The sequence below is a fragment of the Panulirus ornatus genome, chromosome 7 (assembly GCF_036320965.1).
Source record: "Panulirus ornatus isolate Po-2019 chromosome 7, ASM3632096v1, whole genome shotgun sequence".
NCBI classification, from domain to species: domain Eukaryota; kingdom Metazoa; phylum Arthropoda; class Malacostraca; order Decapoda; family Palinuridae; genus Panulirus; species Panulirus ornatus.
The window spans coordinates 29,167,273-29,239,361 of NC_092230.1; the positions used below are offsets into that span (position 1 = coordinate 29,167,273).

Below are 72,089 nucleotides of genomic sequence, written 5' to 3' on the forward strand. Positions count from 1 at the left end.
GATATTAGTGATGGTCTATACAAATTAGATAACTTTATTGTTGGTAAAATTTTTAAAATAAGTTTATGAACGCTCGTTGTATGTTTTGGACAATCACATGTTTACCAAATGGCGTCCTAGCTTCGTCTCTTCGATGTATATCATCTGACTTATATTTCTCTGTTGTCTCCCCCTGATGATGTGATTATTACACGAAAGTGCACTTGGGAACTTATCGTGTTTCATTTTGCCCGTGGACTCATAGGAATATATATATATATATATATATATATATATATATATATATATATATATATATATATATATATATATATATATATAGACCTGTGTGAGGAAGTACCAGGAGAGACTGAGTACAGAATGGAAAAAGGTGAGAACAATGGAAGTAAGGGGAGTGGGGGAGGAATGGGATGTATTTAGGGAATCAGTGATGGATTGCGCAAAAGATGCTTGTGGCATGAGAAGAGTGGGAGGTGGGTTGGTTAGAAAGGGTAGGGAGTGGTGGGATGAAGAAGTAAGAGTATTAGTGAAAGAGAAGAGAGAGGCATTTGGACGATTTTTGCAGGGAAAAAATGCAATTGAGTGGGAGATGTATAAAAGAAAGAGACAGGAGGTCAAGAGAAAGGTGCAAGAGGTGAAAAAAAGGGCAAATGAGAGTTGGGGTGAGAGAGTATCATTAAATTTTAGGGAGAATAAAAAGATGTTCTGGAAGGAGGTAAATAAAGTGCGTAAGACAAGGGAGCAAATGGGAACTTCGGTGAAGGGCGCAAGTGGGGAGGTGAAAACAAGTAGTGGTGATGTGAGAAGGAGATGGAGTGAGTATTTTGAAGGTTTGTTGAATGTGTTTGATGATAGAGTGGCAGATATAGGGTGTTTTGGTCGAGGTGGTGTGCAAAGTGAGAGGGTTAGGGAAAATGATTTGGTAAACAGAGAAGAGGTAGTGAAAGCTTTGCGGAAGATGAAAGCCGGCAAGGCAGCAGGTTTGGATGGTATTGCAGTGGAATTTATTAAAAAAGGGGGTGACTGTATTGTTGACTGGTTGGTAAGGTTATTTAATGTATGTATGACTCATGGTGAGGTGCCTGAGGATTGGCGGAATGCGTGCATAGTGCCATTGTACAAAGGCAAAGGGGATAAGAGTGAGTGCTCAAATTACAGAGGTATAAGTTTGTTGAGTATTCCTGGTAAATTATATGGGAGGGTATTGATTGAGAGGGTGAAGGCATGTACAGAGCATCAGATTGGGGAAGAGCAGTGTGGTTTCAGAAGTGGTAGAGGATGTGTGGATCAGGTGTTTGCTTTGAAGAATGTATGTGAGAAATACTTAGAAAAGCAAATGGATTTGTATGTAGCATTTATGGATCTGGAGAAGGCATATGATAGAGTTGATAGAGATGCTCTGTGGAAGGTATTAAGAATATATGGTGTGGGAGGAAAGTTGTTAGAAGCAGTGAAAAGTTTTTATCGAGGATGTAAGGCATGTGTACGTGTAGGAAGAGAGGAAAGTGATTGGTTCTCAGTGAATGTAGGTTTGCGGCAGGGGTGTGTGATGTCTCCATGGTTGTTTAATTTGTTTATGGATGGGGTTGTTAGGGAGGTAAATGCAAGAGTTTTGGAAAGAGGGGCAAGTATGAAGTCTGTTGGGGATGAGAGAGCTTGGGAAGTGAGTCAGTTGTTGTTCGCTGATGATACAGCGCTGGTGGCTGATTCATGTGAGAAACTGCAGAAGCTGGTGACTGAGTTTGGAAAAGTGTGTGGAAGAAGAAAGTTAAGAGTAAATGTGAATAAGAGCAAGGTTATTAGGTACAGTAGGGTTGAGGGTCAAGTCAATTGGGAGGTGAGTTTGAATGGAGAAAAACTGGAGGAAGTGAAGTGTTTTAGATATCTGGGAGTGGATCTGGCAGCGGATGGAACCATGGAAGCGGAAGTGGATCATAGGGTGGGGGAGGGGGCGAAAATCCTGGGGGCCTTGAAGAATGTGTGGAAGTCGAGAACATTATCTCGGAAAGCAAAAATGGGTATGTTTGAAGGAATAGTGGTTCCAACAATGTTGTATGGTTGCGAGGCGTGGGCTATGGATAGAGTTGTGCGCAGGAGGATGGATGTGCTGGAAATGAGATGTTTGAGGACAATGTGTGGTGTGAGGTGGTTTGATCGAGTGAGTAACGTAAGGGTAAGAGAGATGTGTGGAAATAAAAAGAGCGTGGTTGAGAGAGCAGAAGAGGGTGTTTTGAAGTGGTTTGGGCACATGGAGAGGATGAGTGAGGAAAGATTGACCAAGAGGATATATGTGTCGGAGGTGGAGGGAACAAGGAGAAGAGGGAGACCAAATTGGAGGTGGAAAGATGGAGTGAAAAAGATTTTGTGTGATCGGGGCCTGAACATGCAGGAGGGTGAAAGGAGGGCAAGGAATAGAGTGAATTGGAGCGATGTGGTATACCGGGGTTGACGTGCTGTCAGTGGATTGAAGCAGGGCATGTGAAGCGTCTGGGGTAAACCATGGAAAGCTGTGTAGGTATGTATATTTGCGTGTGTGGACGTATGTATATACATGTGTATGGGGGGGGGGGGTTGGGCCATTTCTTTCGTCTGTTTCCTTGCGCTACCTCGCAAACGCGGGAGACAGCGACAAAGTATAATAATAAAAAAAAAAAAAAAATATATATATATATATATATATATATATATATATATATATATATATATATATATATATATATATATATATATATATATATATATATATTATATATACATATACTATTTCAGTAGTCGTTGGACACCAAAATTCTTAGTCAAAAGAAATTTTAAAGAAAGAAATAGAAACAACTTGGGTGTGAAAATCCTTGAATCGCCATTATGTAACCCACCAGGATATATTGTTCAGTTTAGGAATGGGGAAGGCATCGAGGTAAGGGTGACACAGAACGTGCAAGTGAGGAAGGCAGGTATTCATAGTCGTGGGAAAGTACACTGTTGAGCCTCAGCGGCGGTGGAGTGAGGACAATTACTGGTCGAAAAAGTAATATAGTAGAAAACGGAACCATTCTTGAAGAAACGCCACTATTGATGGCAACTGACGAGAAAGGAAAGTGGAAATTAAAGAGTAAATGCGAATAAGACCAACGTTCTCACATTTACAATTATTCTTATACATTCTGAACAACGCTTACAGAAATTCTAGATTTTGTGGCTCATAATGAGGTGTTGTATATTTTTCTCTGTCAACAGGATATAACGGAGGTTGGATGGGGGTACCTGGGCGGGGACGGGAACACCCCCCTGGCCGAGAGGATCAGGGAAGTGCAGCGCCTCAGAAAGACGGGCAACCTTCCGCCCGTCTACCCCAACGGTTGGTTCGCCGTCGTCGAGTCCAGACAGGTCGCTGTGGCTCAGGTATCTCTCATTCCCTTCGTTACTGTATGATTGAGAGGTGAGGTATGTTTGTTGTCTCACGAATTTATACTTAATTTTCAGGGTTTTTTTTCCTAATAACCTGCATAATTTCTATTCACACGTAACAATTAACTTCTTCCCCATAATGAGTAAGGTATGCTGTGAGTAACATGAGTGATGAGTCTTGTATGTATACGGTAGGTGGTGCCGGTGCAAGTGTTTGGGGAGACGCTGGCCGTGTTTCGCGGGGAAGACGGTGAAGCTCATGTCACGGATGCCTACTGCCCGCACATTGGGGCCAACCTGGCGGTGGGAGGGGTGGTCAAGGGTGACTGTCTCGAGTGCCCCTTCCACGGCTGGCTCTTCAGGGGTTCCGACGGAGCCTGCGTCCACATACCATACTCTTCCAAAGGTCAGCCTGTAACCCTTCCTTCCGTTACACAGAGAAGTGTCTCTATCTAATATCATGAGTAGTGCTAAGGATTTATTCTTCATCATAAAGGTTATGAATTTTATGATATAATTGTGCACGATGTCAGTTAATAGTCTGAGCTACTTCCACTGCAGCCAGAATAAGAGACTTATCCATCGGCAGTGCCCAAGACGGCGAAGGTGAAGAGGTGGGAAAGTCGTGAGGTAAATGGCTTCATCTTCGTATGGCACGACGCTGAGGACCGCCCGCCCATGTGGGAGGTGCCGGAGGTAGTGGAGGTCACTGATGGCACATGGTCCTACCGTGGTCGCACTGTGCACCAGGTCCTTGCTCACATCCAGGTCAGTCACTCGCCTCTCGCCACCCTAGTCCCTTACTTTCTGACAGTACCACTTATTCACTGCCGGTACCACAGACTTGGTAAATAACTTTAGTCTCATAGATGTCTGCCCTTTCTCACTCGCAGACACGAAGAATTGTTGTGTTTGTGTTTGTGATTATCTGTTCATTTATGCGTACAGGGAATTTTACTGTAGTCTCTGTTTCCTCTAATCAATTGCTCCTCCCCGTTAACAACTGTATATATTCTTCATATCACTTCTGATTTCTTTTGCTGACTTGTTTTTGTATTCTCTAAGTGTTCGGTTTCCCCTCACCAAAGAGCAGCCCAGTATCAAGTGTCAAATAAGTTTAGAAATTTAAAGATGTAATCATGACTGGCTCCTTCTGTCTCCCACCTTCATCAACTTCACATCGCTGCTAACACCTCCCTTTAGGTCCGTTGCCTTTCTTCGGCACGGTCACTGTTGCCTGTTGGAGGACCTTCTCAAGAAGCCAGTCTTCTCCAGCAGCTCGTTTTCTGCCAATGGGTTTAGACAGGCCTCCTCCTCAAGAGAGGCTGATCGATTATTTAAGATTATGCGCAACGTCAACAGAAACGGCCATTAGCTGAACCTCAGAAGTGGTATATACTGTAAACAGTTCGTCTGGCATCTTATTCGAGTACCTGAAGACAGTTTTGACAGTGACCACCAAGTTTATGAATTACTTCCTTTTTCTACTGTCTTAACAAGTTGGCCATTCCATCAACCCTTAAAATCCCTCTTACATGTAGACCCTTGTAATTTTGCTTCCTGGAAGATGCGAGTCATGACCTGGTCTGGTGTCTTCCTCTGTCCTGCATGTGACTGGGTCTAGCTTCATTAATCCATGAACCTGATCCAAGCTGGAACATGTCTTGGTCTCATTGTAAGTTATCATAATCCTATACACTCCTTATCTACTTGATAAGTTAAATGTAACTGACTCACATCAAGGTATGATTCAAGCTCTCCTTGCAAGTGATTTTGCATAGATCAGGAAACAGCAGTGATCTCAAAGTCCACGTGGGACACCGCGAATTTAATTATGTACTACTACTATGTCCATTACCACAGGGGTTAACTCCCTCGTATTTTACCACGATGGTTAACTCCATCAGGTTGCTGACCAACCTCTGCAGCTTGTTTTCGTCCAATTGTACGCTTCTGGTGTCGTGTATTTTCTTTCCTTCAATTTATTACATAAAGATGTTTTGAGTTTATCTTGTTCGTGCTATCAGTTTGTGTCCGCAGCTCTATAATAAGGTTTTCGTGGAGTTACAACTTTCCTGATGTTCTGGCGTTGCAATCCTCCTCATCCTTCAGGCGAAACATTTTAACTTGGTTATCTCGTTGATTTCTCTCTTAAATGGATCTAATTGAGCCTTCTCTTTGCACATGTTTGTGCTTGATAATACAAATGCTGTCATCATTTAGTTTCTCGTTTTTCCTCCTTTCAAGCAGCGCATATTTATCAAATTTGGTCTCTCAGATGTCTCTTCGAACACCGCTCAGTCTCAAAATATTTCGACTGGAGATCTGCTTGTAGTATTATTGCTTCATATGGGTATTATTTACTTGAAGATATGTTTTTCCAAACGGTGTGGTATGGATGCGGATGTTAGACTTCGAAAGCAATCTCTGTGGATGATTTGTGGCGTGAGGCGGGTTGATCTTCAGACAAAAGTGTGGTAGTAACCACAGTGTAATTGAGATGGCCAAACAGGGTGTGCTGAAATAATCTGGGTACATGGAGAGGATGAGTGAAGACTGATGAATAGAATCAATGTATCAGAAGCGGAAGGACCATCGGAGAAGGGAAGACAGAGGAGGAAGTGGAGTGAAGGCCTTGGGATACCGGGGCCTGAATATTTAGGAGTGTGAGAGATGTGACTTGGACGACAAATATTGAATCAGTGTGGTTCATTTCGTAAGGGAGCGGTCTGCTGTCACAGCGGGCTGAGCCAGGTCAGTATGAAGTCTGCAGAGTAAATCGTGGAGTACTCTGTGGGGTCTGGATGTGGATGGTAGTCTCTGGTTTCAAAGGAGCGTACATGACAGCTAGAGACTGGATGTGGATAATTGTGACCACTGGTCATTTGTTCCTGGCGCTGCCTCGCTAAAGCAGGAGAGGCAATTCAAATTACATTAATTTGAATGTAGAGAGAAAGAAAATTAAGACTGGTTTTATGAGACGCCATTCCTGTAAAACTTAGTTTTCATAAAACTTTGATAGAAAGTTAAGTTACTACTAAAGGTTTTTCCTTCATCTTTCAGGAAATCCCCGAGAACGGCGCCGACCTGGCTCATCTAGGCCATCTTCATGTACCCAGTATTTTCAAGGGTTCTGACCTCAGAGACATCTTTGCTCACAACCAGGTACCTAGGCGGCTGTCAGAGTACAAATGAGAATCTGAATAAAAGCTGATTATCCTGAAATTTTGAACCTATAGAAATTTGTGATCAGGAATATAGAAGTTAGAAAGAAAAATACTGTCACCTGAAAGTGGATATGTACAGTTAAAAAATGAAATAGATATTAAAGAGCTGGAAAGTGTTTCTTGAAGACACTCATATTAGCAAGGAAGGAAAACTTGGGTAGATGTAGGTGACTAATCTTTTGTGTTGTTGTATCTACCCAGGTGCTAGACCTGGCCAAACACTCGTGGCATGGAGAGTGGCAAGTGAGATCCGCTCCAGATTCACACACAGCCGACCTTACCGTCACACATGCCTTCACCGTCTTCGGTGGCAAGTTCAAACTCTTCACCATGACTGTCAGAGCTGAACAGGTAAAAGAAAACAGGCATGATTAGATAGTTCACTACAGTAAAGTACTAACGGCCGTAAACACCTATATTCACTCCACCATAGACAAACACAATCTACACTTCACCCTTGACACCATTGGCCTTTGACGTGGCCCTTAGAAGTCAGGTCAAAGGCCAATTTCACTGCACCCTCACCTTCTCTACATCCTTGCCACCATTAGCCTTTGACCTGACTCTATGAGTGCCTATTGTTGGTAAGAAAAATTGAGAAAGGAAAAGAAACAAAAACAAATTGTTACTATTTCTTTCCCTTGATATCTATTATTTACTCACCTGGCTACATCATTTCCTCCCGCCCTCCAGGTTGGTCCTGGTCTGGTCCATCTCCACTTCAACACAGCCTTGGGTTCGGGTGTGCTCGTCCAAACAGTCACGCCGCTAGAGCCACTGAGACAGAAGGTTGTCCACCATTTCTATTCGTCCAGGTCATTCATCGCTCCATACGCCAAGTTCGTCCTGTTCTCAGAGGCCCGCCATGTAAGTACCAGCTGACATGATCATGTGAAATTATGTAGAATAAGATGTCCTACGTTTTCTGTGTTGTGTACCATTACCTTAAATTTAAGGTAATAACCGCCTTCATTGTCTTGCTTAAAGTTTGATTTTGATATTAGTACTTTTTTTAAGGTAATAGTCCCCCTTATTGTCGCTCTTAATCCTTATTTCAAATTTGAGTACCTATTTAAGGTAATAGTCCTCCCCTGTAATATCAATCTTAAACTTTAATATCTATTTGTGTACCTGGTACCACTCCCCCTATATTATTCTTAACCCTATATATGTTGCCTGAGACGGCATGGACAACAGAGGCCCTATTCAAGGCCATCCCATGCCCCTGAACCAAGGCATGTGAAGCGTCTGGGATAAACCATGGAAAGTTTTGTGGGGCCTGGTTGTGGAAAGGGAGCTGTGGTTTCGGTGCATTGCACATGGCAGTTAGAGACTGAGTGTGAACGAATGTGGCTTTTTTTCTTTTTTTTTGTCTTTTCCTAGCGCTACCTCGCTGGAGGTGCGGTGGGGGCTGTTTCCTGTGTGGTGGTGTGGCGACGGGAATTGAATGAAAACATGAAGTATGAATATGTACATGTGTATATATGTATATGTGTGTATGAGTGGTTGGGCCATTCTTCGTCTGTTTCCTTGCGCTACTTCGCTGACGCGGGAAATGGCGATTAAGCATAATCAGTCAATCGTATTATATGTATATATATATATATATATATATATATATATATATATATATATATATATATATATATATATATATATATATATATATATATATCCTAACCTGAGCCAGGTAACCATTTTATCGACAAATTCCCGTGGGTCGATGAACAGCTGGTATGAGTGTGGACCGACTGCCGCAACCAGAATTCGAACCTATGCGCTTGACCCAAGGCGGCCCGTGGACGCAAACCGCTACACCAGGGAAGTAACCCCTTAAACCTAAGTGATTCTTATTTCTACGTTTTCTTTTTTCTTTTGCTTTTTCCAGTTTGAGCGAGACGTTATGGTGTGGAATAACAAGCAGTTCATGTCCCAGCCGCTCTTAGTCTCGGAAGATCGCCTCATCCTCAGATTCCGTCGATGGTATAACCAGTTTTACTCTGATAATAGCCCCAAATTCACCTTCAGGAAGGACAACTACGAGTGGTAATTTCCCTCAAGTGATCACTGTCGTCCATTGATCATCAGTTATGTGACACGGAATCAATGTTTGAGTGGGAGGGGAAGCCTCCCAGGATTTGTTTGAGCTGTGAGGTAAAAGCAGAGTTTCGAGTCAAATTTGTTATCTCCTCTGAGGGATTAGTGAATGCTTTTGTTGATGAAATAGTTCCAATGATTTACATCGTAAGAATGTAACTTTATTGTGAATATGTTGTAATGGTTTAGAATCTATAAAGTTATCGTAAAGATTCAGAAACTATGAACTTATAGTATAAGGGGGTTCAGACACAAAGGTTTAGGTCCCAGCTGTAACATATGCTTATCATTTGCCAAGTATTATTAATCCCAGACATTTGTAAACAAAAATGAAATTAAGACCATGATCTGTATAATGTGATCAAATCATTAGGCAAGACAAGTGATAAACATGGTACTGATGGTACACAATAAATGTAGTTTGTGAAAAAAAAAGAGTAATTTACAAAATGATACACGTACCTTTTGATTTAGTGGATAGCATTTGTTTCTATTAGATAAAAAGAAATGGTTGAGTTGTTTTGTGAATAAGGACTCTCCTTGTCATAAGTAAAATAGAGTATTTGTCATTGGTAGTTTGTATGGCATGTAAGGATCAATTGTTTCAATAAACAGTGCACGGATCCATGCTCAATGAAATCTAGGAGTAATATTTATGGATGTCAACGAGTAATTCTTAGCAGGGTAAAAGCTTTTATCATCCACCAACGTCTTCCAATCACAGAGGCACTTCATGGAAACCCATGTTCATTTGATGTCATATTTCGGTCTGTTCTCAGTGCTTATTGATCTTTTTTTTGTGCCAATTCTGATTCAAACAAAAGTTATTTATTACCAAGCAAAAGGCTTGATCAAAATTGCACGTTGGAGTAAACCAGAGACCACACGGTATGAGTGGCCCCAAAGTGACACGATTTCAATTTCGGGGTCAGGTGCTTGGTTAACCTGTAGTTTATGTCTTTCTTCAACTTTGCCATTGATTAGACTTATATTTATTGTTGTAAAAAAGTACAATACTACACAACATCATTATGATGTAGAAATTGAAAGATATATAGTATACTATTTTAGGGATATGGCCTTATAATTCAAAGTTCAAGCGATGATGGATGATTAAGCTTTCCTATATTAGTAGTAGTAGTTGTAGTTGTAAGTCTAATGCTGTCATTTGTTTAGTCATATCTTCGTAGTAGAATGGATGGGATTCATGCCATTTCATTTGGTGGCCTAAAGTTATGGAGGCTTATAAATGATGAGCCACACTGACGATGTACGAGTAATATAAACTACTCGAATGAGGCTGACATCAGTAGGAATACAACATCTGCTGCTCTCAATATAATGCTCATAATGATTGTATGAGTTATCCTATTTTATATATATATATATATATATATATATATATATATATATATATATATATATATATATATATATATACAACCTGGATAACTGTATACAGATATATATATATATGTATAAAGAGGCATGAATCTCATCAGTCTCCATGTTGGAGTTCTTTTTTTACGTATACTGTTAACTTGTTCTTCTCTTTCATCAATGACTTCCATCTCTCCTCTCTTATTGTCAGGTGCAGTAGAGGTACAAAATAGCTCTTGAAATACAGCGACTGTCAAACTTTTATATGCCCGGTATTGATGTGTCTTTAATGTTTTGTTTTACTAGACTGTATCCTATTACTTCATCCCATTTTGTTATTTTAGCCTTTGGACGTTTCAACTGTTGTTGCTGTATATTGTTCAAGTGTTTATGACTAACCAGCAATTATTTTAATGTAAGAAAAATATAGAAATAATTGAATAAAGAATTTTGTAAGTGAAATCATCATCTAAATTAAAAGTAATAAGAATGATAAAATCAAAAACAAATGTATAGCAATGATTTATCAATTACAAAGAGTAAATATAAAGACGAAAAAAAGCGTTTTCAATGCTTTTCACAGTATACCCGAATTCTCCTCTTTAAGGATACCTTCTACTGAATGCTGTAAGGACTGTGTACTATAGAATCTGGTTTCCTTTCCCCTAGCTTATTTGTGCTTGCTTACTGCCTGCTTATCTTTTTTGTATATAGCTATTCACTATCCCAAACATTTTTTCACCAGACCTTAACTCTTTTTATAGCCAGAACTTAGCTAAAATGGTTAAAGGATATCTGATGAAGGGAATGTAGAATAGACATTTGTAAATAGAATCACTTTTACTCCTGGGTAATTTGAAATCATAATGGGTTGAAGAGGAAAAAAGACTAACACTTATAGAAGTTTGGGTTTCAGCTTCATCATAACTCTTTTTCTGTCAACAATACAGACGTGCACTTTGATGTGCTTATCACGTCTCCCTGGGAAGGAAGGAAGGAAACATTGTTTTTGCCATTTTCTGTTGTTTTTCTCGCGAGCAGTGAGCGCTTACATTCTGGTATTAGAAGGGAGTTGCTTTCGAGCGTGTAGTGAGAGTGTGGTGAAGATTATGTAGTGAAGAAGAGGATGCACTGCAGATGGCTTTGACTTGACCCGTATGGGTCGAAGACAATGAGTGTTTAGAATGTAGCTGAAAATGCCGTCGACTTAGTCAAGATGACCTTTGATCTGAACAGGTTAAAGACCAATGCTTTTGAGGAAGAAATTCAGATTGCCTTTGACTTGACCCATAAGATGAGGGTGTAGTGAAGATGGCCATTGACCTGACCAGTGACATTTAAATCATTGGTCTTTAGTATCAAATGTGATCATGAAAACTGACCACTAAATTGACCCATAAGGGTCAGGTCACAGTCCATCAGTGTCACGGTTGTTGTGAAGGTGTGTTTACTGAGAGCTGGGAACGAGTGGTGACGAAGAAATGAAAATGCACGAAGGTGAAGGGGAAGTGGGAGTCTGGAAGGTTGTTCGGTTCTTGTCGGGTTATTTGAGTGTCTCTGAGTTTTGTCATCGTCCTATTTGTTGTGGGTTGTGGGATCCGTGAGTAGAGGTTACTTTTCTACTTGGTTGGTAGGTAGTTAAAGAGTGGTTAAGTTGGGAAGGGATCTCACGCTGTTCCATAGAAATGAGCGCCGAGCATTTTGAGATGGGGCTTTACCAAGAGGATCATGGCTTGATTGTGATGGTATTTAGTGTTAGAAGTTGTTAGGCAGCCGGTGTTTGTTCTGAATGCACTATGTCATGTGGTTTCCAGGTTTCTTGTATTTACTTTTGAGATGGTAGAAGACCAGGCTGGTGAGGCATAGTTTAAAGTGGAGCAGATGAATTGTGAGATGTTGAGAGCTTACTTGTCTTGTCCAAATCTGGTGCCAGTCAGTGTTCTGAGGGCATATAACTTGAGTGCTGCTTATGTGTTGATGTTATTAGTGTCGAGAGTGAATGTCGTGTGTGTGTTACTTGTGATACCTAGAATATTTGGAGTTTTGTTCATTATATATATATATATATATATATATATATATATATATATATATATATATTTGTGTGTGTGTGTGTGCATTGCACATGACCAGCTGGAGACCGAGTGTGAACGGATGTCACCTTTTTTTCGCCAGTGACGCAGGGGGTGGCGATGCCGTTTCTTGTGGGAAGGGGTGGCGCCGGGAATGGATAAAGGCGAACAACTATGAATATGTACAAGTGTATATATGTCGTGTATATGTTATGTATATGTATGTAGTATATGTACGAGTATGTGCGTGTTTGTTATGAATATGTGTGTATATGAGTAGATGGGTCTTTCTTTGTCTATTTCCTGGCGCTACCTCTCTGACACGGGAAACAGCAATTGAGTATCAGATAGATAAATAGATAAAATGAATAGATAAATAAATAACATATTGGGAACATCGGTGAAGGGGGCAAAAAGGAAAGTGGTAACATGTGGTAATCAAGTGAGGAGATGGAGTGTAAGACATATGTACGAGTAGGAAGAGAGGAGAGTTAAAGGTTCCAAGTGAAGGTCGGTCTACGGCAGGGTTGTGTGATGTCACCACGGTTGTTTATTTGGTTTATGAATGGGGTAGTGAGGTAGGTAAATGCGAGAGTCTTTGAGAGAGGGGCGAGTACGCAGTCTTTGAGAAAGGAGCGAGTATGCAGTCTCTGGGAAATGAATGGTTATGGGAAGTGAGTCAGTTGTTGTTTGCTCATGATACAGCACTGGTGCCAGATTCGATTCAGAAAATGCAGAAGCTGGTGACTTGAGTTTGCAAGAATGTGTGAAAGGAGGAAGTTGAGAGCAAATGTGAATAAAAGCAAGATTGTTAGATTTAGCAGGATTGAGGGACAAGTTAGTTGGGATGTGTGTACGAGTAGAGGAAAATTGTAGGAAGTGGAATATTTTAGATACTCTGGGGTGGACATGACAGCGAATGGAATCATGCAAGTGGAAGTTAGTCATAAGGTTAGTGAAGGGACAAAGGCTCTGAGAGCGCTGAGAAATGTGTGGATCGTTCTCTAGAAGAGCAAAAATGGGTATGTTTGAAGGAATAGTAGTCCCAACAATATTATATGGACGCGATGCATAGGCTATAGATAAAGCTGTGCAGAGGAATTTGGATGTTCTGGAAATTGAATGTCTGAGGACAGTATGTGAGGTAGTTCGAAAGAGTAATTGAATGATAAGGGCGAGATGTGGTAATAAAAAGTGTGGTTGAGAGAGCTGAACAATGTGCTAAAATGGTTTGGACATGTGGAGAGAATGAATGAGGAAGGTTGACAAAGACGATGTGTCAAAAGGAAGGGAACAATGAGAACGGGGAGACCAATTGTAGATGGAAAGATATGGTGAAAAAGATTTTGAGCGATCGGGGTCTAAACCTGCAGGAGGGTGAAAGGCGTGCATGGGATAGAGTGAATTGGAGCGATGTGATATACAGGGGTCGACGTGTTGTCACTGCTGTTAAGAACAGAGGACTGAGCGTTAGAGGAAATATCCTCACTTGGCCCCCTTCTCTGTTCCTTCTTTTGGATAATCAGACACGAAAGGGCAGGATTTTTAGCATTCCCGTTCCCTCCCCTTTTAGTTGCCATTTACGACACGTAGGGAATACGTGGGAAGTTCTCTTTTCCTATCCTCAGGCATTTTATATATATATATATATATATTTTTCTTTCAAACTATTCGCCATTTCCCGCATCAGCAAGGTAGCGTTAAGAACAGAGGACTGGGCCTCTGAGGGAATATCCTCACCTGGCCCCCTTCTCTGTTCCTTCTCTTGGAAAGTTAAAAAAACAAAAAAAAAACAAGAGGGGAGGATTTCCAGCCCCCCGCTCCCTCCCCTTTTAGTCGCCTTCTACGACACGCAGGGAATACGTGGGAAGTATTCTTTCTCCCCTATCCCCAGGGATATATATATATATATATATATATATATATATATATATATATATATATATATATATATATATGTGTGTGTGTGTGTGTGTGTGTGTGTGTGTGTGTGTGTGGGTTTCGCCTTCGCGAGGTGATATTGGTAGCAATAGGAGTGGCAGACGACCGACAGCCAGAATAATTTCTAAATCTAAACAACACCATGGCTAGCCTAGTCACTAGAAGCAAAGAGCATATTGGCTCTTCTTCCTTAACATTATGGACAACAAAACTAGCGGCAAACTGTTCTGGTGGACGGTGAAGAAAGTCCACACATTTCTCACACCACATGGTCCTCATCCCCCCACGCGTAAAGCACTTCTGAGCAACACCAACAAGATCCTTCCTCCCAGGTTCATACAGTCACAAGATCCATTCTCCCAAGTGCATACAGTCATACTCATGACATGTAATTAAGAATTAGCCACAAGCCAGCCTCACTCTAAACAGATGAGTCATAAAAATGTCACAAAATCCACCCAGAAACAATAGCGTACTTACCATGCACTCCCCTGACCTATAAAACAATTAAGACTTGAATGAACTTCTCTGTGTTTGACCCTAACAACATACCAAGCTTCTAAGTCAAACACTTCGGCCCAGTTGAAGTCCAAGTAGTCAAACATTCCTTCAAACCACTCCTGGCTGCACAACGAATCCTCAAACACTTAAAAACTTGCTACCATCATACTACCCATCCTGAAATCCTCCAAACCATCCAACTCCCTTTCCCTATTTAACAGTCAATATCCAAACTCATAGGAAATTTGATACACAGCAGAGGTGATCAAAATTTCCCACTCTCACCCACACAACACGGCTTTAAAGCCCAAACACTGCACAACAGTACTGCACAAAGACCTCACACAAGACATCCTGGATGGCTTCAGACAGCCCCAACCCTCTTCTTACAATGCATTAGTGGCAGTATGATATCAGTAAAACATTTGACACTGTCCTCTATCACTTCCTGATAAAAAATAAAAGACAATGATGCCTCTGTGAAGGCGAAAGCTTGATTGAAATAAATGGATAACTATGTTGATCTAACTAGTCTGTGATGATAGTTTTGAAGGTGAAATCACACTTCAGTAGGAGTTTATATAATGTGATTTAAACTGCCTGCATGTTGTGAATCCACAGGAGAATAGTCACATTTGGTGAGACTGAATCATTGTCACTTTCTCTCTAAAGAAATCCATCTTTTCCCGCGCTGTCTTGGAGTTGCAGGAGCCCCATGAAAGGAGTTGTAAGGTTACGTGAGTAATCGTATGATAAATGCTGCCGAATTTTGCGTCAGTGTTTCCCCAGCACCGAACCAGAATGTCAAGGATGTCTGGTGGGTTTCCAGAGGCCTCCGAATCTGTCATCGAGTGACTGTGACCTATCCCACTTAATCAGACACTGTTTCCAGACCTGGCTCTTTTTCTGTCCGTCTGTGCAGCAACCAAGGTCCCACATCCAACCTTTCCTTTTTAGAACACCATCTGCCTACCTCTTTAGGTTTGTTCTTGTTTCTGAAACTCTGCTGTGTATAACTACCTCTTCCCTACACTATCAAATCTCTAACCATATAAACTTTGCCACAGAAGGTGGTTTAAGTTTACTGTAGTACGAGAATGCCCATTGCTCATCTCGTAACTTGAATCTCCCAACTTTGAAGTCATATGACTCAAAATTTCTTCACCATCTTTAACTTTGCTTTTATGGATCGTGTATTTTCCTTCCCAGTATCTCCAATTATGTACAACTCTTCGTCTACTTGACCTGACACAAACCATTAATTTCTTTAGACTCACATGCTGAAATCCTCTGTGAATGGTTTCCAGTGTATACCACATCATGGTTATACTAGGAATGGTCCTAGTAGAGTCGAGGCCATTTCTTTTTCCCTCCTTGATGATCGGAGACAAATAATTGAACACCCAACAAGAGTTTCCGACCGTCACTCGTACATTCTTCATATTTGTTGTCATTCAGACCTCTTAACAACCCCACCAACTCTGTTTCTGTGCCCTTGAGGTCTTCGGACCCCATTCTACCAACTGGGCTCTTTCATCCATTCTATCCCCTTCGAAACGCCAACTCTGGAACTCTGGAAGAGGCTAGTGGTCATCCTTGCATTGCTCTTTCAGTGGCTTTCCTTGGGACCAATGTTGTTTTGCTGGTTGGGATGCCCTCAGCTGTGATGAACGTGTGGCAGAGGTTATATCGGCAGTAGTGGAGTCCCATGTCTCTACTAAATCTTTATCGTTCTTACTTCAATGGCTGCTGTATCATTAGCAGAGCATATCGGACGATACGTCGCATCATATCTTCAGAATTTCACTTTGCCTTCATTTCTGGTTGGAATTATTGTCAGGCTTTTATTCGTTACGTTAAGCACAACCTATTAGAAATAAAGTGTGCTAATTTAACCTCTTTTAGAGATAAATTTCTCTGGTTCTGAACCAAAACCATCTTCTGTAATTCTCTTCTGACCCTGTCAGTCCATAACCAACTCTTCTACAGATAAAGCTGCTCCTCTTCCGAGAGCTTAGTCTCCTCTACCTCTTCTTTGGTTGACTGTATCTATTTCTTCTCCCCAACTCCTACTAAGCCTATATCCTCTCCTATATTTCCCATGAGCAAGGTCTCCTGACCACTATCCTAGCTTCTCATGGGTAAGACGTAGGTTCCGAATGGCATGCTTTCTCGAGAGTCCTTGCGCTACCTCGCAAACGCGGGAGACAGCGACAAAGTATAAAAAAAAAAAAAAAAAAAAAAAAAATATATATATATATATATATATATATATATATATATATATATATATATATATATATATGCAGGGACATGGCGAGATAATCGATTTACCTTCCGCCGAGTATCTTCGACAAGATTTTGTCAAAAGGCAGAGGTAGAGCGTGGCATTATTTAGCGCAGGAAAATTTTGAGTTTACAGTGAAATGGCGTGTTCAGTGCTGTGTGTAAGATTGAGTCTGTGTGTGCTGGTGGACTGAATGCCAGTGGCCCAAACATGTCATGTGAGGCAGAAATAAAAGACATCAGCCTGAGCAAGAGAAGAAAACTTGACATCCACTGCAGTGCTAGCTCATTAAGGCTCCCGATATCCAGGTAGGGGTATCCCTTGGTCGGTGGTTGCTGGCCACCTACTACCAATAGAGAGTACCTATCTACCACGAGTATCTACAAGATTTTGCCGGAATGGCAGGGTTAGCGCGTAACGCTCACCGTACATTTAGCAAATGAAATATTAGTGTTTCCCTCGACCTCCAATCCTTTACTGTAATTATCGATCCTAGGTTCATCTGGCATTGATTTTAACCAAGAGTCTAATCTTATCTTCTCTTGAATGTTTGTGTAGACGCTCCATACTTCTCTTAGGTCTCCTTGGTATTTCATGTATAACCAGTTAGATATTCTCGGCATGTATTCATATATTCCCAGGTAATACTTCTGGTGTGATGTTATCATACTTGCCGTGTTGCCTTCTGGTTTGGAACGATGCTCTTTAGCTTTCCATTTGCTGCTAGGATGATGTTGTCATGTACCCCTCTCTTGTTCCTTCTAAATGTAGAGTTCCAGTTCTTTCAACTAATCGTGGTGGTTTACGTGTTCCAGGCCATTGACTTTGTTTGTACAGCATTTCTGTATCTGAGTTCCTTCAGCCTCTCATGGTAGCTCATGTGTTCCGTTCTCTTGACTTCTCTTGTGAGGTGCTTCTAAGTTCTTTAAGTAGTCTGTCTCTGGTTGGCTGGTTGGTGACCATATGTCACACACGTATATATGTTCGTTTCTCGTGTCTATATATTGAAGATTTTCATCAACAGTTTTCTGTCTCTTGTTATTCTCTTTATACAGCCATTCATTATTTGGCTCGATAATGAGATTCCTTAATATCGTCTCTGAATCTTAGTTTTTCGTTGATGATGATTCCTAGATCCTTGCTGACTGTTTCACTTTCTGTCACTTTTTTCACTTTCTGTCACTTTGAATTGCGTTATTGATCATTGTGCATGACTCTTAGTTGCTTAAATATATCTTTGCTAAATTGCATCAGGTTCACTTCTACTAATTTGAAGATTGCATGTAAGATTTTGTCTCTCTTTTTTGATTATCTTATGATCCTGTTATTTTACTTACTCTGATGTCATCAGCAGAGCACCTGACTATACTCTCCTCTACTTCCCTGTCAATATCGTATATCGTTATTATGATGAGACCTGAATTTGATACCGTTCCTTGTGGTGGTCGATCCTCAATAGCATAGCTTCATCAGACATTATTCCATTTGATACTACTTTGATTTTCTTGGAAACTCATGCATCTTCTTAACTTTCCCAATAATGTTTAGCTTTTATCTTTAGTAGAATTTTTTGTTATGTTTCGTTAAGACAGCAAAATCGAAAAAAAAGGAAGTCCGTTCTCTTTCTCTGCATAAAACCTTTTATAGATGTTATTGTAATGTGCTGATAATTGAGTTTGCCCTGGTTTTCCTGAGAGAGATCATATTGACTTTAATTCGTGTAGTTCTTCTTGATCAGACATTCTAGTTGTGAGTCCCTCAATCACTCTTTCAAAGACTTGTAATTGTGAAGTCCAGCTATCCGATCCATACTGCTTCGTTATTAGCGTAGAGACAGTCCTTTGTGTATCGCTGTTACGTCCTTGATTTTGTAAATGTCTGTTGATTTGCTTCCATCCACGTGGGTTTTGCCTCGTCATCAACATTTTTGATTTCGCTGTTAGTGTGTCCGTCTTTTTTTTTTTTTCCGGAAGGTGGCTGGAATTCCACCTGGGTTTGGTGTGCTGAGATGTCTCCCAAGTTAATATATCATTTTCCGATATTCCAATACGTGAGAGTGTGCTGTCATCTGTTCATCATTTAATTTCTCGTTGCATTCCGTTCACTTGACATCTGCCTATTACCTTGGGGTCTTTTTCATACTATTTTCCATCTTTGAAAGGTCCTATCTTCACTCATTCTCAGTTTTCATCCTTGGGTTTTCAATATTTCTTCACTAACATCCAATATTTTCTCATCCAAGTTCCTTTATTCTTTCTCCGCAGATTGTTAAACTTTTCATCGTTTCCCATGTTCTTCTGTCTCTTGGCGTCCTCCGATTTGCACTGCCTTTCCTTTATTTTTTCTTTATTTTCTCATGGAGTGTTTTCGTGTCTGTATTATGTTACTGTCTTCGAGTTTCTCCATCCAGGTTGCCATGAAAATGCGTTCGTTGACTGCTCTCTGCTCTGTGTCGTTCTGGTTGAAAATCTGTGTAGCTCAAACCTGCTGTCGTTTCTGGTCGATGTATCACGTTGACAGTCATTTACTTTCACACTGTATGTCATTGTTGTGTAAATACTTCCACGATCAGATAAACTTTTATCATTTACATCTCTGCCTGAGAATATTATCATGTTATTTGTTAAGCTTCTTATGTTGTTTCCTCTGGTTGGTTTATGGTTTATCTGTGCAAGGTTGAATGGTTCACAGAGATTGATTAGCCTTTGAAAACTGTTTCATTTCCTCTTCTGTGTCTTTACTTTTTTCTTTGTATTTTTGTATCTATTTTTCCATATTTTTTGTCACTACAACAAAATGTTTTATTCTTCATTAACTCTGGAATGTAAGTGTTGGCTTATTGCAATTCATCATGTAGAAATATTCTTAACTGCATAGTATATCTTTCCATTTTCTTTATGAATGTTGCAATTCTTAGGTTATGGTCTCTTCACTGCCAAACACTACTGTATATGGCTTTTCCATTATCACCAGTTACATAGATTTTGATCATACTTCAGTATGATAGATACCATTCTTTTCCGTATTCCATGGTATACAAGTGTTGGTCTTTCCATTACAGCGTAGTATATCAAACAGTACTTATTCCATCCATGTGTTGGGTATCTATATAGTACAAGGACTAGTGTATATATATCATGATCAATCATAGAAAAAGTATTGACGATGCAGCATAATCCTCAGGCACCGCACACCAACTTCTGCTTCCTTAGATAACTGGTGACAGAGCTGTCTCATTCTCGCCTTTTTCTTACCTTGGTGAGTTGATCAGTGTATCTCTTCCTCTTACTAGTATCATTGCTTATATTCTCACCAGATCTCCACAAGCAAATCAATCCTGTGTTTTGTCTTTCCTGATTATGATTTATTTATCAAGTAGGAAGAGACTGATTTATTATGAGTTTTCATCTCGCGATAGAAAAAAATGTTATTCTTTCTACCTTATCCTTTTATGCCATCTGTGTTCTTAGATATTTGTGTGGACATTATACAGTGCTTTCGGTCTGCTTTCCTAACTATTCTGTAATCTGAGTTCCATCTCTGTTTTCCTTCACTACTCTAAATGGACTTCCATAGTGATAACGATATATAACATTTGATACAGGCTTTATTTGTATGGTTTTTTCTTCATTTTTGACACTGTTACATGATTTAGATGAAGTATTTCTTTCTCTTCATATTGTCTTCCTCAGGTTCACATATCCCTCAACTGCAGTTGGCAGTTTGCTTGTCTTGTTACGTTCCTGCTGGACAATATATAAAAGTGTAACGATAACTACATTTAATTATCTAAGTTTTATAGGATAAGACGATATACTCTAAGCACTAGTTTCTAGAATCTCTTGTATATAGTAAATATTTTGAACATGTTTGTATGTAGTCTGCACTTACATCTCTTGGCTTGATCCATGTATCCACTTCTCTCTTGCTCTGTAGAAGTAGAAATGAAAAGAATTGAAAATGCACATAAGCATAGGGATGAAGTATCAAACGCACACACACAAGGTGAGGAAAGGTTGTGGTTCCCACGGAAATAGAATTGCATTCAAAGTCCAGTTGTACACTTTCTCTCTTACATCACATTAAGTACGTCTTAATAAGTCCCATAGCAATGATACTATGTATTCCGAAAGTATTAACCATTAGAAAGGATATATATATATATATATATATATATATATATATATATATATATATATATATATATATATATATATATATATGTATATGATTATAAAACGAAAATCATATGTGGCTCCGTAGGTGTTTAACCAATTGAACTTAGGATATGAGTATTGGTCGTATTCATCATTCAAATCTGTACCACACACACAGGTATATGGCTGTCTATGGCCAGGAAGCATTAACATGTGAATGCCACAACTCTTAAGACGAGATGAAGGACTGGGGCTTGAAAGGCAAGTTTACCTCCCTTGGCAACCTTTCCCATCCTTCAACTTGTCTGTATATACTGTTTGGTACATCATCCCAACATCTATCTACATATTAAATGTTGTTTTTCCTGTAGACTATACTTTAGTTCATACTTTAAGAGTTTTATGTAGTATTACGCTCATGCTGGTAGAAAGGCCATCTCATTATTTGTATAACAATATTGATCCATTACGCTACCGGTATTTCCACTACAGTATGGTATAGTCACACTTAGTCACCACATTTTCATATAGGGATTCATTATTCCAAGTTCTTGATATCTTCACTACAGGATATAACCATATTGATTCATTATTTCCCATTAAAGTTACCTTCACTACAGGATAATGTAGTTATATTACATAATCATTCCCAGTTACTGGTACCTCACTACAGAATAATGTTGTTATACTGCTACATCATTCCCAATTACTAGTATCTTTAATACAGAATAAGATAGTTATAATGATTCATTATTCCGTTACTGTCATCTTCACTATTGAATAAGATAACAAATGTTGATATTTATTCACAGTCATTGCCATATTCACTACTGCATGATAGACAGTAACTTTAGGTCGGTTAATCCATAATTCACAGCAACAAACATCTTCACCACAAATGATAAAACCATAATGATTCATCATTAGTCTCGGTTACTCTAATCCTCACAACAGAATAGTCTTGACTTCACGATTCACAGTCACTGACATCAGTATAACTAATGAATATTGTTGATTCTATTCCAAGTTACCAAAAGCTTTCTTCTGAAATGATATCAATCTTTGATCTACTGATTCATGATTCTTAGTTTATGAAGTCAAAATCATTCCTTATATCAGGGGATCTCTCTTTTTCAGCGTTATATTATCCAGGCTATCCTCCTAGAGGCTCCTGCAGCCAAAGGATGTGCCACTGGAACCTCTAGAAAGATATACGTGGATAATACCAGGACTATCATGGAAATTGGTCCTAGGGTAATTATTATCATAATTATGTCATAAAAAGAATTCTACCCCTGTATTCCCTGCGTGTCGTAGGAGGTGACTAAAGGGGGCGAGAGCGAGGGGGCTGTATTTCAATTTCTAAAGGATGGAATAGAAGAAGGAATTAAGTGGATGCTCATCCTCCTCGAAGGCTCAGGCTAGGGTGTCTAATGTGTGTAGATGTAACCGAGATGAGGAAAGAAACCTGGTAGTTCTGGCTCAGAGCGAAACAAAAAGCTCAAGGGTAAAGGGGAAGAATGGCTTTGAAATGTTTTAGGACAGTCATGGGTTGGTGAGAGGACAAGAACTAAGGAAGGGGTAGCACTACTGCTGAAGCTGGAGATGTGAAAGTGTGTGGATGTAAGGAAGTGAACTCTGGACAGATGTGGGTGAAAATGGAAGCGGATTGCGAGAGATGGGTGATTATGAGTACCTATGCACCTGGCCTTGAAAGAAAAGACCGTAAGAGGCAAGTGTTTTGGGAGCGGCTGAGTGAGTGTGTCAGCAGTTTTGATGCAAGAGATCGAGTATTAGTGATGGGGTTATATAAATGCGAAGGCGGGTAATGTGTCAGCTGAGGGTAAAATTGGGGAGGGGTTGGGGGACATGGGGTGTTATGCAAGGGGAGGGGATGAAAATGGTGAACAGCTTGTGGAGTTGTGTGCTGTAAAAAGACAGGTAATTGGGAACACCGGGTTGAAAAAGAGGGACATACACAAGTATAAGTATATGAGTTGGAAAGATGGTCAGCGGGCATTACTAGATTACATATAAATTGATAGATGTACAGAAAAGAGACTGTTGGGTGTAAATGTGCAGAGAGGAGCAGCTTGTGGAATATTTGGCCAGTACCTGGTGGAGGCAAGGGCGAAGATTCGTCGAGGTTTTTGAAAAAAAGGAAACATTTTGGGTGAAAGAAAGTGGTGAAAGTAGGTGAGCTTGAAAAAAAAGAATTGAGAAGGAATACCAGTAAAGACTGAATTATAGTGGTAAAGGTGAGAGGAAACGAAGTTCAAGTAGTGGGTGAGGAATGGGAGGTAATTAAGGAAAAAGTACAGGCATGTGCGAGAGATGCGAGTAATATGCGGAAGGTGAGAGGTGGGCAGATTAGAGAGGGTAGTGAGTGATGGGAGGAGAGAATGACAAAAAGTATATGTTATCAGAAGTGGAGGGAACAAGGGGAAGAAGGAGACCAAATTAGATATAGAAAGATGGAGTGAAAAGGATTTTCAGCGATCGAAATCTGAATATGCGGGAGGGTGAAAAGCGTGCACAGGATAGAGTAAACTGAAACGATGTGGTATACTGGGATCGACGTGCTGTCAATGGAATGAATAAGGGCATGTGAAGCTGCCGGGATAAACCATGGAAAGGTCTGTGGGGCCTGTTTGAGGACAGGGAGGTGTGGCTTCGGTGCATTACACATGACAGCTAGAATCGGCGATCATATATATATATATATATATATATATATATATATATATATATATATATATATATATATATATATATATATATATATTAATATAGATAGATAGATAGATAGATAGATAGAGAGAGAGAGAGAGAGAGAGAGAGAGAGAGAGAGAGAGAGAGAGAGAGAGAGAGAGAGAGAGAGCTAATCAGAGTGTGTCAGATGACCCAGTTTCGAATCCTAAGTGCTGTGGTGAATTTGTTTACATCGATTTCATGTGTACAGTACACACTGTCTATCTGACTATCTGTCTATCAATCAATCCATATATATATATATATATATATATATATATATATATATATATATATATATATATATATATATATATATATATATATATATATATATATATATATTGCGGTATCCCTATAGAAAGAGATTCTGGAACAGACTCAGCCAGGAATCCCTTTATCGACCAGCCCTGTGGGGAGGATGAACGCTTGGGTTGGCAATGAGCTGACTGCCCTGTCTAGGAGTCGAAGCTGGGTGATCCCACATGTGATTTTAAGTAATGACAATGAACACTACGTCATCGTAAGCTCATAATGCTGTAGATATGTTTGGAATATTTCCTTGTCTGTGTTTGTGAAAACCATTTTTGATCTAGTAATTTGTGCATCCTTAGAAGTTCTCCTGACAAGACGTTATGGGAACTGGCCAGGTAGTGTATCAACCCCGGGTTTCTTTCCTACAAAAGTGTATTCACAGTTAGGTCTCCTTTCACTGTCTCGTCCTCATCACCTCGCATTTGGTTGGACTGAACTTCAACAACAAAGTGTCTACACACAACTGGATCCTATGCCTCGCTGTTGGTTCCGACGTTCCTGTAGAAGAGACTCCTAGCTTAACTCTGTGGGACTACAGTAGTAAGCACCTAGGATGTACGTCCTTTGCTTCTATTCAGTTAAGTCGTGTTCGTCCCATTGAAGAAGTCCCTCAATCCCTCTTTTGCCTGCCGATAGTTCTTATCTGCTTGTCAGCCTCTTGTGGGGCATACTGTTATAGGTTTTCTGGCAGTCCAAAATCCTACCGTCTTGTCAATAACAGTCCTCACTCGGGTCGTAAATTTCCTGGAGAATTATGCCTCTAAATCAGAGCTGTCTCTCTCACAGCGGCTCCTTTTTACAACCTGCGCTTCTCAGATAAACTGGTGCAGTTCCTTATCTCTTTCCTAAAAATGGGTATGACGTCTGTTCTCCTCCAGTCCTCAAGCAATTATATCTACTTACATTTTCAACAACAACTCGAGTAGTCTGTTGAGTGCCTCCTCGCACTCCTTGAATACGAGAGATTTGAGATTTCGAGAGAGATGCATGTCTTACCTGGATGAAGTTTCTTTAGTGTCTTACCTAAGAATCTTCTCTTTACCATATTGTCTTCCTTTCTTATCTTCTCATCACTAGCAGTGCTTTCTCCTACTCTGTAAAAGCACTCGATTTTGTGCTTACTTCCTCGCATGCTTCATAGTTTCTTTTAGCATTTTCCTCCAAGTCCTTTACCGTGATAATTTGTTTATTACAACCTCAGTAAATTCATGAAATTGGTTCGTTTTTTTTTTTTTTGTCTTGTCAACCAAGATTCTTGCATACATTTTGATTATTTTTCTTTATTCAATTTCACCTTTATATATCTCTTGGAAGCCGGCAGGTTGTTAACACATCAACCATCAGTGGTCGGACTCTATATTCTTACAGAAAACGAGCTTCACTGTGAAAGTCTTGGATCAGGAGGCTAAAGACAAGTTACCAATACAACTGTGGGTAGGTTTTGGAAAGTTTTCCTTTACGATATTATATCAATCGTATATACTAAGCCTATCCTACTTGACCTTGGTCTGACAATAATCTTTTGGATTGATTTGTATGATTCAAAATTTGCGAAAACTAACAATAACACCAAACATTATTTAGGTTAGAATTCCATCATATGTACAAAAGCCTGCTAGTGACACTGAAGGCCATCCTCCAGTTCAAGTTACTTCACAGCCAGTTGTAAAGTCTTAAGGGATGTGAATGTACTGCTATTGGTACTGGGAAGAGTGCTGTCACTAATATCATAGTAATATCTGATTGTTTCTTACTTAACCCATCTCCTGCTTCACTAACAATTCGGGTTTTTTCGCTTCCAACTAACAGGAGAATCAAAGCCTTTACTTTGTCATTCCTTTTGAACGTTCATCTTCCCTCTGCCCTTCAGTTTTTTCTCTCAGGGTCACCTCTCTCTCTCTCTCTCTCTCTCTCTCTCTCTCTCTCTCTCTCTCTCTCTCTCTCTCTCTCTCTCTCTCTCTCTCTCTCTCTCTCTCTCTGGCATTTCTATGGTTATTTCGTACAGTCTGAGACCATACCCACATTTTTATAATGTATTTCTTCATGAAGACTCAAAATGGTATTTGCAAAGTATAGTTTATAATCACTACGGTGAATTGAAGAACCCTTTAACCTATATTTTCTAATCAATCTATAATTTTCTTTTTTATCATGCATTATATATGCAGTAATATGTTCACAATACTTTTTAAGATTACTTGATATTGCAAAGACTTTTTATTTAGATATCTTTCTTGTTGCATCGAACCATAGAAATTGTGTGAAAAACATGGATGCATAAAATAATCTTTATCTGCATAGAGAATTATAATAAATAATGATAGTCATAAAGTTCTAGCATTTAAGTTGTATGTAAGTTAGAAATTATGAATGTTTTGTTTACTGTGCTGTAATCTCCACTGCGGGTGTGAACAAAAAAAAAATGTACTTTTTGAAAGATTAAATTTAGATTGGCACTGGATGTGTGATTTGTTCCCTACTGTGCAATGAATTCAAATTTGTTGGACTTATTGTATTAGAACTTGATATAAAATTCTTAGTGGGGTGCGTTTATCATATGCAAATAACTTGTCGTGTAAAGGCATTACACTACAAACTACATGTATTATTTTTGTCCTATATTGAGATAAGATATTGAATGGTAATGCTTAAGTATAACAAAAATGGTGAACAGTATATATTTACCTGGCTTCAGGCGTCCTCGACTGTTACCACAAACTGGTCGCCACATCTCTCTTTTTCCACAGACTAACGGTAAGCCCCTGGGTATTTTATATAAACTACTTGACCTATCGAGTTTCCTAACTGCACTTTCAAGGGAAACAAGTGTTGGGCTGCATAAAATGCAGAACGCAAGCAACAACAGAATATCCGTCAGGTTTTTTCTTTTTTATTTGTCCCTTGAATCGTTGGTAAACCCAGTCATGGAGACACCTAGTCCACATGATCTCTTAGGAAAGAGATGGAAAAAACATGCACTATCTCGTCCTTGCCTAAACCCTAATACAGTGTAAATCTAAGAGATCAGGTACTTAAATCAAGATTCTGATAAGAAAACAAGAATCCAGTCTCTAATTAGATCACCATGTACGGGAGATGTGCAGCTCCTCAACAACGTGAATTCTCACAGATCTGTCCACTCCACCATGTACTTAACTATGAATCTATCGCGAACTTGAGGAACTTCCTCACTCTCCAAAGTTTACGGCCAAAGTGATGCCTTCCAGAGTCCTGAGGTCCTCGCGGATGTCCTTATATGACGTCATTTCCCCTTGAGTACATTTCGGTAACATATTTTAACGAGATACTAAAGCTAAACTAGGCATTAACACTCCCATTATATCGATGTCTTCTAGACGAACCAAAAATTCCATTCTACTTTTTAAAATCTCAATAGAAAGGGGAAGTGAACGTCATTGCTACGTCATTAACACATCAAATTAGCGTTAAGCATCTAAATGGCGCCATTTCCCTTAAACAGTCGAAAAATGACTATCACAACTCTGTGAACTGCGACTCTCTGCTATTAACCATATAAATTCTCACAATGCAATGCACAGTGTGGCTGCGAAACATGCGCATCGTCACAGTTCAATTTGATCGATACTTGAGTTTAACACATCGTCTACAGACGGAATGGTGGCCAACTTAAAATTTTATACGTGAAATATGTGATAGTATATAAATCAGTTCAGGCATCGCGTAGATAACACATTACAGCAGTAAGGGAGATCCTATGTTCTGGAACGAACACGAACATATAATTTCATCACGTAAATTACAAACAAGAAAAGCAAGACCTAATAAACTACAAACGACACTGAAAGAAATCCCGTGTTCTATTACGAACACCTGCAATCATTTCTTTAATAGAAAATATAACGAAGTGTCCTGGAATAGAAAGATTTCAAGTCATTAGTGCTGATTTATCATGTAAGATCAATACAGTGTTGGAAATTCCAGAAGAGGTGAGAAAAAACACGCAATTTCATAAGAGAAAAATGCATGAAACATTCTACAATCTTATAATACTAAGATCAATAATCATACAAAGAAAAGCATCTTGAGCTTGTGTCTTCTTCAGGTTGTACTTCCAGGAAGATAATCCTGGATCCCTTAAAAGAGTTAACAAAGTCATATGAAAATGTGTATGATATAGGACACCAACATATCATTTCATGATGAATACTTCTTTATAAGCAGAAATAATGTATATTTATTCTTCGACGTCATATATGATGATGATACCCTAATCATTGGATATTAATTGCAATTATTTCCGGTGATTCACGTATATTTTGGATATTAGCTATCAGATGCGATTATTTCAGTGTTTTTACTTGTCATTAAAAATTTTCGTATTGTATTCCAAATCAAACATTTAACCTGATTTTGTAAATTTTGGATCGTTTTTTATGACGCTGGAGCAGGTGGCATGGCAGACTGTCAGGTGATACTGACCTATCAGAGGCGTTAAAAAAAAGGTTATTGCGATAAGCTTTTTTTAACGCAGTTTGTGCCCTATTTTTCTACTCCATTTCAACATTTCATCTGATTTCTGCTCGTTTAAATCTGCTTGAAACATTAGAGGAGACGAAGGTAAGTATCATGGAGTCTTAATTTTGGACTATCAAAGGCGTTGCCAATGATGTTAGAACTTAACAGAAACATTTGGCGATTTTCAAAATTTACTTTTTGTAATGTAGCCTGTTATAATATTTTGCCTCCTTTTTTGTACACATTTATATTATCATTTGTGACGTAGGAGGAAACAGAGTAGCGTGTCAGATTGTCAAGCTGTGGGAGTGGCATCGGTGAGTAAGCGACCAAACATTAGAACTCGTGCCGTCGAGGAGACTTCTCAATTCCCGTAAGTGACTCATCATAAATGAACGAGTAAACTGTTGTGCTGATGTTATTAGCACGGTACAGACGTTACAGACCATCCTGTTGATGTAGAGGAAATGTCAGTATATATGCAAACACCTGACATGAAGTAACATGCATATTACCTTACTTGGAAAGGAGACTCCCTGATACAGTTTCGTACCTTTTTGTGCATTTTTTTGTTTAACTGGGAAAGTCATTGATTATTAATCACTGCCAGTTGTTTTTATATGTTTAAAACTAGGTACAAATGGAGCATTTAGTTTGCAGACGTTTGTCAACAGAGGACATTATAAAAGATTTTGTTTACATTCTGAACCGAGTAAATTGCTCTTATTAGCAAAGTTCTAGTAAGTAGTTAGTGACTGTAATGTTTTACTTTAAGAGAACAACAAAAACACCTTTTATATACATTTTATTTCTTTGGGAATGTTAGTATTCCTGAAAGTTTACAGATGAAGTATCAAGAACATGGGATTGAGGCACATTCCAGGCATCATCCAATCTCTCACGGAAGAAGTGTGTCCTAACATTAAAATGTGACCAGCTTCATAAATATTTTGACATTATGTCCTGTGATGTATGCCTCTCTTCCTGTCTGAAACAATGTTGTTTTGCTAGATGATTTAGCAAGGTAGATCTGCCACTGAAGTAAGTTTGAATGTTGAATGATCTTTGTTTTGAAATGGTATTGTGTATGCATAGAGAATGGGATAAGAATGTGATGGAGGGCATTATTTTATAGGAAAACGTTTATAGTGGCTCTTTTTTAGGTATTAAGTGATTGTTTTGTAGTACTTAAAAAGGATATGATAACAGTTGCGAAGTCAGAATTTGATTATATATTTAGTAGAATAATACTGATGAGGATTTTGTTTATCTGGAAAAATGTAAGGTAGGTATAAAGTTTGTTGATATGTTTGTGGAATATCAACAGAATGTATTTAATCTCACAAAGATAAAGTATCAGCAAAATCTGTCAAAATTCACATAGTAACCAAAATTATTCAAATAATATACCAACATAGCCTTTGTCTACTTTTAGGGATAACAGGCTGCTTGCTGTGTTGTCTGTTAGGTATACAAAGCCATTAGTGTGGTCCCTCCAGTGCTTAACTACCTTTTCATGGTAGGGAAATTTCTTGGATTGTGACAACTATTTTTGTCTTTTGTACTGGTCATGAATGAAATGTCAGATATGATGGTGTAAATGGCAAGGATATTTTTTCATCTGTCAGAATTTTAACATTGGAAAAATAGGAAAAGAAATGATTGTCTAAAGCTCATTCATCATTGAAGACACTTGCAAGCCATTAGTGGTTATCATATCACCCTGAGAGATATGGGTCATTTTCATGATGGAAGTGCTGCAGTACTGAAGGTTGCCTCAGGATCCTGGAATGGCAACCACAATGGTGATGACTCCTGGCATTCTCTCTGATTTTTCCATAACCATCATGAACTGGAAGATGTTTTTTTTCATTAATGCTCTCAGTCTGAATAGGTGGTTTTTCAAAGCTTTGCTCACTTGGGTGTTTGCACAAGATAGGATATGGGCTGATTCTCTGAATTGTTTGCCTTACTGATTACATTGATAGAAATGAGGTGATAGTGTAAGAGCCGGAGATTACTTGCTATCGTCAGGAATGTTACAGAATGATGAATATCAAGGAAACAAAAATACTTGTTCAGAACTAGTTGGTTGAGAGCTAAGGTAGTGAGAATGAGTTCTTGGTTGATGATGGAAGATTTATTCCGGTCTAATGCTGTATCATCTAAGCATGATCCTAAACTTTGATAATAATTATGGGCTATACCAGTGAAAGTTTATCTGCAAGTTCAGTAAGTAAAAGGTTTGAAGAGTTTGGGATGAAAATGTTTACCCAACTTTAAGAAAAAGAACATAGATATACAACCTTTCCAGTTGCACTGGATGAGAGTAATTGTCTGATAAAGCAGAGCTGCTTGTTTTGTTTGTGGCATGAATGAAAATTATTTGAAATAACTGAAGGGTTAGCAGTGCTTAAGAGCTTAGAAGCTGCAACTATTGATAAAATTGATATTTTGAAAGAGTCTGAAACAAATCTGGAGCTACAAGTTATTGGTTGCAGTTAAAGAGCTTAACCACAGATAATGTGAACAACTTGGTATTAGTAATGAACTTAGTACATACATTATCAAAGAAGTGGAAAATCAAGAGAACAGAATAACCAGTACTACTTCACAGCATCATTCTCCAGCAGTCTCCATGGGGAAAAGTAATGCATTTGGCCTCTGTCATAAACGCACATTTCCACTTTGATAAAGATGTTCCTGAACTCTTCCTGCACTAGGTTATACTGTGAATGGAATCTCTTTTTTTGGCAAGGCTATCTCATTGGAGTAAAACTGTCAAAGAACTCTTCCTGAAGGAGCCCATCCTTAACCATGGCAGTGTTTGTAGCACAACATTGAAAGTGCTAGAACCCATGGAGGAGGGGTCCTAGGAGTTATATAACAATGAGGAATAACTGCCTTCCTAGGTGATGATCTCTGTGTGGAAAGAGTTGTTATCTAGGAAGGCAGAAATGAGCATATATGAAGGTATAGGAATCCCAGCATTCATAGATTGATGTGAAGCACGGGCTATACATGAGGATGTGCGGAGGAGAGTGGTTGCTTTGGAAAATAGGTGTTTGAGGACATATGTGGTGTGAAGTGGTTTGATGGAGTAAGTGATAAAGCAGTAAGAGATAGGTGTGGTGATAAAAAAGAGTGTGGTTGAGATTGCTGAAGAGGATGTGTTGAAGTGGTTTGGGCATATGGAGAGAATGAGTGAGGAAAGGATGACAGAGAGGATATACATACATATGTGTCTGAAGTGGAGGGACAAGAAGGGGGACAACCAAATTGAAGATGCAAGATAGGTAATAAAAATTTTGAGTAATCAGGGTCTGAACATGCAAGAGGTTGAAAGGTGTTCATGGGACACAGTGAATTTGAACAGTGTGGTATACCTTGGTTTACTGTCAGTGGACTGAAACCAGGGTATATGAAGTGGCCGGTAAACCATGTAAAGGTCTGTGAAACTAGGTTGTGGATAGGGAGCTGTGGTTTTGATGCGTTACACATGACAACAAGAGAATGAATGTAGGTGAATATGGCCTTTCCTTGACTGTTCCTGGCTCTACCTTGCTAATGCGGGAAATTACAATCACGTATGAAAGAAAAGAAAGGATGAACATATTTTAAGATATAGGTTGAATCACTGTCAGTTCCAAAATAATCTTGCCATGGTTGAAGTAGGATATGGTGATGTTTTGCTAGAAAAGTCAAAACCAGTACTAGTGCTCTCTAATCTTGCTTGTTTGTGGGATATATCTGTTTTTACAGATATTTGACTGGGCATTTCAGTTATTTTAATGGTAAGCTACAAGGAAAGGGGAAACTTACGTACAACCTGTTTCATAACATAGCCATTTAAAACTAAACTGCAATTTTAAATATGTCTGTTAAGAGTGGATAATCTTTCACACTTTTCCTGCTGCAGAATCTTGCAAGTGTCTTGACAGTTTCTTCCACAAGAACTCTGCTGATGCTATTGAATCATTACTTGAACAATGTTACAGTATTTGTTGCATTACAGAGTCATTTGAAATGAATTTGAAAGATGTTGGTGAATGGATTCTGCATTACAGAGTCATTTGAAATGAATTTGAAAGATGTTGGTGAATGGATTCAGCTTGAGTACATAGCTTCACATGCAAATGATATGATGAGACATGAACATAAAGGTGATATTGATCATTTTTATTCCTGTTTGCCAGAAAGTGCTTACCCAAATATGACAGCCTTTGCCCAAGAGCCGCTTCAATTTTTGGCTGCACTTAATTTTGTAAGCAACAAATTTCATGCATAAAGCTTATAGAATTGATGGGGCACTCAAGGTTGACAGGCAGACAATTGCAAGATACGCTTAAAATAAGTGTATTGAATACAAATCTCAATCTAGAAACTGTCTTTGAGGCCCCTAAGAAACACTCATCATTCTGTTTTTATACTATATATATTAATGAAAGATAGATGTTACCAGACTTTGCTTGCATGTAGTTGCAATGTGAGTGAAAATTCACCTTTGATGAGGCTTCACCACTGGGAGTACAATCTCGTCAGTGAGCTTCTCACACCATAGGAATCCTTATTTTCTTGCTAACTGGATGTAGCTTTGGCTGCAGGAGCCTTGTAAAATAGGTACTGAGTAATACCAGGACTCTTTCTTAGGAAAAAGTCTTGTGATGATTATATATGAAATTAGGTATATAATAAGAGAAAAATTTCTGGAAACTAGCCTTCCAAACTGGGAGGTGATGAGGATTGGACACATCTTTACCATTAGATTTAGGGACTACATGTTCATTTCCTCTTGTTTGTTTGTTTGCTTTTTATTTCAAACTTCAAAATGAATTTTTGAAAATGGACTGGTGAAAATTTTCTTTTGGTCCACTCATTGGTTTTAGATTTTGTATATACCCCTCTTTATGAAAAAACTGGGTACCCCTTCAGTAGAGTGTCTGTGTAACAGTCTGATAAAATGAAGGTGAATGATGGGTACCTTGAATGGAAAACTGATGAAGAGCTTTACCTCCATCTTGCATTGATTAATTGATGACTGTTTTATTATGCTTCAAACTTTTTCTCTAACAACCTGAGTGGTATATAAATTGAATAAACTTGGATTTAGCATTAATATAGTTCTGATGTGTATGACAAGAGTATGTGCTCAGTATGAATTTAACATTTCCAATACCAAAGACAATGACTGGTACTAGTTAGTATATTACAGATTAAAACAATGTCAGGCTGTGGAGGTCATGGTCATGATCATTCGGGGCATGGATCCTGTGGTGACGGTCATGAACATCCCCCTGCTGAATTAGGGGTGGCATATAGCCTCTACACTCGCATAGACACCGACAATGTAGAATGCCTAAATGAAGCTGTTGAAGGTTCGGGGAAAACTGTGTTTAAAGCTTGGGAAGATAGACTTTCGAGAGAAAAGGTGAGTAATTATCTGTTATACAGAAGATTGATTATAACTTTGACTTCATAAAGAATTTGTATCCTAGATTAGGATAAGAAAAAAAGATATGATACCATAAGGTGATTTGAAGAAGTATGAATGAGATTGTAAGCCATATGTATACTGTAATTGATTCCATTATGCACATTTGTAATTTTGTCACCATATTCCTTGCTCTAATGATTTGGCATTGGACTGGTTTGGTTAGAGCATAGCAGTTTTATAACTTTCAGTGTTCAAGGAAGTATTTATGTATGTGTTATGTCCATTCTTCTTGTCTTCTAGTTATGTGGACATCTAACTCAGTTACATTTGTACACTGGGGAACATTTTAATAAGGAGGTATGAGTGGAACGAGAACTCAAGACTGTTAGCCTAATAGTTAGTTGCTCCAGTTACTTGGCTACTGTGGCACACTAAAAGAAAAGAAAATATTGCAAATAGATAAATTTTGGAAAGAATGTATATTGATAATGAGCAGAGTGAAGGCATCAAAGAGGATAGGTTGCAAGCACTTTGATGATCACAGACTGCCCATGGCAGAATATGCACTTTTAATGGTTGTATAATGAGCAGAGTGAAGGCAACAAAGAGGATGGATTGCAAGCACCTTGATAATCACAAACTGCCCATGGCAGGATATGCATCTTTAATGTATGTTGATAAGGCAGATGCTGTCATAATATTTTATTTTATTGATTAGAAAATGTGCAGAGATCTTTGACAGCCCTTTTTGACACTGATGAAAATTTAAACAAATGAGATTGACTGAAATAACTGAGGCTATAGTCTTCAGAGTGCAGATTAGAAATTTATATCATGATTTATATTTGAAAAATAGTGGGAGGCATAGTTCTCCTTTCCACATGAAAATAGTTCATCAAATTGGAAGATACAGTAAGTTAGAGCAAGAGAAAACTGTGAACATATAGGACCCAAAATTATTTGACTTATTGCTTACAACCATTTTAGAGATACTGACCATTCAGTTCAGAAATCAAAAAAGCCTTGTATGAATATGTATGCCTTTGGGCCATGGTGTCCAACAACCAGACTGAGCAAAGGAACGACGCATCATCTTGGTCCAAGAGCAAGATTAAGGGCAGAAGAACTGACACTATAGTAAGTTATATGTGTGCAAATGAAGCTGTGAGGGTAGAATAAAAGAGTTCCTTTTTCTTTGTGTATTTTAAAGATTGAAAATTGTAACTGAAATGAGAAATAACTACCACTTGTGTTGGCCAAGCAAACAGTTATTTTGTGTGATAATATTTCTTCATTAAAAACAATTAGTAGGTCAGTTTACTTTGTTTTTTAATTTATAGTGTGATTCTTTTTCTCATATGAATACATTTCTTCTTTCCCTTTTGAAAACATGAGCCCAAACAGTAATATCCCCAAGGTGCAAAATGCATTGGGTAATGAATGATGTAGGGGATTGGCCAGGATGTGATAGCTACCTACACCACTTTGCCAGTGGCAGCATAGGCTTGAATGGATTTTTGTACAGTTGTTGGGTCTCTGTTAATATGCTTTTTTTACTTTTGATAGTGACCAACATGACTGGCAAAACAGAACCCAGTTTAGGCCATTTCAAGTGACAGAAAAAAGGAAAAGGAAGAGAGATTAGGAATTAATCAGGGCACTGCAGGTGTTGGTAAACTTGTCTTTTAAAGGAGGAAAGGTTATGTTTAGGGGAAAGACAGAAGAAGGAAGAGAATTCCACAGCATAGTGTTTAAGAGAAGAAGGATTTATTGCTACAGCCAGTCTTCAAGTGGCCAGACTCCACATAGATATTGTGGGAAGCAGCAGCCAGTAGAGTGCCACAGGTCCAATATGGGATTCGGGACACATGCAGATAACTCACAGAACATTAGCCAGAATACATTCTATAGAATTGAGAGAGTAGAGCAGTATTGCAATGTACAGAAAGGGAAGGTTGAAGAGAGGTTATGCTAGGAGAATTAATGAACGGTTTTTGATTCCACTGTAGTTAACAGAAAGGTGGAAGATGACCTACCCCAGATGTATGAGGTGGCCTCATCAATACTATGCTGGTCATAAAGGGTGATAGGTGGGTACAGCATATTCAGGAGTAAAATGGTGTGTTAACCCCACTGTGAGTAAGTGCTCTCTCTCTGATGCTCAGAGAGCTCTGCCTCTGGTAGAGAGCTGATTTTTTAGCCTTCACACCCTACTTTTTCTTTATGTATTGATACTGATTTATTATTCATGTACTTGAAAATTTGATTTTAATGAATGTAATTTACTTGTACTGGTACTTTAATAATACAACTTTTGTCATTTTTCAACATGAATATTTATTTGTATGTATTATTGTATTTGTGATATTAGGATATTGTTGTAGAAAGCTTAACTTTACAAATATTTTCATTGCATATTTACAGTATGTGGAGAGTGATGCTGATGAAGAGCTTCTCTTTAATATACCGTAAGTTCTTAAGTTTGGGAGGTAAGGGAGGATTATAATCCCGAATGACAAATGTAACTTTTATTAAGCAACTATTGGAACGGTAAATATCAACACTGCATTGATTTAGTTTTCAGGAACACATGTGAGATTTGGTATTGAACTGGTTTCATTTTTCAGGTTTGTTTATGGATATGGTTGATTTATCTTGGTGACAAAGCAGATGGAAAACTATCAAAACAGTAGCTGTTACTTTAGTAAGATGTGATGATATCCTCTCTGTTGTGTTCCTGCCTTCATCTTTTAATGTATATGTGTAGCAGAACTAGTGAACTTTGTCCCTCAAGCCATTAAACTTAAACTCCACAAGTATTTGTCATTGATAACAGTACATGTGCTTTTGTCTTAAGTGCATCTTAACATTTATAGCAATATTAACCTTTTGTCAAGGGCATTCCCTGAGGACAGACCTTAGGTTAGTTTAGTTATACAGTATAAATGGCAATCAAGTCGAAAAATTTATTTTTCTTCCATACTTGATAGGTTTCCCATGTTTGAGGTAGTGCCAGGAACATATGAAGAACGACCACATCTGCTCAAATTCATTCTCTAGCTGTCATGTGTTATACACTGAAACCACAGCTCCTTCTCCACAAGTAGGCCCCACAGACCTTTCCATGGTATAACTTGGATGCGTCACATTCCCTGGTTCAGTCCATTGACAGCACACTGACCCTAGTATACCACATTCTTCCAATTCACTTTATCCTATGCACTCCTTTCACCCTCTTGTATGCTTAGGCCTTGATCGCTCAAAATCAATTTCTTATAATCCTTCCATCTCCAGCTTGATCTATCCTCTTCTCCTTGTTCCCTCAACTTTGACAAATATATCCTCATTGTCAACCTTTCTTAACTCATTTTTTCCATGTCCAATCCATTTCAACACACCCTATTCTACTCTCTCAGCCACACTCTTTTTATTAACACTCATCTCTCTTACACTTTCGTTAGTTACTCGATCAAACCACCTCACAGCTTATATTGTCTTCAAACATATCATTTCCAGCATGTCCACCTTCCTCTGCACAACCTTGTCTATAGCACATGCCTCGCAACCATATGATATTGTTGTACCTACTGTTCCTTCAAACATACCCATTTTCCCCTCTCAGATGGTGATTACTCTTTCCACACATTCTTAATGGCTCCCGGAAGCTTGTCACCCCCCACCCTGACTCATTTCTGCTTCCATGGTTCCATTTGCTGCTAAGTCTACTCCCAGATATCTTAAGCACTTCACTTCCAAATTTTCTTCATTCCTTACATCCTTATTAGATTATCCCTCTACCCTGCTGAACCTAATAACCTTGCTCTTATTCACATTTCCTCCCAACTTTATCTTTTTGCACACTTTTCCAAACTCAGTTATCAACTTCTGTAGTTTCTCACTTGAATCAGCCACCAGTGCTGTATCATAAAGGCAGACAGTATGAGTTATGTACATGTGTATATATGTATATCTCTGTGTGTATATATATATGTGTACATTGAGATGTATAGGTATGTATATTTGCATGTGTTGACATGTATGTATATACACATGTATGTGGGTGGGTTGGGCCATTCTTTCGTCTGTTTCCTTGTGCTACCTCGCTAACGCGGGAGACAGCGACAAAGCAAAATAAATAAAGCAAATAAATAATATATATATATATATATATATATATATATATATATATATATATATATCCTCCCCTCTCGTTTTTTTTTTTTTTTTTTCCAAAAGAAGGAACAGAGAATTGGGCCAGGTGAGGGTATTCCCTCAAAGGCCCAGTCCTCTGTTCTTAACGCTACCTCGCTAATGCGGGAAATGGCGAATAGTTTGAAAGAAAGAAAGAAAGATATATATATATATATATATATATATATATATATATATATATATATATATATATATATATATTGCTTTGAAGAATGTATGTGAGAAATACTTAGAAAAGCAAATGGATTTGTATGTAGCATTTATGGATCTGGAGAAGGCATATGACAGAGTTGATAGAGATGCTGTGTGGAAGGTATTAAGAATATATGGTGTGGGAGGCAAGTTGTTAGAAGCAGTGAAAAGTTTTTATCGAGGATGTAAGGCATGTGTACGTGTAGGAAGAGAGGAAAGTGATTGGTTCTCAGTGAATGTAGGTTTGCGGCAGGGGTGTGTGATGTCTCCATGGTTGTTTAATTTGTTTATGGATGGGGTTGTTAGGGAGGTGAATGCAAGAGTTTTGGAAAGAGGGGCAAGTATGAAGTCCGTTGGGGATGAGAGAGCTTGGGAAGTGAGTCAGTTGTTGTTCGCTGATGGTACAGCGCTGTTGGCTGATTCATGTGAGAAACTGCAGAAGCTGGTGACTGAGTTTGGTAAAGTGTGTGAAAGAAGAAAGTTAAGAGTAAATGTGAATAAGAGCAAGGTAATTAGGTACAGTAGGGTTGAGGGTCAAGTCAATTGGGAGGTAAGTTTGAATGGAGAAAAACTGGAGGAAGTAAAGTGTTTTAGATTTCTAGGAGTGGATCTGGCAGCGGATGGAACCATGGAAGCGGAAGTGGATCATAGGGTGGGGGAGGGGGCGAAAATCCTGGGAGCCTTGAAGAATGTGTGGAAGTCGAGAACATTATCTCGGAAAGCAAAAATGGGTATGTTTGAAGGAATAGTGGTTCCAACAATGTTGTATGGTTGCGAGGCGTGGGCTATGGATAGAGTTGTGCGCAGGAGGATGGATGTGCTGGTAATGAGATGTTTGAGGACAATGTGTGGTGTGAGGTGGTTTGATCGAGTAAGTAACGTAAGGGTAAGAGAGATGTGTGGAAATAAAAAGAGCGTGGTTGAGAGAGCAGAAGAGGGTGTTTTGAAATGGTTTGGGCACATGGAGAGAATGAGTGAGGAAAGATTGACCAAGAGGATATATGTGTCGGAGGTGGAGGGAACGAGGAGAAGTGGGAGACCAAATTGGAGGTGGAAAGATGGAGTGAAAAAGATTTTGTGTGATCGGGGCCTGAACATGCAGGAGGGTGAAAGGAGGGCAAGGAATAGAGTGAATTGGATCGATGTGGTATACCGGGGTTGACGTGCTGTCAGTGGATTGAATCAGGGCATGTGAAGCGTCTGGGGTAAACCATGGAAAGCTGTGTAGGTATGTATATTTGCGTGTGTGGACATATGTATATACATGTGTATGGGGGTGGGTTGGGCCATTTCTTTCGTCTGTTTCCTTGCGCTACCTCGCAAACGCGGGAGACAGCGACAAAAAAAAAAAAATATACATATATATATATATATATATATATATATTTATTTTTTTATTATACTTTGTCGCTGTCTCCCGCGTTTGCGAGGTGTGTGTGTGTGTGTGTGTGAGTGTGTGTGTGTGTGTGTGTGTGCCAGGGCAACCATTCCACCAAATTGAGATATATTCTACAATTTCATGGCTAAGTTTTGGGTACGAATATGGGTAGTGGTGGGGAGTAGGGCACATAGATGCTATATGCTTGCACAGGAAATGTTCTTGCATACCCATCAGGCATGAGAGAGTGGAAGGACAATATGCAGTGTGCTTAGATGTTGTCGCAGCCAAAATAGCCTAATTTCACTTTTAGGTTCTAGACATCTGTTTAGATATTATTGATAAATTGTGTGTCTATATTGTACTGAATGTAATTGAATAATAGGTAAATGATAGTCATTTCAATAATGTGTAAGTAGAAAAAATATCAAAAAGCTTGTGGCTGTACTGCCTGCTGTTGTCTATAACATTGATGGCACAGCTGCTTGTTTGTGGATTTTATATGACTGATTTATATTTGTTTTGTCGTTCATTCTGTGAGGATAAAAATGATTTTTATACTACTTGCAAGTAATGCATGTCATACAAGTGTGGGCTGTAAATATTATTGGGTGGTTAGAGGGATTAAGTAGCTTACTGGTACCCCATTCTATGATGCTGTTTAGGTTTGACACAAGAGAAGTATTTTTAGTGTGAGAAGTGAATCGAGTATTAGTGTGAGGAGGAGCGAAAAAGTAATTTGAAGTATGCAGAGTAGAATAATATGATAATAGTGAATAGGTTTATAGGATGAAGAAAGGTCATTTATGATGAGAAGAAAGGGGTTAGACCATAAGACAGAATTCTGGGGAACACCACTTTTGATAGGGTAAGAGGGAACTCATTTCATTTCAGATTACTATGATGGAATGACTGGAAATAAAGCTGTGTATTAGAGGACATTTTATGTCCTCTAATACACATGCGCTACCTCGCAAACGCGGGAGACAGCGACAAAGTATAATAAAAAAATAGAAAATAAAATTAGAGGACATATAGAAGCAGAAAATCCTTAGAAAGGAAGTTTATAAACAAGGACTTGTGCCACACTCTGCTGGATGCTTTAGAGACGTTGAGGGCCTCACCTAGATTTACCAAAACCCATGAGAAAGGAGGGCTATGTAGGAAAGATCACTGGTGGATCTTGCATCATGAAAATCATATTGTTGATCAGAAAGAAGGGAATAAGATTCTAAGTGATGAAGGAAGTAATTAACAAGGATTTCCTAGACTTTGGGATAGCAAAAGTGAGTGATGGAATGATAATTAGATTAGTTATAAAGGTTTTCTTTCTTAGCTTTGAGATGAACCAAGGCATGCTTTCAAGAAGAAGGGAAAGTTTGGATTTTTAAACAGACAAGTTAGGAAAGCAAGGATTGGATCATGCCTATACAAAGTGATGTGCACCATCTGATCCATGAAATAAATAATTTCCATCTCTAGCTTGGATAAAACTCAGATCTTATGCAAGGAAAATATAGGAAAGGACATAGGTTGAGTAGGAGTGGAAGGACAATATGCGGATTCACCTAGAATTGAATTGGAGGTAAATTAGGTGCTGCAAAGGGTGACATTATCTGTTAGTGAGTTAGCTACAGATTGATCAGGTCATAAAAGAGATGGAAAGACAGAGTTATTGAAATTGCATGAGATTTGTTTGGTTACAAGTCAAAGAGCTATATAAATCAAATTTGCATGTTTTATCTTTATGGAGGTATGTATGACTAAAAAGGACAGCTTTGCTTTGATTCAGAGCAGACTTGAAGATGGAATGAGCTTTAAGAGAAAGAGAAAGTTTTCAGGTCCAATATATGTTGGCCCTATTTTGATGAGCATTAGGTCAAGACAGGATAAAAGGTTTAGTAAAAGGGATGTGGGATCACATTCCAGCCAAGATGACTGCCACTTTGCAATCAGCACTACTGGAGGTATCCTGGCTAGTAAAGCAGTACTGACCTTAAGGAAAGTGAGTTTAAAAGCTATGCAAGAAAGATCAATGAATTCTTAAAAAGCTAAGGCTGAAGTTTTGAGAAGGCACTAGGGTTAGATGCAACCAGTTAGAAATGATGGAAATAAGATTGGGATATAATCCAAAGGAAGAAGAAATGTTGCATGCATGATGAGAGGGTCTGATGTAAAAGAGAGATATGGTATTGGATGTGTGTGTATTGTGATGAGGAAGTCATGCTAGGCATTTATTTGGTTATTCTGGACCCATAAAAAGGGAAAAGGGAAGGGACTTCACTAGAATCATCTTGAGTAAAACAAAACCGTTCTCTAGGGTGTACTTTACATTGAAATCCCTTGCAAAGAGGTTTTCAGCAATTTGATATGAAGAGAGCAAAACCTAATGGCAAGACGTCAGACATACAAAGATTATTGAATAGTTTGAGGGAAAATATGCAAGTCATAAAAGTAAAGTTTTAAAGGGTAAAAAGTTCAAAACCAAATGGCTTTGAAGTTGGGAAACTTAAACCTGTAAAATGAATATTTGTTGTGTTTTTGTTATGGTAGGGACAATCACCACCCTTTTCCCAGAAATGATAAAAATCATAGTTACAAATTTCATGATGAAATTGGGAGGCAGCTATGGATTGCAGTTTCACCAGGAAGATCAAGTAAGGAAAGAGACAGGTGGATTTCAACAGATGTAGATAAAAAGTGCCAGGTCTGGGAACAGTGTTGGTAGAGGTGGGATGGGTCCAAGTTGCTTGACATCAGTCAAGGAACACTTCAACTGGCAACTCCCCTTGACTGTTGGTACCATTTTGATTTAACACCAGGCAGACATCATTTCTCTGCACTTTCCTGTATTTGATTTTAAAATATTTGGAGATATAGAATACAGAGCAGTGTAAGTGATGTTAAGAGTTATATATGAGACATTTCTCTTATGGGTAAATGTATCGTAGCCTTAGAGAATTTAGGGTTGTTGCAGCAATCCAATCGGTGTGTTGTAAAAGGCATCAGGTTTAAAATAATGAATCAGAATCCACACAGTAATGTAAAGTAGATGAAAGTTTGTGCAGAGAAAGAGATATGTAAGCAGGTTCAGTCATTTGCTCCATATCTTTAAGAAGAAAGAAATGTCTATGAATTCAGAAAACTGGGAGTATTTCATTTAGTTGAAGCTGGTCAGTTGAGATCTGATCATTGATTTTACAGATAATAATTTTTCTGTCTACAAAAGTGTTTCTGAAGTATTCCAACAAATTTCTGGTTATTATTTTTGCAGATGAACCAGCCATTTTGAAGTGAAGAAAATATTTAGAGTTTGAACACATTCATTAATTTTTATATATGTAATAGCACAAAAGGGAGACTGATGATGTCCACCTTCCATTAGCTGAGATATGTTTACAAGTTCAAAAACTGGGTACTTTTCGAAGCTCGTTTGTGTAGAGAATGAAAATTATTTATCAGAGGAGAGGCTTTTTTGTACTTTGTCAAGATTTTTGTATTTGATGAGCAGTTTATGAGGTGCACTGTACTTAGTGCCTATTGCCTCCTCTACAGCTTTCAAGTTGATTGACTAACAGGTCTGTGTGCTGGAGTGATGGAAGATGTGATGTTACCATGTAGGTCTTAGAGTGATAATACCTTATGGAGCCTTAGAATCTTTTATGCTAGGGTTCATAGATACTTGAAGAATGTTAAAGGTACATTGACCTTTGTCTAGTGGTGCATCATGTTCTTGGTGCAAGAAGCAGTTTTTTTATTTCCTGTCTGAACATCCATACTCTTCAGAACAAATACCTTTCATTCGTTAAAAATGTTCTTCAGTCTTTTCTATGATAAAATCATCCCGAAAGGCTTTAGGTTTCCATCTTTAAACTGTACTAGTGAGCTTATTTTTGTTTAAAGATGATTGTTTTATGTAACTCACATTCTGATTACAAATCCTATAGCTTGCTTTGTAAATCTATTTTATCAGTTTGTTGGCTAAAATGTAATGAACATGAATTACTCCTCTCATAGTATGCCAAGAGCTTATTACAATCATCCCAGGATCTTATGTGTTTCATCATATCAAAAGAAATAGTATGAACAGATAATTTTGATGAATATTTACAGTTCTGACAGATACTTAATAGGCCATATCTTTTTCAGATTCACTGATAACATCAAGTTAAAAGGCATCATTATAATTGGAGGTGAAAATGGGTTTCACCCCAGCAAGATGAGAATGTAAGAAACTTTTTTGTGTTTATGAATGTTTTTGAATAGCATTGAAATTAGTTATAGATAAATTAGCTTTTGGAAACTTCTTAAATTAACTATTCTTATGTTTCCTCAGCATGACTAATTCCTACCAGTCATCTGATATCTTGGTTGACCAGCTTGGCTAGAGTCGGTTAATATCAGTTTCAGATTGATACAAAGCAGATGTACAATTGTCAGTTGAATATTTAAAAAGTGAAACAAGCAATTGAAGCTTACATTCATATATATGTGGTGCATGTTTGTGTGTGTGTATACTTTGAAAGACTAATGGCTGTTCCTGGGTTTTGATAAAACTATCTTGTGAAAGGCAAGCATTCCAGGACATGCTTCCTCACATGATATGAACAGTTGGTATCTTTGAACAGTGCTGTCCATATGTCACTGAATATCCATAGATGAAGTACAAACATTTTTGAGGTTGAAATTACTACTTATATATACTACTTATATATTACTACATATATACATATGGTGAGAACCAATTGACAGTTATTAGTGTTAATGGAGTTAGGTAGCCTACATGAAAACTCTCTTTGGCTTCACTGTAACATCATTTACTGACTTTCACCATAGAAAATGTGTGTGTATGTGTATGTATATATATATGTATATTATCCCTGGGGATAGGGGTGAAAGAATACTTCCCACGTATTCCTCGCGTGTCGTAGAAAGCGACTAGAGGGGACGGGAGCGGGGGGCCAGAAATCCTCCCCTCCTTGTATTAACTTTCTAAAATGGGAAACAGAAGAAGGAGTCACGCGGGGAGTGCTCATCCTCCTCGAAGGCTCAGAGTGGGGTGCCTAAATGTGTGTGGATGTAACCAAGATGTGAAAAAAGGAGAGATAGATAGTATGTTTGAGGAAAGGAACCTGGATGTTCTGGCTCTGAGTGAAACGAAGCTCAGGGGTAAAGGGGAAGAGTGGTTTGGGAATGTCTGGGGAGTAAAGTCAGGGGTTAGTGAGAGGACAAGAGCAAGGGAAGGAGTAGCAATACTCCTGAAACAGGAGTTGTGGGAGTATGTGATAGAATGTAAGAAAGTAAATTCTTGATTAATATGGGTAAAACTGAAAGTTGATGGAGAGAGGTAGGTGATTATTGGTGCATATGCACCTGGGCATGAGAAGAAAGATCATGAGAGGCAAGTGTTTTGGGAGCAGCTGAATGAGTGTGTTAGTGGTTTTGATGCATGAGACCGGGTTATAGTGATGGGTGATTTGAATGCAAAGGTGAGTAATGTGGCAGTTGAGGGAATAATTGGTATACATGGGGTGTTCAGTGTTGTAAATGGAAATGGTGAAGAGCTTGTAGATTTATGTGCTGAAAAAGGACTGATGATTGGGAATACCTGGTTTAAAAAGTGAGATATACATAAGTATACTTATGTAAGTAGGAGAGATGGCCAGAGAGCGTTATTGGATTACGTGTTAATTGACAGGCGTGCGAAAGAGAGACTTTTGGATGTTAATGTGCTGAGAGGTGCAACTGGAGGGATGTCTGATCATTATCTTGTGGAGGCTAAGGTGAAGATTTGTATGGGTTTTCAGAAAAGAAGAGTGAATGTTGGGGTGAAGAGGGTGGTGAGAGTAAGTGAGCTTGGGAAGGAGACCTGTGTGAGGAAGTACCAGGAGAGACTGAGTACAGAATGGAAAAAGGTGAGAACAATGGAAGTAAGGGGGGTGGGGGAGGAATGGGATGTATTTAGGGAATCAGTGATGGATTGCGCAAAAGATGCTTGTGGCATGAGAAGAGTGGGAGGTGGGTTGATTAGAAAGGGTAGTGAGTGGTGGGATGAAGAAGTAAGAGTATTAGTGAAAGAGAAGAGAGAGGCATTTGGACGATTTTTGCAGGGAAAAAATGCAATTGAGTGGGAGATGTATAAAAGAAAGAGACAGGAGGTCAAGAGAAAGGTGCAAGAGGTGAAAAAAAGGGCAAATGAGAGTTGGGGTGAGAGAGTGTCATTAAATTTTAGAGAGAATAAAAAGATGTTCTGGAAGGAGGTAAATAAAGTGCGTAAGACAAGGGAGCAAATGGGAACTTCAGTGAAGGGCGCAAATGGGGAGGTGATAACAAGTAGTGGTGATGTGAGAAGGAGATGGAGTGAGTATTTTGAAGGTTTGTTGAATGTGTTTGATGATAGAGTGGCAGATATAGGGTGTTTTGGTCGAGGTGGTGTGCAAAGTGAGAGGGTTAGGGAAAATGATTTGGTAAACAGAGAAGAGGTAGTGAAAGCTTTACGGAAGATGAAAGCCGGCAAGGCAGCAGGTTTGGATGGTATTGCAGTGGAATTTATTAAAAAAGGGGGTGACTGTATTGTTGACTGGTTGGTAAGGTTATTTAATGTATGTATGACTCATGGTGAGGTGCCTGAGGATTGGCGGAATGCGTGCATAGTGCCATTGTACAAAGGCAAAGGGGATAAGAGTGAGTGCTCAAATTACAGAGGTATAAGTTTGTTGAGTATTCCTGGTAAATTATATGGGAGGGTATTGATTGAGAGGGTGAAGGCATGTACAGAGCATCAGATTGGGGAAGAGCAGTGTGGTTTCAGAAGTGGTAGAGGATGTGTGGATCAGGTGTTTACTTTGAAGAATGTATGTGAGAAATACTTAGAAAAGCAAATGGATTTGTATGTAGCATTTATGGATCTGGAGAAGGCATATGATAGAGTTGATAGAGATGCTCTGTGGAAGGTATTAAGAATATATGGTGTGGGAGGAAAGTTGTTAGAAGCAGTGAAAAGTTTTTATCGAGGATGTAAGGCATGTGTACGTGTAGGAAGAGAGGAAAGTGATTGGTTCTCAGTGAATGTAGGTTTGCTGGCAGGGGTGTGTGATGTCTCCATGGTTGTTTAATTTGTTTATGGATGGGGTTGTTAGGGAGGTAAATGCAAGAGTTTTGGAAAGAGGGGCAAGTATGAAGTCTGTTGGGGGTGAGAGAGCTTGGGAAGTGAGTCAGTTGTTGTTCGCTGATGATACAGCGCTGGTGGCTGATTCATGTGAGAAACTGCAGAAGCTGGTGACTGAGTTTGGTAAAGTGTGTGGAAGAAGAAAGTTAAGAGTAAATGTGAATAAGAGCAAGGTTATTAGGTACAGTAGGGTTGAGGGTCAAGTCAATTGGGAGGTGAGTTTGAATGGAGAAAAACTGGAGGAAGTGAAGTGTTTTAGATATCTGGGAGTGGATCTGGCAGCGGATGGAACCATGGAAGCGGAAGTGGATCATAGGGTGGGGGAGGGGGCGAAAATTCTGGGGGCCTTGAAGAATGTGTGGAAGTCGAGAACATTATCTCGGAAAGCAAAAATGGGTATGTTTGAAGGAATAGTGGTTCCAACAATGTTGTATGGTTGCGAGGCGTGGGCTATGGATAGAGTTGTGCGCAGGAGGATGGATGTGCTGGAAATGAGATGTTTGAGGACAATGTGTGGTGTGAGGTGGTTTGATCGAGTAAGTAACGTAAGGGTAAGAGAGATGTGTGGAAATAAAAAGAGCGTGGTTGAGAGAGCAGAAGAGGGTGTTTTGAAGTGGTTTGGGCACATGGAGAGAATGAGTGAGGAAAGATTGACCAAGAGGATATATGTGTCGGAGGTGGAGGGAACGAGGAGAAGAGGGAGACCAAATTAGAGGTGGAAAGATGGAGTGAAAAAGATTTTGTGTGATCGGGGCCTGAACATGCAGGAGGGTGAAAGGAGGGCAAGGAATAGAGTGAATTGGAGCGATGTGGTATACCGGGGTTGACGTGCTGTCAGTGGATTGAATCAAGGCATGTGAAGCGTCTGGGGTAAACCATGGAAAGCTGTGTAGGTATGTATATTTGCGTGTGTGGACGTATGTATATACATGTGTATGGGGGTGGGTTGGGCCATTTCTTTCGTCTGTTTCCTTGCGCTACCTCGCAAACGCGGGAGACAGCGACAAAGTATAATAAAAAAAATAATAAAATTAACATACAAGTTTTGAATTGATGATTTATGTGTGTCTGTGTGTGGGGAGTGCAGGGCAATTAAGGAGTAAGTGCTCGATGTCTTTGTTGCTATAGTTGGAACATGGGCACAAAGGGTATTTCAATAAGTTGAAAAAGTGTTTTTAGTATTGTAGGGATATTGTGCATAACCATGGTGTTCCCAGACGCTGCTTGCTAGTGGTTACATGGTTGCGTTGTGAATGAAAAGTCACCTTCAAAGTACAATCTTGTCGAAGAAGTTCTACCTCAGAAGGAATCCATCCTTTCCCTGCTACTGACTCTAGTTCAGGCCTGAAGCTGTGGTACCCGTGGAGAATGGGCCCTTAGAATTGTGATAATATTGAAGTTTATTACATTGCTCCAGGATCCCTTCTCAGTGGGTTTCTGCATCTTCTGTGGTGTGCAACAATCATTAACAAGGAGAGATTTTCTTTCACTAGATTGTACTCCAATACTGAAGGTGAATTTTCACCCTAATTATAAGCCCTACCTTGGCACATGGTTATGGTTGATATGAAATATAAAGATAAGTGACCTTTATAAAAGAATATTAATTATGTTTCAGATTCAAGAACAGAGCCCATATGACATTTGATGATGTGAGTATAACAGCAGACCAAGAATTTGAGTTACAACCTGATCCAACTGGGACTTTAGAATATACTACCAAGTAAGTGGGCAGTACATTGTGGAAAATTATATTATGATGTATATATTTTCATTTTATCAACTGTTTAAATCTGTCCCTACTATTAATGTTTTTTTTTCTGTAGTCATAAAAGAATGACACATATAGAAAAAACAGTATTACCCAAACATTACGTTTGTGTGCTATGACCACACTATCAAGTATTGAGAACTCAACAGCAACATTACAGATAGTCCAAGAGACTATGTATGCTGGACTTGCTATCTCAAGTAAACCATGTACTGCTTACTTAGAATGAGAAAATAAGTGGAAAAATCGGGCTTTCTTCCAAAACTCTGTAAAGGGAGATGGGAAGTTGAAGAAATCTTGAAAAGGTAGAGAAGACTTAAATGAAATTGAAATAGAATATATCATACCCTTTGTGGTGCTATTTTAGAAATGTGGCAAAAAGGAAAACATAATTTGAGGAAACTAAAGTTCTTTTTATATAAACATGTTCAGTAGTGTTTCTTGTAGTGGACAGCATGTCTTTTATGTAAAGCACCTTCACTTGAGTGTGAGTCTTTTATTCTCCATTTCATATCAATCCCTCATTAATTGTAAACTCCAGAACATTGCTTAGATATATGTAAATGGTGATTTTTTATTTAAAATTTTTCATCTGTTTGTGTACATGCTACTGTAAAATGGGATGTTGTTTACCGTTATGCACTTTAAAAGAGAGTAAAGATGTTTCCAAATGTTGCTGCATTATTATGTTATAGTTTAGATTAAGCCCCTAGAAATCAAACCTTGGAACTTCATGGTTCCAATGCCCATCCATCTATCTGCATGACTGCCATAACTTTACCAGAATGCCTGCCATTCCCTGTATTCAGAGGGTAGACACATTTTAGTTGGAGTATGAATTTGAGTGAAGAGAAACTGGAGGAATTGGATTGTTTTAGGTAATAGGGAATAAATGGCAGCAGATGGAATGACGAAAGCTGCAGTGAGCCATAAAGTGGGTGATGGGGCAAAGGTGCATTGAGGAGTGTGTGGAGAGAAATTTCATTGTCTTTGAGGGTAAAGATGGGTGTATTGTATGGTATAGTAGTTCCAGTAATGTTGTATAGATGTGGCTTGTGGGCCATAGATATAGAATGTACAGTAGAGGATGGATGTGTTGGAAATGAAATGGGGACAATATGTGATATGAGGCAAATTGATCAAGTTAGAAGTGACTGGGTAAGAGAGAGATGTAGTAGGTAGAAAATATGTTCAAGAGAGCTGAAAAGAATGTGTTGAAATGGTTTGGGCATAGGAAGAGGTTGAGTGAGGAGAGCTATCTAGGAAGGTATTCATGCTAGATTTGAAAGGGACAAGGGAAAGGGGAAACTGAATTGGAGAAAGAAGGTGGGAGTGAAAGATGCTTATTTTGATCAGTACCAGCGCTGGTGGCTGATTCATGTGAGAAACTGCAGAAGCTGGTGACTGAGTTTGGTAAAGTGTGTGGAAGAAGAAAGTTAAGAGTAAATGTGAATAAGAGCAAGGTTATTAGGTACAGTAGGGGTGAGGGTCAAGTCAATTGGGAGGTGAGTTTGAATGGAGAAAAACTGGAGGAAGTGAAGTGTTTTAGATATCTGGGAGTGGATCTGTCAGCGGATGGAACCATGGAAGCGGAAGTGGATCATAGGGTGGGGGAGGGGGCGAAAATTTTGGGAGCCTTGAAAAATGTGTGGAAGTCGAGAACATTATCTCGGAAAGCAAAAATGGGTATGTTTGAAGGAATAGTGGTTCCAACAATGTTGTATGGTTGCGAGGCGTGGGCTATGGATAGAGATGTGCGCAGGAGGATGGATGTGCTGGAAATGAGATGTCTGAGGAAAATGTGTGGTGTGAGGTGGTTTGATCGAGTAAGTAACGTAAGGGTGAGAGAGATGTGTGGAAATAAAAAGAGCGTGGTTGAGAGAGCAGAAGAGGGTGTTTTGAAATGGTTTGGGCACATGGAGAGAATGAGTGAGGAAAGATTGACCAAGAGGATATATGTGTCGGAGGTGGAGGGAACGAGGAGAAGAGGGAGACCAAATTGGAGGTGGAAAGATGGAGTGAAAAAGATTTTGTGTGATCGGGGCCTAAACATGCAGGAGGGTGAAAGGAGGGCAAGGAATAGAGTGAATTGGAGCGATGTGGTATACAGGGGTTGACGTGCTGTCAGTGGATTGAATCAAGGCATGTGAGGCGTCTGGGGTAAACCATGGAAAGCTGTGTAGGTATGTATATTTGCGTGTGTGGACGTATGTATGTACATGTGTATGGGGGGGGGGGGCCATTTCTTTCGTCTGTTTCCTTGCACTACCTCGCAAACGCGGGAGACAGCGAGAAAGTATAAAAAAAAAAAAAAAAAAAAAAAACCTGAATGTGAAGGAAGGTATGAGATATATGCAAAATAAGTAAAGTAGAAGAACATGGCATGCAGGGGGATATGTTAGGTCAGTGAAGTTAACCAGGGAATATGAAGTGATCTGGTTAAACCACTTAAAGGTCTGTAGGGCATGGCTATGGATAGGGGATTCTGGCTTTGATGCATTATACTTGACAGATAAAGAGTGCAATAGTACTAAATTAGGCAGATCTTTTTCTGTTCATGACTACCTCACAATGCAGGAAACATTGAACAGGTATGAAGAAGAATGTTACCATTTTGACTACTCTTCTCCAGTGATAATGAGATTTTTAAAGATATAAGGTTTTCAGTCATATTGCCTTTTATAATGTCAGAGCTGCATGATATTAGAGTCATATCCCACAAGTTCCTTGAGCCAGGTTACATCACAGTTTGGGGGCTTAAGGTCCTTGAGGCTGCTACAGGTTTGATGTTGTTGGAATAAGCACAGACACCATCTTTGAATGGGAATCATGATTGGAGATTGTAGTTGGATATGAGAAAGGTGCTGTTGAGAACATCATTAGACATTTGTGAGAGGTACTTTACAGATGGTGTTCAACAGTAGAGAGGTTACTGGAAAGGCCATAAATGTTGGTGTACTAATGAAAGAAGCAGTAGAGTCAGGTGGGAACCTGGTGATTCTTAGTTCCATGTGATGCTGGGGATTTGGTGCCATAAGTTTGTTCGAATTTATCATGATTACATTTGAAAATGATTGCACAGACAAGAGATTGGAAGAGAAGTTTTTTCTTTCTTTCATACTATTCGCCATTTCCCGCGATAGCGAGGTAGCGTTAAGAACAGAGGACTGGGCCTTTGAGGGAATATCCTCACCTGGCCCCCTTCTCTGTTCCTTCTTTTGGAAAAAAAAAAAAAAAAAAAAAAGAGAGAGGGGAGGATTTCCAGCCCCCCGCTCCCTTCCCTTTTAGTCGCCTTCTACGACACGCAGGGAATACGTGGGAAGTATTCTTTCTCCCCTATCCCCAGGGATAAGGGAAGAGAAGTTATGTGAAGAAAATAAATGAGATTTGATTAGGTACATGTTACTTGTAAAGGAAAAATGGCAGCACTAGCTCGATAGTCCTATTTTAACGAGACAGAAAGTAAGATCAGAAGTTTAAGATAATTCTAGGCACCACTTTAATACCCCTGATTCAGATTGGTAGTTACTACCCTGAGCAGTTGCAGTCAACATCCTACTACCAAAGGGATTACTCCAAGGGTAGCTGGCATACCAAAACATATTAAAACAACTACAAAAAACATAAAACAAAACTCAGCTTTTTACTTGGCTTGTCCCAGGTGGTGTTAGAGGACGGAAGATATTTAGGCAGCGAATCATCAGGCATCCCACATGCTGCTACAGAGCCAGTGCTACAATTTTATGCTCAGCATTTTTGTATTACTCTCTCCAGCATTTTTTCTAAGATATGTCAATATACAAAATCACATCATGGACTGTTGATGTACTGCAAAATCTGAGTGTTGGAGCATGAAATGAGGTGTTTGTGGGGTGCAAATTATGTCACGGCTTTGGGTAACATATGAATATCATAGTAACCCTTTTGAAGATGTCCGTTTAAACTATGAAAGCTGAGTCCTTCAGAGAATTTGCAAACTTGTGAAAACTTTTGTCTCCCATGAAAAGGTCAAGAAGTGCTAATGTAGTGAAGGCCTTTGTTTGCTTTAGCTCACTGGGTTTAAGTTAAGTATATGTTTGATTGAGAGGAAATGTTTGTTGTGCTTGATCCACCTAAGATAAATGGAAATGGAGTTAAAGGTAAGAGAAGGGTAGACCTACTTTTATCTGAATTATTGCTAAAGTGCTTAATATTAACACTGGAATATTTTGTTTTGGTTCCAGAGTTGTGACATTTTCATCTGTTACCCATCTTACCATCCACTTTCCAAGCAACTTTGGTGAGGACACTACCAAAGTATCATACATAGGTTTTAGAGGAGAGTTTACAAAGGCACACAGGCATGGTGTTACCATTTGTACTTATGAGTCTACTCCACAGCTGTCTGACCACAAAGATAAAGTGATGGATAGTGTTGGTAAGCCAGTTATGTGAAGTGAACTTACAACATGTATTGCAGCAAATGCATCATTTTTAAGTTAGTAGATGGTATGTTATGTGTGACATGTATTAATCCAGTTAGTTGTTCATTTACTGAATACACTTCCAACAGATCAAAAATTTTAAACTTTGAAGAATTGTATGTTAGTTTTTGCAGGACTACCTTAATTGGACTCTTGAACTTATGTACCATGGATGCTTAATGGTATTGTCAAAACTTTTGTCTTTCTTATGTTATATTTGGTAATGGTATACCCACAGAAGAACAAAATGATGTTCTTACACCAATAACCATTTCCTGAAGGATAGACTTGTGGGTTTCTTGGCAATATTATGCACTGGAGCCTGTCACCATTTCCTGAAAGATGCAAACAGGAATTAGGGTAGAAGACTATTTATCTTAGGAATAATTATGCATTTCCTGCCAGTACATGTGCCTTTATATGAATTATGTAATTTGTACAGTATGTGCTTACTTTCAAAATGGCAAAAGAGCTTTTCTGTTTGTAGATTTTCATATTTTGCATATCACCCTGCTGTTTTTTAAACATTGATATGGCTTTTCAGGTGGGACATTAGTCAAAAGCATGCACTCTGTATGCATTTATAGAAAATGCTAAATGTTTACAACTTCCTCTTGCCTGCTCTGAAACAAATTGATTTTGATTTGGTTGCACATCCTGCATCACATAAAAAGAAAATTATTAATCAGTTATTAAGTTGATATCTATACTCATTAGTAGTATACCATATGTTGATATGAAAAGAAAATTATTAATCAGTTATTAAGTTGATATCTATACTCATTAGTAGTATACCATATGTTAATGTAAATGCCTTGAGATGATGATAATAAGAAAGTTTAAAAGAATGCAGTTGATCCAAAATATCTACATAATGGTATGTAATTCACATAATGTGAATGTCTTGTATGATACCAACAAATTTTACTTCATATTTCATCATACAGTATTAGAAAAACTGTAGAACATTTAACTTCAGAAGTATCATTGAAAAGTCCAAAATGCATAAGCATTAATCAGGTATAAGATGTGATGGAGAAATTTAGGAGGTAGGGAAGCTTTTAGGAAAATTTATTTTGCGTAGCTACTTTATATATCTAGTACTGCTATAACAGAAACTAAATGAAATGTACATGTTCTTACTGCAGTTAGCCTTTTTAGTGTTTCTCAATTGACTTAAAGCATATTTAAATTGAGTTTAGGTAAGCAAAAAATAGTTGCATTTTAGCATGATTAAAAGTTGTTAAGATAGACTTTTATGGTTATTGATTAAGTACAGCTTAATTCTGCATTATTTTTTCATACTGTATATGCAGTACCAATCATGATCTGATAGTTTACTTCTTATACACACTGCACATGGATCTGTTCTGCAGACTTTGCCATATATTCATGCATTACCACAAGCAAAAGATGCATGCACACTGTTCTGTGCTTCACCGTCAGACCAAAGCATAGACTCGGTTATATACAGCTGTCTGCTATGCCAGGGTCACTCACGTTGACTTTACCTCTAAAATCCTTGAACTTTCGTTTACATTGGAGCTCCCCAAAAGAGCAGTTCTTTCTCCAACCCTCCTCAGTTTCTTCTTACATCAATTGTTTCCTCCAGCAAACCACAACATTAAGGTCCTCTCTTATTCAGATGGCCTCACAATCACATCATAGCACTCTGACATCTCAGTAGCATCAATTACTCGTTTAACACCAAATACACACATATCACATGCTCCTGTTGCCTTTGAATGAATGGTCACTCCCACTAAACCAAACACTGACCATTCTAGGCATAACATATACACATTACATTCAATCTCCACACTAGTAACATCAACAGAAAAAGCAGCACAAACTAAATGCCTTCAGAACACTTAACTGATATCAGATTTGGACAAGAAAAAGAAGTCCTTAACATTCTTTAAGAATGATTCAGGTGCTTTACTTTAGACGACACCTCACCTACCTGGTCTGGCCTCTCAAAAGCAAATATGAAAAAGCTGAAGACAACACAAAATTGTGTGCCAGAGCAATCACTGGCTGCATAGCAACCACAAACACTCATCACCAACACAGTGAAACAAAGCCCTTCCCAATACAATCTCATTTCAACATGTTCGGGACAAAATTCTGTGCAACTGCATCAGACCCCTTCTACCCAAAGCACTCCACAACTCATCACAAATTCCTAATTAGAAATGTAAGGCCTACCCCTGTCTCACACTTCAGCAACCTCTACTCACACAAATAAAACACTGACAAAACATGTACACAATGAAATAACCCATTAAGCACTAAATAACCACCCTTCCACCTCAGTCTTAAATTCCAACTCATCAGGCACACACCCATAAGAAGCCATACTTCCCAGACAAATCCAAGTCGCTCTGTCATCTCTTCTCTGGATGTCATCCATCCCTACAATATTACAAACACCATTTCAACAAATCCAAGGACCCTTCATGGCCATGATGCAGCTACCTTAAAGATATTGAGCCCTTATTACTCATTTGGCTTGTATGCTCCACACACACAACATCACTATATATAGTGATGGCTTCCTCAGGGCTGCAGGAACTTCATAAAGATATAGAAGGGACTTCACAGGTGGAAAGTAATTAAGTACTTAGAATTGGTGTTACCGAACTCTGTGTGTTACACTGCAAATGAAAAGTCGCCTGTGGTGAGACTGTATCAGCTTCAGATGACAAAGCAGAGTATAGTCTTATCAAATAAAAGTTTTTGCTTTAAAGGAGGCCACTATATCTCAGCTACTGATTGTGTACAGCCTTAGGCTGCAGTAACCCCCAGAGAAGCTGTCCTGGGTAACACCAGAACCCTTTTTATAGAATGGGACACTCCTCTCCTCTCCTCTCCTCTCCTCTCCTCTCCTCTCCTCTCTCTCTCTCTCTCTCTCTCTCTCTCTCTCTCTCTCTCTCTCTCTCTCTCTCTCTCTCTCTCTCTCTCTCTCTCAGAGAACTCCAGAGGTTTTTAAACTTCATTTGTTTTCTCTCTACCTCACCTATATGTGGAATGCTGGCTTTCTCTCCACAAACATACAATCTCACTGTCTCACACATAACACTTGACAACATTCAACCTGCATAACTCACTCTATGTAACCTAGCTTTTCTTGTGGTGAGTGCTATGTGCTGAAGCTTCCTTTCTGCAAAATTTTACTGTAGGGACTGTATTAATATGTACTGTTAGTAACTAATCTCAGCAAGGAGGATAAAGAGTTATTAAAGTTGCAAGAATACCATGTAATATGATTAAAGGTAAATCAGACTAAATTATATGAGACTCTAGCTGGGAAGCTTAAATGAAACAGATCAGGGGGAAAATGTGAAAAATGGAGACATCTAAGGAATAGAAAATGCAAAACATAAAAAGAGAATAGTTAACGGATCAGTCACAACTAGCATACAGAAAACAGGATTATCAAGTAATCTTACTGTAGGACTGAAAGGAATGAATACAAATAGGGATTGATCAATAGTATCTGGAAAAGAGCTTGAGTTTCAAGAATGAATAGGGCAAAACCAAACCAGATATTATTGGAGTTACAGAAATGAAAATTACCGAAGAGATATCCTCCAGAGGGATATATAATAGCATGGAAGGGAAGAGACGACAAAGGAGAGGCAGGTTTCCTCTTAGTAAGGGATAGTATAGAATCATAGTATGTACTGGTGGGTATTCTGTTGAAGCACTGCTAAAATGGAAAAAAAGCATTCATGGGAAGAACTTACAAAAGTGTTGATAATTTTCATTCCTCAAAACTGTTTTATTGAATGAGAACAGTTACGTACAGTTTATTAATGAAGATAACCAAGACAAACAGGAAAGTGAAGGAGACATTAAGCCATGCTCATCGCGGAGATCATAGTGTTAATAATTTGGATTTTAATCTTAAGAAATTGTTTTTGATTTTTGGATTCATATTGAGATAGTCATTGAAGATACCAATTCTCAAAATATGCACAGAAAGGATTTCTTGTATCAGTATGTCAGTGAGCAGAAGTAAAGGAACTGATGTGCAGTCAATAGTAATCCTCTCTTTGCATACCAGTATGAAATAAGGCAAATGAAAAATATTAGATATGGTACCTCAGTTGGAAAAGTGATCATTTAATATTTGAATTTTACTAGTTGTATAGTGAAGACAAAATGACCAAAGGAGAAACCAGTCTGAGAGAGAACTTACAGTTGTTAAGTGCTATTTTCTCAGCATTTTTTATTATGCCAGTTTGGTTTCTTTTACAATGGCTAAGCATAAGATTCCTAAATTACAGTATGTGTTGAATTCATGTATCCTTCACATTTTTAATTTTTATTCATATTGTAAAAGCTCGTTACATTTCACATTTGCATCAACTTTATCCTTAGCTGGACTGTCTGTAATTGATACATGTAATGAATTGATGTTTATTTAATTGAGGAAGCAGTTGTCTTGATGTGATCAAATAAAGTTTTGTTTTGTGTAACTTTTATTTATGATTTCCTTTCACAGAGTGTTTACATCGTAAGTGACTGAGAATTAAGTCTTGGAACTGTGATTGTAAAATGCATTTACTTGGTTCAGTGAAATTGATTTTTGATATGATTCATTACAAAAGAATTGCATATAGATTTTTAGGTTTTAGTATAATCATGAAAGTAAGAATATAATCTTCATTTGTTAGCTTTATATTTCTGTTTGATAATTCACTTGTCAGCAAAATTTTTACCTTTTATTGTCCCACAAACCAAAATAGGTGGACCTTATAGTACTTTTTACACTGAATTCACACATGTTTTTTAGAATGTTTCTATCTGGCATAGTTTTTAAGTGAGAGAACAATCAATTTTTATGATACATGTATATTACTCATTCAGAAATATGACTGGTATTACACTTATAAAAGTTACCTCTTAAAATGTAGAATGGTACGTTTTTCAGCTATATTTGGCCCCGAGAACATTTCATCCCTCCTTAGTGTCCAGCAGTAATCTGCCAACATAGAAGGGCTCCACTTTCCTTGGTACCACTTTCTCATGTCCAAAATGTCCTTGTGAAATCTTTCACCATGCTCATCACAAACTGCCCTAAGATTTTGTGGGAAAAAGTCTAAGAGCGAGTCCAAAAAGAGGGATTTTTAGACTCGTATTGCACCTCAGAGCTTTATATGCAGTCAATAGATCTTTCACAATGTCATAGTAGTTTTTTGATCTGTGATTCCCCACAAAATCTTTGCAAACTCTCTTGAATGACAGCCATTCAGTTTTTCAACTTCATTTAGCTCTTCCTCAAACTTTTCATCTCGAAGGAGTTCCCTGATCTGTGGTCCTACAGAACTATCGTCCTTTGTTTTTGCATCCATACCTTTGATGAAGTTTTTCATCAACTCAAGCTTATTGTGCAAAGGAGGCAGATGAATTTTCTCAGGATTAACAAGAGGAGGATTGAGGACATTCTTCTTCCATGGAGTCAGTGGTGTTTGTTTTGGCCACTTTCTTTACATAATGATTTTTCTTGTTCTGGCTGTCCAACTCACAGAGTAAAAAACAGAACATCATGTAACCAAGTTGCATTCCGAATAAAAGTGCCACAACCTTAAGGTCACCATATGCATTCCATACAAAGTCCCCATACTTGATTTTTTCCAGAAGCTTCATGTTATCTTATGATTCCTTCATATTAACTGTGCGAGCCAGAGGAATGGAGGGGAAATTTTTTCCGTTGTGGAATAGAACTGCTTTCAAGCTTACCTTTGATGAGTCAATAAACAAGTTCCACTCATCTGGTGACTCATTTATTAGGCTTGTGCTTTCAAAAAGAAGCTATTGCATTTCACAAACAATGAAAAGATTGACACCAGGGCATCTGTTTCGTCTGTGGTTGATGTCAAGGAGGCATTGCTCACAACCTTGGTTGGTATCAATGAGGCATTTATCACCAATGTGGTGGATACTAAGGTATCTCTGCTATTATTGACCTCAGTTAAGATTGATCCCTGCCACTGATGTAAAAGTGTTTGTCGCTAACATTGTTGGCGTGGAGACATCCATCACCACCATGGTTGGCATGAAGGTGTATGTCATCATAGTGGTTAATGTAAAGAATGCGTCCATCACTTCCATGGTTGATGTTATGGAGGCATCCAACGCTACTATGGTTCAAGTCAAGGGGCCATCCATCATGACTGTAGTTGATATTAAGGAGGTGTTCATCATTGTCATGGTTGATGCCAAGGAGGTATCCATTATGACTCAGGGGTTCATCACTGCTGTGGTTGACATAAAGGTGTCTACTGTGCTTGACATCAAGTGAAACGTCCATCACAGCTATGGGTAACATCAAGGTGTCTGATCACTGCTCTTGTGTTGACATCAAGGAAGCCTCCATCTCCATCGTGGCTAATGTCAAGGTGTCCATCACCGCTGTGGTTGATGTAAAAGAGATGTTAACACCGACGTAGCCTGACATTAAAGGTGGTGTCTGTCATGTGTGGTTGACCTCGAGGAGGCATACATCTCTACCGTGGTTGACATCGAGATTGCCAGTCATTACTGTAGTCAGTGTTACAGACTCATCCATCACCTCCGTTGCTAATGTCAAACAAGGCGTCCATCACCACCGTGGTTGACGTCAGGGAGGCGGTCATCAGCACTATATGACTTGAAGGAGGCTTCCATCTCCGCAATGGTTGATGTGTAGGTATCCAGCACTTGTATGGTTGACGTCAAGGTGTCTCTCGCTGCTCTTATTGACACTAAAGAAGTCTCCATTAACGCCATGGTTGATGTCAAGATGTCCATTACCACTGTGGTTGACGTCAAGGAGGCGTCCATCGCCCGGTTTGACATTAAGTGGGCGTCCGTTGACGCCACGGTAGACGCCTAGGAGGCGTCCATCACTGCTGTGGTTGATGTTAAGGAGGCATCCATCATGACCATGGTTGACGTCAGGGAGTCCATCACTGCCGTGGTTGATGTTAAGGAAGCATCCATCACTGCCATGGTTGATGTCAAGGAGATACCCATCACCACCTAAACTGATAATAGTGATACATCCATCACTAATGTGGTTTACCCTCTTCTTCCAAGACGACATCTTCATCCAATCCATGGTTCAATCGTTCCTGTTTTGAGGCCATTCGGGCAAGGAACCAGGCATATCGGACCTGGAAAACTCCCTCCGACTTCCATTCAGCAATATCATGGCAAGTACGTTCTCTACGAGACAAAGAGTTCCTTTATTCAAAGGAAGTGCGAGAACTTCTCGTCATCCACTGATGAGTCTTTTTGGTCTTTAGCTGAAGGCACCACCAGCAACTTTTGTCGCTTTACCTCTCCTTCACTTTTTCGTTCTGACGGTAATATAACGGTCTGCCTGTTCCTGGCATCGTAAAATGTTGGAATTGTTGTTGGATACCTGTAATTGCGACAAGTAAGTGTCATTACGACACATTATTCTGTAATATGACGGGGATATGAAAGCAGCTGACCCATTTTGCTTTTAAAATGTAAATAGTTTAATGAATAAAACATATTTTGGGAAGGAAATATATATGAAATTTAATACGTTTCTGACGAAGCATTTATAGCGGATCACTGGGGGAACTGAATTGCCAAGAGAAAGAGGCTACAAAGTTTTAGAGAGACCCCTATGCGAATACGTCCAGGATGTGTGCGAATATTGTAGTTTTTCCTGCCTGCCCTGATTTAGATGTGTAACTCACCTCGCTTCCCAGGCAGTCTTGTGGCTGGAGGCGGCGGCACATCTCAATACTACCACGCCATCGTTCCATGTATGTAGGTCAGTGTGGCCTGCACGTCTCGCTTCAGTAACCGGTTAACTTGTGTCTTGACTCGGTCGGTAGGGCGTTCAAACCCTGTAATACAGTTTTGATGTTTATGTGAATAAATCTCGAAACCTTTGATTATTATTGGGATACATAAGTTTGAAATATGGTTGCCCTTAGAGCAATACTCTTGAACATTTTATCTGTATAGAGTATAACAGTAATTTCCGTGATTTTCAAGTTCCAGTGTATCGGAGAAGTGCATCCTCGAATTGGCCCTGGGGTTACAAGTGGCATGCCTCAGGGATTGGTCTTGGACCCACTGCTATTCTAGGGATACGTAAATGACAAAGGTATAACTCATGAAGGAATAATCACAGAATATACTCTTTCTAAAGTAAGTTTATAATTCATCTATTGATTCAGTGTGATTTAACCATGTGTATATCCCCACCAAAATATGTGAAATATCAGTAATATGATTTCTCGTGTAAAATTATTTTAGTGCGAAGAACGTAAAATTATACATATGTATATCTTGTTATTACGTTACCGAAACATATGCAATATTCTATTTTAGGATTAGTCAAGATGCCGTCATATAATCCATATACACACCGCATTATTGGATATATGATGTAGTAAATGAATAAATATAACTTCATGCTATTTCACCACGACTTTGTTATAGGCCAGAGCGTTCTTTAGTAATCCCAGCGGGACTGCGTCATCCTTGCGAAACCCTTTGTGTCTGATCAAGAAAGTTAACAGAAAAGATGGATGTACGGTTCACTCTATACCTGACCTTACGACCTTCTGCATCTGTAATACTAGTGATACGTTACACTCGCTCTCCATCATCCGGCGTGACCTGTCTCTCACACTCTCTTACCCCGCACAAAGAGGGCACCAGAGGTCAATACGGGGGTCAGTGTGGGTATGTTGTGGTGATATGGCCGACCCTGGCCCCTACACCTTATCGCCCGTGACCCCTAGGTACCCTAGCCAACCATCAGCTTGCCCACAGAGACTCGGGCCGAGTCTTTGTGTTCACTCGTAGCTCAGCGTTAAAACGCTGGTAAATTACTGCTTTACGTGCGTCTCTTAGTCTTGAGGCTGACTAAATGGGGTGGTGGTGAGGTTGGCGGAGGCGGCGGTCGGGTCTTGACTCACACACGGCCGTCGTTGTATTGTTTTCCTCACTCGTTTTGGCACATTTTAGTTGTTCGTGATATAAGGGCAGAGCTGGTGATATATCGTCACGCGTACTGGAGTTTTGTTTGCCCCTCCCGCTACATTTTCACTTGAAGAGAGAGAGAGAGAGAGAGAGAGAGAGAGAGAGAGAGAGAGAGAGAGAGAGAGAGAGAGAGAGAGAGAGAGAGAGAGTTTTATTCATATGTTATACGATAAAGACTTATTGTTCTTTTTTCACGTTGTTTTTGTCACCGCTTCACTCTGCAGCCATCAAAGAATTACCAAGCGGGAGTCTACTGTGTTGTGAAAGAATTTCCTTTATTGTGTCGAAATATTATCATCTGCTTAACAAATGCTGTGTGACTAGGTTGATCACGGGGTCGAATATCATATGTGACCTAGGGAGTGGGGTGAGCTTGCTCGGAGGTGCTGGTGATGATATAGTAGTCGCTCCTGCAACCTTCTTTACTGACAGGTAAATTTATGAACACCCAAGGATCGAGGTTGTTGATCGGGACAAAGTTAACAGTCTTCAAGTTTTCGTTGTGAACGGTGAGTTTTAAGTTCACCGTCGGTTTGTTTGGACCTGATTTTGTGGAAGAGGCTTTGCTTTTTAATAAGAAAAGAATATGTCAGTAGTTGAAGTTTTTTTTTATGTAATTTGTATGGACTTCTTGGTAGGACTTATTGTTTTATCTATACTGTTGAAGAAAAGGAAGATGTAAGATCGTGGACTTGTGTGATGGGGAATTAGATGTTGATGACGGTCTGCAGTCGGTGGGTAGACCTCACTGCCGTGCCACCAGACGTTCTTGTGGACGTGTATTCTTGATGTGCTTCTCGAATGAATGGGATGAAAAAGAAACAACATTCCAATGCTGATTTAGGGATTAATGTAGATACGTGAGAATTATTCTTTGTCAACCCTTATCACAGTATTTCTGAAACTACGTCTATACAGTATCTGGATTGCTTTCAGACACGTGGATTAAAGATGACTTTGATTCGTAGAGTCAACAGAAAACACGTGACGAGGTTTAGAAAATACATTACTTGACGATGTCCCTTGTATTATGATATCCAAAAACACAATATCTTTTATGAGTAGTATTAGTTACGTAAGAACAACAGTCGAGCATTTTTTTCAAATATTGGGAACAATCTAAGAAAATCATGACTATTAATGAACTCTTACGTCCTTGGTTCGATTCCTGAAAATAAACCCAAGAAAACGGAGAGTATGGACTATCTATTCCACAGAAAAATATCGTTGAAATCAGTTGCATATATTTGCCTTGATCTTAATATATTGGTCGTAATTCACTTTCATTTGGAACAAATCACCCGAAGCAGCGGATGCCACAGGAGACATACGACTATTTATGTATGATAAAAGCCTCGTACTTCTTACGTTAGATAATACGAAATTACAACAGGACTTTTTAGGATATTAGAACATTACCCTTAGTGCCCTGTACCAAGGTACCAAGACCCCCACTTGATATTTATAAGTAAAAGCGACCAACAAGGCATCCTAAGCAGGAATAACGCCTAGGACCAACAGTCTTCCATGACTCAACTGATCTATGTTATTCATGCTTCCAGTGAAGGGAGACCTGCGTCTTGGAGACCACGAAAGTATGACGCGCCTTTTGAGTGTAAAAATGTGATGCTTTATCACGACCGAGACTGGAAACTTTGGCCTGAACATTCTACCCAAGGGATCGTACGGTCGAGTTCCGGAGATTGTGACGAAATTTAAGGCTACGAACAACGTAAGTATATGCCAAATTGATCCCTCGTACCAGATATATCGTTCAAATATATGGAGTAGTCTTTTTCGAATGATGTTTTTCACAGGCAAGCATCATTATCCTAAATAGGGAGGTAGTACATCTTTTTACTAAGTTATGTCTTAATGTTCAGTGCTGTGTACAAACACAACTCTGGTTATTTTCACTGGGAATGGTTTTTGATAATGCCTCATGGTTAATATCTATTCATGATAGTTGGAAATAGAATAAATTAGCCATTGTATATCTGTTTCTATTCACGCAAGAAGCAGTTGCTTGATTCTAGTTTTTGTTTAGTAAAGTACGTAATAGTGTTAGGTACAGCGGCAGTTTCGACAGCTGTGAGTACTCGATCTCGCTCCGTTCGACCAGATGAAGCATCGTCTTGAAACTTCCACAGCTAAACCTGAGGCTTCACGGTTTTGTGTCTGTGAAAATAGTCAAAACAAGACAAGTAAATTAGTGTTATTCAAACTCTGACCTCAATTGTAGAATATTTGACTGATTCAAAGTGGATTTCAAGGTTTCAAAGCGGCATTGGATTGAAATTTGTTTAAACTAGTTGCAATTGAGAGTGAACGATTCGAAGCACGTTTGGGTGATTCGAAGCGGTTTCAGCTAGTCAAAATGTGTCTAAAACGACTCAAGTGAGTCGGACTTTGCTCCGCCGGTACAGTTTGCTCTCTGGTGTTTCATGGAACAGACGTCCTGACGGTGAAGTTCGTGTTTGTTGATATCTGTGGGAACTGGGACTATAGTGTTAGAACTCGGTTAGAAAGCAGCCTAGCTCAGGAGACAATGTAGTTCAAGATGATAAGACCAGATTATTTACATGCTGAAGTTTATGATCCTCTTGAGCAAAATGGTAACGATCTCTTTGTGTTTACTGGTCATGCTGTCGTGCTAAAGGGTCACATCGTCATGCTCTGGGGACTGACATAGAAATGGCTCAGCGGTTACACCATCACAGATCTCGACGCTGAAAGCCATCACAGTATTACTCCGCCATATGTGTCTAAACGCTTAGCTGGAAGTGTCAAGCTGGAACAGGAAAAGCCCTACGGTGGAAATCTTGATGCTTAGGAGGCGTAAGCGCTGCAAGGAGAGGATTACAGGTAAATGACAAAGGTTTAAGGGTAGATGTGCGGTAAATAGTGAAAGTAGATATACAAAGTTAAGATGTGCCAAGGAATTATCTTAAAAAATCCCACGGGTTTCGAAGGCTGTGGGATACATTATGTATTATACCGATGATGAAGAGCCTAGTGGAGCTTCGCTTCGCTGTTAACTTTCAATGTTGTGTAGTTTTCTTCTTCAGTGCTGGTGTGTCGTGTTCAGAATATACTGTAACGGGTGTGGAGTATGATCTGTAGTATCAAATTTTAATGAACGATATTGATGAAGGCGATGATACTATATCATGCAGAATTTAAACGTTAAGTATTGTGTAAAGGAAAAAAAAGTCGGTAGAATCTATGACAGTAACGTAGAGAGGATTTGAATTGATGATTAAGATTCCGGTCGTATTATGCCTGTCAAACACCATAACTGAGCACCACGATAATGCAACTGGACGTCGTCAAGCAGACGACACAACGAGCGAGTATAAGATCCCCAACAGCAGATGAATGCAGCCTTTAAGTGAGGTTTTGATACGTTATATTGATATCTTACGAGTATTAGTACCTTCTTCACAGTAACTCTGTATCTTCCATGCTATGCATAACCCTCACTACTTTCTCCTTGTTCAGTGCCGTTCAGTGAAATATATCGCTCCAAGTTATGTTCCGCAACTGTTATTGTATTCTCTGAACACTTCACTAGCACGGATGAACAATACAGATCTATAACCAGTGTTGATACCAGAGGGGAGTTCTATCAACCCTTCTATCCCCATGGACTTCAACAGCTGTCTTATAATCAAGAGGTTTTGTAGTCATCAAAGAAAATTGGGTTCTTCTCGGGTGTTAATTCCCTGCTGTCACTTGTCTTTCGCGTTATTCCTATGCGTCCGTCCCGTCCCAAGCGTCATCGCCATCTTTCCTCCTTTCTAAGCGTCCACTCTTCCCTCTGTAGATTCTTCTCCTCCTTTGCGTTTGCGTACTCTTCCCGTATGCCCTCATCCCACCCAACTTCCAAGCCTCCTCCCTCTCCACTGTCCCTCACGCATCATTATTTCCTGTTGTCATCGATATCAGCCTTTACTTCACATTGTCCCAGTTTGGCGGAAGTGGCTTTCGAGCAACCAATAGACGTTTGTATCCTGAGGTTATTGGAGGGAAAAGAAAAAACGCGGAAGAGCAACAATGAGTCTGAGAACAGATACAATCTGTTGCCAGTTGTATAAACGAAAAGGTTCACCATCTGCACACCGATGGTCGTTAGCAAAGACCTTGACAGTACCCGGTTACGATTCTTCCTGGAATGTGTGGATATGACCTTAAGACACGCACACAGTAGCAGTACAGGCTTGCGTGTTCTCCACTGTCCAAATCGGTCCTCCGTTAGTCGGTCAGTTATTGCCTGTTAAATATTTTTATGAGGCGCAGAGGATGAATGATATGTTAAGGGCAAGATCAACGTTGAAACTACATCCCAGCAGTAATACAGAATGTCATGAGCAATAGGCAATAGGGCAAGGACATATTATTTTTATTGATGTCATTGGTAGAAGTATTACGAAAAACTGAAAAATAATGTTAGTGTCAATGGTAGGTATATTAAACTTGTTAAGAATCGCCGCTTCTGTGATACTGATCACATTAAACCCTCCGTCGTCAACGGTGGTGGTGGTCCATCTCTCTAAGCTGTTGTTCGGTGGTGGGACAGCACTCCAGTGCCCTTCAGTTGGTTCCCGCCGCCAGTGGTCGTGAAGATGAGGACGTAGTGAAGATGGCCTTTGACCTGACCCCATAAAGGCCAGTGGTTGTCGAGGGAGTAATACAAAGATGCGTTTGTTTGTGGGGGAAGAAGATAAGTGTGTCGAGAGTGGAATGATGTGATTACCGAGGAGGAAATGAATTTAGACTTAGAGAGGGAGTAGTGGCAGTGGACTTGAGGTGTAGTGACAGTAATGGTGTGGAGGAAGCCATTCTATCGTCACTCACGAATGTTTATTACCAGTATTCATGCAGGAACCAGCGGGGGCACGACCATGTGTCGTGTGGTAAGCGAGAGCGAGGGACTTGTCGGCGGAGGCGGCGGCTCGTGTGGTCTCCAGCCGCCTCCCGCTCCTTTGTTTTCCTCCGCTATTAACTGTCCGTACCTTCACGCACGGTTAGGCGTGACAGATGCATTTTCCATTCCGTTTTGTCTGACGGTCTTCCATTACTGACGGTAAGAAGGTGTTGTACATGTAACGAGATATAGTTAACAGGAATAATATATCTTGTTCGTATCTGGATAGTATTGATGTATGGGGAATAGAATGCATGATTCTGCTTCTCGCAAGACATTCGATATTTATAAATGTACTGTGTTTTTATATCGTTGGTTTTTTAGAATCTCAAAATATCAAAGTGAATCATCGATCAGTGTAACAACTCTCCCAGGCAAACTTCCAAACTTGACCCCCTTGCCCTACGCCGCAATGTTGGTTCACTTTCCCTTTTCTGTAGGTATTGTTTTGATTTTTGATTCCGTGATCTGGCTGCTTGTGTGCCCACACCACAAGCTAGACCACGCAATACTCGGCAAGCTGCTGCGGCACATGGTTTCTGTGTGGCTTTTGGAACTTTCTACACTCTCACCTCTTTTCCCTTTAATTTGATCTTGCACTTTTTAGAGATTTTTTCGCGTCTTATTTTCTCTTTATTAACGTCTTTATATCCCAACTAAGACCTTGCCCTGATGTGTACTTTTGCTTGTGATTAGAGCCTCCAAAGTAAAAACAGACATACACAACACGAGACAGGTGCAATAATAGAAAATATCAGGTATATTGACACCACCTTTGGAAAAGTGATCATACGGTCCTTGAACCTGAGAACGTGGTTAAAGGGGATAAGAAGACCAGAAAGAAAACAAAACACAAAGAAGAGATACAGTCGTAGAAACCATATACAGCTAAACAGTTTCTTTGGGAACGTAGACTGGGGAATGGCATTCCTTAGTGAGAAGGTAGAACAATATCCTAGATTGCTATGGGTAACTTAGGCAGTGAGTAGAGAGATGGTTTCACAAGGGAATGTAGACGGTATAAGAGCCAGCTGACATTTCAAAGGCACTCGCAGAGCTGTAGATGAGTGGAAGTGAGTGATAAAACAAAATACAGACACCAGATAAAAGTTTTATAAGCAGTGTGACATTAGAAAAAGTTCATCCGAAAGAGCCTCACGAGAGTAGAACTATGTACAGTACATGTAAGTACTTAAGCACACACACCCCCTCTCCTTTTTGTGTAGTGCAGTGGTTAGCATCGTTGACCCCACCCAACCCAACAGTTCACTATTCCCTCAATAGATAGACTGAAAACCTAGCTTAGGCAGGTGTATGTGTTTACATATACAAGTAGAGACATGGTACATATGTACAAGGTTAAGAATCGGGGCAACACAAGTGTAAAACTCTCTCCCACTGATAAACAAATGATATTCACAGTCGCCCCTACCCTCCCAGGCACCCCCTCCTCTCTACCATCAACTGAATATATAATTTTCCACTCCACATCTTGGTCGTCATTGTGCATCCCACGACATAGTCCATTTTTTCTTTTTAGACCGTAGGCACAAGGACGTAAGGTCGATGACTCCCATCACAGGCAAGGAGTTACGCCTTTGGTCTTCCTCCTTTGTTGTTGGGATGTTTCTGTGTGGTTTCTGGGATTTGATTTGTGGTAATGAACGTGTTGAGGTGATGGGTTTATCCTGGCTCTGAGCATTCATATAAACAGTGAACCCATGCCTGGGACGTGGGCTTTTAACTGTGTTCGTGTGCGTGTTCTGCCTTACCTGTCACCTGTATTCGTGTGTGTGTTCTGCTTTCTGTCAACTGGTTCGTGTGCGTGTTCTGGCTTTACTTACACGTGTGTTCATCTGTGTGTTCTGGGTTACCTGTCACCTGTGTTTGTTTGCGTGTTGTGCTTACCTCTCACTTCGTGTTCGTGTGCGTGTTCTGGTTTACCTTACTCTCGAGAGCCATGTGTGTTCCATATTCGTGATGTTATCGAGGTCTTGTAAAAGTTACTAGTTTGTGTCTTGTGTTCTGGTTTATGCCAGAATGTTTGTGAAACTTCCATAACCATTTACCATTTTTGATTTTCTCTTTCTTCGTTCAATATCACTCTTCGGTGTTTTCGATGTAAAGGAATTCTTACCTTTGTGACGAATCGCAGGGCCATATTTTGTCCCTTATGCAGCTTCAGGATGCGTTATTTGGAGGAGAGATGTGAGGGTGTTTGAGGAGAGTAGTTTAGGATGATGAGGTGGACGATGATGGCCTTCACTGCGGGTGGATTTTGCCTCGCCGGAAGTTGCCATGGTCTGTACAGACTGGCTAGGGCCGTGCTTCCTTGTGTGGGTCATCTGTCGACATTATCAGGCTGCGTAATGCTCCTATGCGGCTCAGGATTATGCAGTTCTGGTGCGTTATCCTGCTTCCTTGTATGATTACGTCGCTAGGGTTTTATTCTTCTTAGCTCCTCTATGACGGAGATGTTTATTATAAATCTTTTTCTCGAGTCCTCTATCTGGATTGCTTTGTACTAGGTGGGGGCGTCTGGGGAGAGAGAGACAGTAGTTTGAAACTAGGACCTCAGGGGTTGTGTCAGCTGAATGAGGAAGTCTTAAGGTGCCAGGAGCATCATGTCATCAGTGCGCATACCGTTATGACAGCTATTATCACCTGCGTCTATATGAGACTTCTGTACGAGGTGTCCTGCCCAGGGGTTTTGTAACCTGGACTGAGCTGTGGTGGACTTTATTCCTGTTCATTCGTTTTCCTCTATTTCTCAGAGATTGTTTTCTGGTCTCGCACCTCATGTGTGTGTGTGTGGCTGGGTGCGTTCCCATGCAGGTAATGGATTTGTGGTTGCTGGCTCCGCACTTCTGCCGTACTTTGCGCACAGTGAGGCAGCCTTGAAGTCAGTGGGTTTGGTTATGGTGTGCTCCTCAACCTTGTGACGTTTATAGTGTGTCGTCAGGAGGATGAACTGCTCAGGTTCATGGTAAAGGGTTGTCGTGAGGTAATATATATGTTTGAACTCTGATGAGGTTGGATTTGCTGCGTTTCATATCTGGCGGCCACTAGACGGTGTCCATCGATTTATTTTACCCGAGACGATACGGTCAACTTAAATGTCCTAATGTACCTCATCTTCGCGCTGTATGTCTATGTACCTTAGCCTAAGCTTTGTACGAAGTTTATCAACCAACCCCCATGGGAGGATGAACAGCTGGGGTGACTGTGGACCAAATTCCTCTACTGCGGTCGATCCTGGGCTGCTTGTGAATGTGTCACGGTCATTATTGTTCACCGTTACACCACGGAGGTCCATGTGAACTGCCTGGTATAAATGAGTTGGTAGCCATGCTTATAGATACCTGTATCTTGTGTGCACTAGTACGAGAATCTTGTGTGCACTAGTACCTGTATCATGTGGACAATAGTACATGTATCTTGTGTGCACTAGTACATGTATCTTGTGTGCACTAGTACATGTATCTTGTGTGCACTAGTACGTGTATCTTGTGTGCACTAGCACGTGTATCTTGTGTGCACTATTACCTTTATCTTGTGTGCACTAGTAATTGTATCTTGTGTGCACTAGTACCTGTATCTTGTCTGCACTAGTACGTGTATCTTGTGTGGACTAGTACGTGTATCTTGTGTGCACTAGTACCTGTACTTGTGCACTGGTACCTGTATCTTGTTTGCACTAGTACCTGTATCTTGTGTGCACTAGTACCTGTATCTTGTGTGTACTAATACCTGTATCTTGTGTGAACTAGCACCTGTACCTTGTGTGCATTAGTACCTGTATCACGTGGGCAATAGTACCTGTATCTTGTGTGCACTAGTACCTGTACTTGTGCACTGGTACCTGTATCTTGTGTGCACTATTACTTTATCTTGTGTGCACTAGTAATTGTATCTTGTGTGCACTAGTACCTGTATCTTGCGTGCACTAGTACCTGTATCTTGTCTGCACTAGTACGTGTATCTTGTGTGGACTAGTACGTGTATCTTGTGTGCACTAGTACCTGTACTTGTGCACTGGTACCTGTATCTTGTTTGCACTAGTACCTGTATCTTGTGTGCACTAGTACCTGTATCTTGTGTGTACTACTACCTGTATCTTGTGTGAACTAGCACCTGTACCTTGTGTGCATTAGTACCTGTATCACGTGGGCAATAGTACCTGTATCTTGTGTGCACTAGTACCTGTACTTGTGCACTGGTACCTGTATCTTGTGTGCATTAGTACCTGTATCACGTAGGCAATAGTACCTGTATCTTGTGTGCACTAGTACCTGTACTTGTGCACTGGTACCTGTATCTTGTGTGCACTAGTACCTGTATCTTGTGTGCACTAGTACCTGTATCTTGTGTGCATTAGTACCTGTATCTTGTGTGCACTAGTACCTGTATCTTGTGTGCACTAGTACCTGTATCTTGTGTGCACTAGTACCTATATCTTGTGTGCACTAGTACCTGTATCTTGTGTGCACTAGTACCTGTATCTTGTGTGCACTAGTGCGTGTATCTTGTGTGCACTAGTACCTGTATCTTGTGTGCACTAGTACCTGTATCTTGTGTGCACTAGTACCTGTATCTTGTGTGCACTAGTACCTGTATCTTGTGTGCACTAGTACCTGTATCGTGTGTGCACTAGTACCTGTATCTTGTGTGCACTAGTACCTGTATCTTGTGTGCACTAGTACCTGTATCTTGTGTGCACTAGTAACTGTATCGTGTGTGCACTAGTCCCAGAATCGTGTGTGCACTAGTACCTGTATCTTGTGTGCACTAGTACCTGTACCTTGTGTGCACTAGTACCTGTATCTTGTGTGCACTAGTACATGTATCTTGTGTGCACTAGTACCTGTATCTTGTGTGCACTAGTACATGTATCTT

The 72,089-nt window shown here is 39.5% G+C and overlaps 3 protein-coding genes across 5 annotated transcripts in view; all 3 read left to right on the top strand.

The window, feature by feature from the left end:
• nvd (cholesterol 7-desaturase nvd) overlaps positions 1-10,672 on the top strand; it is an 82,862-nt gene extending 72,190 nt beyond the window's left edge. Inside the window, exons 3-9 of the mRNA XM_071663385.1 lie at positions 3,232-3,396; positions 3,598-3,808; positions 3,992-4,170; positions 6,466-6,567; positions 6,831-6,980; positions 7,323-7,496; positions 8,518-10,672. Coding sequence (XP_071519486.1) covers positions 3,232-3,396; positions 3,598-3,808; positions 3,992-4,170; positions 6,466-6,567; positions 6,831-6,980; positions 7,323-7,496; positions 8,518-8,679 — 1,143 coding nt within the window. The 3' untranslated portion in view covers positions 8,680-10,672. The remainder of the gene's footprint in view (positions 1-3,231; positions 3,397-3,597; positions 3,809-3,991; positions 4,171-6,465; positions 6,568-6,830; positions 6,981-7,322; positions 7,497-8,517) is intronic.
• An 18,221-nt stretch (positions 10,673-28,893) lies between these two features.
• LOC139749479 (PITH domain-containing protein GA19395) lies at positions 28,894-57,729 on the top strand. 3 transcript variants are annotated; one of them, XM_071663386.1, is made up of 6 exons: positions 28,894-29,000; positions 33,840-34,055; positions 36,486-36,529; positions 43,993-44,070; positions 48,630-48,734; positions 53,006-57,729. In XM_071663386.1, the coding sequence occupies exons 2-6, from the start codon at positions 33,849-33,851 to the stop codon at positions 53,214-53,216; spliced, it is 645 nt and encodes a 214-aa protein (XP_071519487.1). In that variant the 5' UTR covers positions 28,894-29,000; positions 33,840-33,848; the 3' UTR covers positions 53,217-57,729. The 3 variants fall into 3 exon arrangements, with proteins under 3 accessions (XP_071519487.1, XP_071519488.1, XP_071519489.1); XM_071663387.1 differs by having other exon boundaries at positions 28,949-29,000; positions 33,826-34,055; XM_071663388.1 differs by having other exon boundaries at positions 28,951-29,000; positions 33,830-34,055.
• Positions 57,730-64,759: 7,030 nt separating this feature from the next.
• LOC139749480 (uncharacterized) overlaps positions 64,760-72,089 on the top strand; it is a 28,183-nt gene continuing 20,853 nt past the window's right edge. The window contains exon 1 of the transcript XR_011712978.1: positions 64,760-65,131. The gene's annotated coding sequence lies outside the window, so the exon portion shown is untranslated. The remainder of the gene's footprint in view (positions 65,132-72,089) is intronic.

Coding starts and splice junctions, on each gene's coding strand:
- LOC139749479 (XM_071663386.1), top strand. CDS start 33,849: ATGTCAGGCTGTGGAGGTCATGGTCATGATCATTCGGGGCATGGATCC. Junction 34,056..36,485: donor ATAGACTTTCGAGAGAAAAG/GTGAGTAATTAT, acceptor GCATATTTACAG/TATGTGGAGAGTGATGCTGA. Junction 48,735..53,005: donor ACTTTAGAATATACTACCAA/GTAAGTGGGCAG, acceptor TTTTGGTTCCAG/AGTTGTGACATTTTCATCTG.